Source organism: Lutjanus erythropterus, chromosome 19 (genome assembly GCF_056507025.1).
Source record: "Lutjanus erythropterus isolate fLutEry1 chromosome 19, fLutEry1.hap2, whole genome shotgun sequence".
Classification (NCBI taxonomy): Eukaryota; Metazoa; Chordata; class Actinopteri; order Lutjaniformes; family Lutjanidae; genus Lutjanus; species Lutjanus erythropterus.
In genome coordinates, this window is record NC_139335.1 from 28278348 (window position 1) to 28350436 (window position 72089).

Genomic DNA, 72089 nt, shown 5'->3' on the forward strand with positions numbered 1-72089 from the left:
AAAGTGCTGAGATTTTTCAGCCTTGTATGGTTTTATTTTCCTTCCAACACTCTGTTACACAAAGTAATATATATGTGATGCATTGTGAATAATTTATCTTAACCAGGATCTACTCTTAACTTGAAGGGGAAAATTCTCAGAAAATATTGTAATTCTAAAAATATAACAGGGGCAACTCTTGTACTCAGAAGCTTTGAGAACACGGATCTTTTGCGTTGCTTGGTCAAACGATTCTGTTATACCCTTTATATGGAAGGCCAAAATGCAAGATGAATTTCAAATTTGTAAAGGCCCATAAAAGTCTGGCTGGAACTGAACTTGATCAAAAGAGTGCTATAGGTCTCGCTGTCTTTAGTACTTCCAAATTTCCCCATTCACAGAGCTTTTACTTAGACAAAACAGACATTTTTGCTCTGGTAAACAGTCCCAGTGGTGGAAAAAAAAGAAGAAAAAGAAGCAGCAATGACAAGTTTTTACTTTTTATTCATCAAGACAACATAGACATTAAAAGCAGAGCAAAATTAAACAAATCTTCAGTCTTCAAAATTTTTTGATCAAAATTAAATCAGTATATTTTACAGTAAGGGGACACGAGCAATCAATGTGAGCTCTAAGTGGAGGAGAAAAGAGACACGTCCTGTCATGGGACTAACATTGTACATACGCGTTCAACTGACTGTTTTTTGTTTTTTTTAAAAAGTCAGGAAGTGAAGTGGGACCTGACAAACCAAAACAAACCACAAGCACGGTTTTTATTTCATTTTCACTAAAATGCCAAGAAACAAGGAGGATGTGTGAAGATTTTCAAAATAAGAACACAAAAACCCAGAATGAAACTCTCCTCTAAGTTTGGTATTTAAAATGATGCCTGGCTGACATCTAGACCAAGAAGTATATCAGATGAACCACAACTACCCTCATCCAGCCAAAAGATAGACCGGTAATGGAACATGAAGATCAATGATATTTTTTTTTCCTCTCTCCTCATTTACACATGTATGTTCATGTTTTTAAATAAGCCACTACACATTTGTGGTTCACCTTGTTTTTAAGCAGCGTAGTGTCAGGTTCAGGTTAAGGATGGGTGCGCTCTTCCACGTCTTCCTCCACCAGATATCCCAGCTTCCCCTGTTGAGCAAAAATGTTCACAAAATGTAATGTTAGCAAAGGTCCCACAACAAGTGCTTGTAGCAACAACTGCTGCTACTGGAGCAACAATATCTTCTACAGAAAAACTACTTGTCAAATATATCCCTCAATTTAGCCACAGAGGAAAATGTAGATCATGAACAAGAGACACTGTTGATAATGCACAAAATACTATCCATATACTAGCATGATAGTGGAATTTAGCCTGATTTTTTGTAAATATTTTTAGTTTATTTTTAACTGGATTGCTTTGTTCACAAGTTTGCACTTAAGATCAATCTAAAAACAAAAAGGTCCACAAAGTTTTGTCACTACCTTTGACTAATCTTTTAAAAATGGTATCAAACCTGGTTGACATTCCTCATGCCAAAGCAAAACTGACAGCATCCTGCCAACTGAACAAGGGTGACATTTAAGGACCAGTGTGTAGGATTAAGTGGCACCTAACAGCGAGTTTGCAGATTGCAAACATGTCACCTCACCTTGCCCTTCCTAGCATCTAGAAGAGCCTACAGTGTCCACAAAACTCTATTTTTATTTTCAGGTGATTATAAACTATATGAAAAGATACATTAACATTTCTACTAGGGCTGCACAAATAATTGCAGTTATTAAAATCACACTATAGCAAGGCCAATATCCAAGTCAAAACTGTAATGCAAAAATGATCATTCTCGCTAACCATTTCGTACACTGGATTTTCAGTCTAATAATCGCAATAAGACTTTTTAAAACTACATTCTGTGGCCCTAATGTCTATCACATTCTGCTAATGCATCCCTGTAAATCTTACACACTGGCCCGTTAAAAATATCCTATCAAAACTACATGGAAATAAACACAACTTTAGCTGTTGGCATAGGTATATCAAACAGGCCACTTGTGCATCTCTGTATTGTCATTATTTTAAAATTTGTGTCTCTAAAATACATTTTTATTATTAAAATACTTTTTCCAAACATATTTGAAACTTATGTAGAAAAAATAAATAGAAAAAAAACAAAGAAAGACAATAAAAATATACACAGTCAAGCTCTCAAGATCATGTTCTGGAGAAGTACAGAATTGTTTTTTTTTCTGACAGGCAACAGCATTCAGAAATGGATGTGGGTAGAGAAAGGAGTACCTGGGGTGAGTACCTGCACAGTTTGACAGTCAGAGAGTATCCATGATTTTTAATTTGCCCTTTTCTCATGTGGTCTCGCTCACAACACCAACGCTGTGTGAGGTATGGAAGTCAGCTGCAATTCATTCGATAAACCCTACCCTCCAGTTAGTTAGTTACTTAAGGCCCCCGGTGCTATAACACCCCCCAAACACACACTGCATGGCATTATCAGGCACAGTAAGCTGGACAACAAATCCATGGCATTTGAGTCATGATTAAAAGAAATGGCTTGGCTTTTCACATACACCATTTGACGATAGCTCAAAGTAGGACTGTGTGTTTACATGTGAGCAGGAGAAATCCTCATGATAGATATGGAAACATGTAGACACACAGTGGCTGAATTTTCTCACTGTATGGAGTAGAATATCTCTGCAAATCAAATTACATTTACCTACTTCAAAGTAAAAGAAAAAACAAAAATAAATAAAAACAGGTGAATACAGGCAGGAAAATTTGATTGGACTGGTTAATATTTTTTCTGCCATTTTGTCCACAAAGACAAATATACATCTATAAGGATCAAAAACCGATACAAAACGAGGGGTACCTCCGGGCATGTTTGCTCAGGGCTACACTGGCCTTTCCCTCTTGGCTTTGTGTGAATGTTTTCTACCTTCTTCTCATTCATCGGGCCTAGTCCTTCATCTTCAGTGCATACTTATGATGCACTATTCGAAAACAGGATAAAGATATATGCATATAGTACATAAGACAAAATCATAGGCATTGAACTGAACGTAAACAGGGTGGGAGAGGTAGGGTGAGAGGGTGGGTAGGGGAGATGGGGGTTGTGGGAAGGGTGGAGGGTTTGGGTTGAGAGCCAGGGGGGATCGCGGAGGAGGACGCACTTACCTGAGCCTGATCTGAGGTCCTATCAGATCAGTTTTAATTGGACTGAGTGTCACCTTCAGAATGGAGGAGCTCTTGCTGGCCGTTAAGCAGTGGGGAGGAGACAGAGGCAGCCGCCTCCGTCTCCATTGGTTCCACTTCTGATGAAGCCTTGATCGAAGCCGCGTCGCTGTCCGAGTGCTTGTCTTTCTTAGAGCTGCTCCTCTCCTCTGTCGTCTTACGGTCTGGGCAAACAACATGCATGCACACGGTGGTCAAAAAGTAAGCATTTCTCTTTGGGGCACAACTGTATGGTAACACCATATATACGTGAATGTAAGGTAAAAATTCCCCTGCTGAAAGTGATTTTGACCCCTGTATTGTTACTGTGGTTCTATTTTATAGCATATATGTGGATTTTAAATATGTAAATGCCATCCTGTTTCATTTAGCCTTCAGACAATCTGCTGGTCAGATTCAATATCATCCACATCTTCCTCTACACTGGACTGATAATCTCCCTGCTTTACAGTCTTTTGCCCAAATTTTGTATGGCTTTCAGAAAGACACCACAGTGGTCACTAGAGGAATAAATGTGTGAACACAAATAGCAAAAACCTAAAAGAATGTAACTACTGTCAGAGGCACTGAAACTGGCATCACACCATGGGTTGCCCTATACGTCACCTTTACACTAGTATCTGGCCCAATAATGACAAAAAATTGTTTTGTAGATATTTGTGGGCACTTCAATAGTATTTCAGAGTTTGTCTGTTGATGACTCATCCTGCACTCTGGGGGCTTTACAGAATTCAGATGAAATGCTTTCTCACTTATGATGATGCCGGAGCATGAAGGAGAACATATTCATGCTCTTGATCGGACTACGGTATTTTCACTGTACAAAAGCACAGCTTTACAACTTTATTCACTAATTAGGGTGAATAGTTACTGTTAGGTAGCAACAGAACCGGGCTCAGCAGGCTCCCAGTGAACACAGCCAGTCACCAGGACAAACACAGCCTCCGACTCTAACAGGGAATATACTATTGAGGTGGTTTACGGAGTTTCCTGATGGGAAGATAGCTTTGTTTTTTTACTAAAGTAAGTTAGCTAACTGCAAATTGCCGTTAGCTCAGTTAGTCATTACTCAGCCCTGCGGTGCCAGGAGCAAAACCTGGAGAGAAACCCATCTCGGTACTGTGTCTATTCCCTGTCGTCAAACTGGCCTTTGGTCCTGATCTGGCCCTGTTCACTAGGAGCACTCCGTTCAGGACGAATCAGCTAATAGGAACGCTGTCCTTCTTAGATCCATGGACCACTTCAGCTACAGGGCAGGGGCCTAACGTACAGCACTATTGGCTACTGAAAATGCCAATCAACATCTGCAGCAAGTCTCTCCCTAACTAACTGCCTGTTTTACAAGAAAACACATCACCAACAAGCACTCTGTTCACCATTTCATGGGAACTTTACGACTTTTCAAGGACCTGAAGCCACCGTGTTTTTGTATAATAGCATCTGCACACACAACATCTAATGGGTAATAGAGTAACTTGACATGTATTACAAATGAAAGTCATGTTGAAGTCCTCACCTTTGTCTTTTGATGACCGCTCTCTGTCCCTGTCCCGGTCCCTTTCCCTGTCCTTGCTGCGGCTGCGATGGCGGTGAGATTTGCGCTCTGAGCTGCGCGACCTCCTCCTGTCACGACTGCGGGAGCGACGCTTTCTGTCAGAGCGGTCACGGCTGCGCCTCCTATCCCTGTCTCTGTCCCGGCTCCTGTAAATGGGGGGAGGATAATAAATCATTTAGGCAACAAGTGAAAGATGTATGTAAAAAAAAAATAATCTGTCCATTTAGTCATGCCTCAGTGGCACAAAAATTGATTTCTAGTCAGGAGGTGCACATATTTGTTTTTGTATAACCAGAGGAGAACCATCATTAATACATGGAAGAATGTTCCCTGGGCATCTATAGATGGGTGACTGAATTTCCAGGAATTGCTCCCTCACTTGTCACTACTGGAAACCTGGAAACCTAGTATTTAACATGTCAAATAAAATGAGAAAATGTTCTGTTTGGGCAGTCAAGTGAAATTTTGATAGCATTTGTCATTTTAATTAATACTGTCAGCAGCAAGCAAGATTTACCCAGTAATTTCAGTGTTTCTGGTATGAGCATCCAGGTTCCAAAATGAACACACCCCAACGCACAAAGGCAGTGAAGAATAGGGGTTTGTCTTAAGAAAGGGGTCACTGACCAACTGAACAGGTTCATAATGACAACATACTGACAAGCTTTACTTTCGGTGTTTTTTTTTGTTTTTGTTTTTTTTGCTTTTAGAGCAGCTGGAGCTGGGGCAGTAAACAAAATGAAAGAAACACAGCTACACGTCTCCATTTCAAAATCCGATACTTTTCCAGACTTGTCAGTGGATTTTTTGGACCATATTTCATATTTAGCTTTCCATTCCCATTTGGAATCCCTCACCAAAAGGGCTTTTGTGCGCACAAAGTTGGGACAACATTTTTGAATAAGAATCATTAAAACATGATTTGGGGCATCCAACATTAGTTTACACTTGGTTGATGACAAATAATACAAAAGCATTCTAACAAATTTTAAAATTATAGTTTGAGACTAAGGCATATCCTATTTTTTCCTCATATGACATCAGCCTGGTACTTTTACAACATCAGCTGTTACACTGTGTGTTTGCAATCCATCAGCTCTGCTGTAAAAGGCAATGTAAATAAAGAGAATTCATTCATGGGAAAAGTGTGCTCCAAGTGCCATTAAAAACTTATGAATGTTGTATTTTAGAAAACAGAACAGGGGAAATAGTCTGGAAACATTTTTCTATCCTTATCCAGAACTAAAATGACTAAAATTAAATTCCATACTTTTCTATACTGCGTAGGAACCCTGGATCTAAGAGTAATGTTTATTCTTGTGTTTAAATTGTGCCTCTATCAGTTATAGTGAAACACAACTGTTAGAATATAGTCATCAATGTGGTTCAAGATAGTCAGCCGTACCTGCTGCGTTTGCGTTCCCTCTCCCTGTCCTTGTCTCTGCTCCTGGACCTCCGGCGATCACGGGATCTGCTCCGTTTCCTGTCTGATGCTCGACTGGAGTGGCGGCTGTTGGAGTGGCTTCGGCGCGCCCTCCTGTCCCTGTCCCTCTCCCTGTCCCTGTCTCTATCTCTGTCTCGTTCCCTGTCTCTCTCCCTCTCGCGCTCTCTCTCCCTTTCACGTTCCCTCTCCTTCTCACGTTCTTTCTCCCGCTCCTTCTCCTTCTCTTCCTCTTCTTTGCGCTTTTTCTCCCTTTCCTCCCTCTCACGCTCGCGGTCTTCTCTGTCCCTCCTGAGCACTGGGTTTTCACCTTGGGGGTCTTCTGATCGGCGACGCAGTTTCTCCTGAGAGGAAATGAGCAAATGCCCTCAAATTAATTATGGTAAGTTGATCTACCAGAGTCAACAAACACAGAGCAAGTGAAATAATCTACTATACACCATTCACTTTCGTAAAAAGCAAAAATTATGTAACATTAACTTCTCCTTAACAATTCTCTGTACAAAGTATCACAGATCATTTTGACATATTTGCAATTTAAGAATTTGCTTTTTTACCAAACTAAGAGAATAGGTATTTCTCTATGAGAACCACAAAAATAGTTGTTTGCATCCTTGTTGTGGTCAAGTAAACTAAAAAGAAAGACAGGACATTACATCACTATTAGGGCTGGAGCGATTTGTTGACCTAATCGACATCACTGATTGCGAAAATGTCAATTTGCATGATGTGCGTCGACATCGCAAGGAACTGCTGCACCTCGTCAGATTGTGGATTAACCCAGAGGACACACTGCAGCAAGCAAACCTTGCCATGATAATCTAAAGTGTGGGAGTATTTTAGACAGAGACACAACAGTATGACTCCCTATAAGCTCCACAAACTGGAAATGTCTGATCACAGCAGGACAATCTGCACTGTGCTAACAACTGAGGTGAAGCACTGAGCATCCAGTTAAGACAGCACTGTCTTTTTACTTTCATCAGCACCCAAGCACAACATATGAGGATTATCAAGGTGCAGAGACACTTTATTTATTTACTTCATCGCCCCCTTGTTAAGAGTGATGTCTGCACTGCTGCTGTTGACATAATACCACACACTGTTTAACACTGTTATTTGGCTGTTTCATACTTTGTTTACATTAACAGCCCTGTCTGAGTGAGAAAACTGCTACAACTAAAATTACTGACTGTTACAGTCCGATTCATTTATTTTCCTTTATTTACCCACACACATGCAAAAAACATTTGCCAGTGATCATCTTACCTACATATGACTCCAGTGATGGAAAAAAACCCCACGTCCTAACCAGTTTTAAGTCAAGCACTTCTTTTAAAAAATCTGATTTTCCAGTTCAGAGGGTTTATGCAGTGGTTAAATTAATGTGTCATAGCAGACCTTTTGGATTTGAGGTCAAATCTTTCTCTTAACAGGCAGCTGACAAATAAAGTCTATTAAATAGGGTTAGAATTACATTAAATGATGGCACCATTACAATTATTCTAGTGTGCCATATGTGTATATTTCTTAGGATTGTAACTGAATAAACTACTGAAATATTAATGAGTCCGTTTTTGATCAAATAATTAAAAAAATGTCTCTAGATTGATAAATAAATTAATCGTTGACCTGCTTGGACTTTTGCGCAAGTTCATCTAAGGTGGAAGCACACTAAAACTCAAGTTATCTACATCGTAAGACCTTTGATGAGGAAATAGAGGAATCAGAGAATAACATGCTGACTGATTTATCCAAATGTGCTCATTTGTTTGTTTGCAGTTGTTCTCCCAATAGCACGACTGACATGGCATCTCTCACAAGCTTCAATAAAACTGCCATCAGAGTCTGCAGCATAGATGTTCTATAGTGATCTTATGTCCCTTCCTTCTTTTTTAGTTTCCTTGGTTGTGGTGCAACATGGATCATATGGCTGACTGTGCACAACTCATGCATACTGCATACTGCATCTCATCTATTCTTTGTGTGAGATGATCCTGTTACCTTTAGCTCCTCTACAGTAGATTTGATCTTTGCGTAGCCCATGTGTTGCTTGCCCATTAAGTGATCGTCCACTCGAGACTGTGCATCACCCACGATGAGGAAGGCCCCGCACACCTCACACACCTCCATCTGTTTCTCCTGGGCCGCAAAGCTCTCGATGGTCTAGAAAAAAAAAGAACAAGTCAGACTTTATAAAGGAATGATATAACAAGCAATATATTTCTGATAAAGGATACCTCCGATTTAGAATTTAAATCAGCCTGGATATTGTTGGTTCTAATGAGGAATAGATTTTAGCTTTAGCGGAATCATTTTCACTCCAAGTTATTTGAATTTTTGTTGTAAAAGAATGAAACGTGTTTGTTAACGGATAACACTACATGAGCAGCACTTGTAGACGATTAAACTGGAGTTGGCTGACTCACCGAGGGGGTGGAGCTGAGCAGCTCCCTCTCCTCCTTCAGCTGCTCCACCAGCTTCATCATTCCCTGGGCCTCCTCCACGCGGCCCTCTGACCCCAGCTCCTCAATCTAACCAAAGCAAAACAGAGACAAGTTAAACATCAGCCATTTAAACACAATGCAACGTCATAACACAGACAAATAGATTTGTGAGGTGTCATTGGGAATGTTTACTGATGTCTTATAAAATACAAGACAACTGCAAGAATTTCTGAGTGTAAGGTAAGAGGTTTTTCCATGGTGGAAATTACAGGTGTGATACAATGTGCCCCTATTCCAGTATCTTCCAAAGGAGCAATTTTCCTATTCACTTCTCATTTTAAAACTCATCTATCAACTCATTTCGCAACAGTTTTTACAAACCTGTACTACCAGGTCTTCGATCTTCTCTGTTAGAACCTGAACCTTCTCCTCATTTTTTCCTGATGGACCAGGACCCTGCAGAAATAAATACATTTGTGTTACCAGAGGCCATGACATTTTCTTTCATATTCAAAATGTGCATGATGCTGTGATGAGCAGGGGTTACAGAACCAAACACTGTCTTAAAATCAAATTCACAAACCCCTGCATTCTGCTGAGCCTGGGAAAGTGCGAGCCGGGCATGCCCTCTACGAATCCGCCTTTCTACTTCTGCCAAGAGCGACTGCAGATAGCGCAGGAAGTCTCGCTCGTAGCCCTCCTTCATGAACCGAGAGCTCTTCTCATACCTGGACACAATGGGAACAAAATCCGTCATTTATTAGGTGGAACTGTCTAGGCACACACTAATGTTGATTAAAAACTATCTGAACTTACGTTATCCTAAGATTTTCATCATGAATTTTCTCACAAGGGCCTAGAAAAGAATTATAACAGTTATCATCAATTATAACAGATGCAACTGTCAGACACTGACATATTACAACATATTCATATTCATCTTGACTTACCCAAGTCCGAGCGGGTGTTTGTGAATAGCTCAGCTGGGCAGAAGCCACACAGGTAATATCTACAGACCTTAAAAGGAAAAGGGAGATTTTTAATATTGCAAACAGGATTCTTCTTGAAATATCTCTCCTAATGATAGTTACATTGGATCCTACTGCACTGTTTGCACTGGACTGTTTACCTGCCTCACCCAAATGCCTTATACACACATTATATAGGAGGCAACCTCATTTATCTTGTTCACTCTTCTTCATCCATCTCTCTGTTAATGTTTTTATTTATTTTATTATTGTTTTCTATTGCTGCTGGTCTCAGAGTAACCAAATAATTTGTTGTATGCCTATAATGATATGTTTAGTGTGTCAATACCCTGTGCACTAATTTAACTGTACACAATTGACCTACATGACAACAATGTATAGTACATTGAATTATTGCACAATTATTTATTTACACTTAGATATATTGCTGTCTGGTGCATATTAGTGTACATGATTCTTAGCATCGATTGTTTCCTATTTCTTCATTTTCTCATGAAACATAATTCCATATGTACATACTCATACATACTACTATTGGAAAACAAGGTACCAGTCTTTGTGCATACTTGTGTATACATTTCTGTTATAATACTGTTATACTATTTATTTACAGATTTTATTAGAACCTGCTTGTTTTTATATACAGACTTTCTATGTTAATTTGTGTTCTATTCTTGAACGGGAGTACCTGTAACAAGAGCAATTTCCCCCTGGGTACCAGTGAAGTATTTCTGATTCCGATTATGTTACTAACACTTGTGTTACGTTAATTTGGGCACAAATTAGCCTTGCGAATCAGACAAATTTGGCAATTTAGCTTTGTGTCTCAAGTTACCAGGTAACATTATATTAGTGGAAAAATTATAGCGCTAATAATTACACTGACTAGAAGCTAACGCTCGCAGCAGTGCAGGCAGCTAATCCACACTGTTGAGAGCCTTGCTAGTCAATGAATTAGCATTAGCATAAGCTAACTCTGGTGCTAATTTCACTACCACGCGTTTCTCACAACACCCAAAATGCCACTTTAACATGCCAATTCCGTGTGTTATCGGTAATATTTAGACCGGTAGACTAATATGGACCAGTAGCTTTATAAAGCTTACTTGTTTCAGACATTTTAGCTGGTTTGCTGAGGTTAACGTTAGCTAGAATGCTAACTTACGCTCTCGTCGTCCCACCGCACGTTGGACCGCTTCTCGTCAGGGGCCAAGTTTCTATCTCGGCCCATTAACTCATCGAGTAGCTGGGCTGCTGAAAGCATTTTGCCTAAAGTTGTGTAGCCTTGATTTAAAGTACTACGATATCTCCTCGGGAATCACTTTACACCATCTATTGCGCGCAAAGTACTTCTAATCAAAATGGCAGACGCAGTAACAACAACGCCCGTTTATGGTTCAACTACAACCCGTGAAGCAGCGGTGCCTTCAGCCTTCGAACCGGAAGTACAAGTATGAGCATCAGGTTCAACATAAGAAAAGTTCAAATTCTTTGCTCCAGATGAAGTCTGCAATTCTACCAGTTTCTCGAATAAGTCAGTTATAATTCATAAACACTCACGCAAATTAATTTCTTATTAGTACGACTGACACGATGCAAACTTATGTTTATTTATGTGTTGTTATTTTATTTTGAAATAATTATTTTTTCCCGGTGGTCACTCACATTACTGCAGTGAAAATTTCAGCAGCGTCCCAAAAACCATTTTACCTAAAAGCCACTATTATAAAAGAGACACCTGTAAAACTGTTGACAGGAGACCTCGAAGTGCAAACAAGGTCAATAATGACTCTTTCCGTTCTGGATTTTTGATCCATGGAGATTTTGTGTTTAGAACTTCGACCACTAAGAAAACAATTCAAATTAAATTATTTTAATTAATTTTTGGTTATGGCAATCTGCTCCCCGTATTTTGAAGGTAATCAACAGAAGTAGGCCATATGCTATCATGTCTAAATTGACGCTGGTTTGACGAATCTAATGTTTTGCAGTTCCTCACTGTGGCCACAAGAGGGCAGGGCAATTAGTCTGGTGCTACTTGAGCTCCATCTAGTGGTGCACTGAGGAATCTCATTATTTCGCAAACACATAAATAGAACAAAATTTTGAATGAAAATACTTAAACTCTGAGAACATGGAAATGTAATTAAAGATAAGTTTAGTCTTTCCTGTAATGTTTTTGCCTCCATTTGTTTCAGCCTGCTATGTAGTCTCGATCATGCTTGTAGCATGCACATGCATCATCCGTGATTAACGAACAAAAATTTTATGGCTTCAAATCACTGCCTTACTGTGAAGGAAGGAACAGTCAACAATTAAAAATATTCTTCTTATGATTAATATTCTTATTATCATAAATCTGATTCCTCCATTAACTGTTTGTAGCTAAAAGCATAGGCCTACGCTGCTGTATTTAAAGGCTGGTCATTATGGTGGTACTAATGTTCTGAGGTGGCATGACTGATTAGAATCTGAGTGTCTACTGCCCTCAAGTGGTCAAAATAAGGAAATGAATCACAAAATTTACATAATGGCAAAGAAACATAATTCTGATTATTACAAATAAAAACATTAATATTTATAACCATTAGCCCTTATAATAATTTAACATATTTTTGGTGAGGAAAAGAAACCAGACAGGATAACAGTGTGAAGGCAGACATGATAATAAATCATAACTTCCGGTTATAGCTTTCAAAATAAAATAGACAAAACTGAGCAACAAATAATAAGTCAAATTCATCTCTCATTTTTCACAATTATCTGCTTAATTGCGCTCTTGTAATTTCATATAAAGTAGAGAGGCAACAGCAGAAAACGCGTTTGAATAATGGGGAGAATAATTCAGAGGGGAACTAACATTTGCGTTCACCGTTGTCACATCTAAAGATGCCCCCCGATGAGGCGGTGGTGTTCCTGGCAGCCCACTGACGGTCCGGACCTCTGACACCCCTGACTGATTGAATGAGTGTTGGCAGCGGTGCCATAACGTGAACTAAAAACAGAAATATCTGCCGAGGACCGGAGCCTGCAGTAGAAAGACTCCGACAACAACACGAAGTTACATTAGTCGGAGTATTTTGCCGCCACAAGCTAGCACCAAAGACTGCTAGCATCCTCGCTGAGCTAGCCAGTAGGTACAGTTAGCCGGGTAGCTAATGCTAGCTGGCAAGTCTATTTATAGTGGACCTGCGTGCCATCAGTAGGAAAATCGTTCGGTGGTTAGTATTGACAACTTAATCCGAGAGGCTTTTGTATATCCTATGACCTCGCAGCGCTAGTTGTCAGTAGCAAAATGTCCACCACTTCGTTGGATAAAGAACTACAGGAGCGGCTGAGAGAGGCGTCTGCCATCGGGGATATCGACGAAGTGCGGACATTGGTGGAGAGTGGAGTAAATGTTAACTCGCAGAACGAAATAAATGGATGGTGAGTGCTTGGTTTAACAAAAGTGGTCTTTACTACGTCAAGCCCAAGCCGACAGGTGTTGGTTTGCTTCACACGTTTGTAAATATTTAGTGTTACATGGTTGTGGAAAAGTTCAGTGCAGCTAAATGCGTTGTTAAAGGGATTAAAAGTAGTCAGCGAGATCAGATTAGGCAGAGCCAGGCTGGTTAGTCAAACAGACCTGCCACGTTTTATCTTTGTGGTTCAAACAGTACATAAATGTCCTGTTATCTGCTATTCTGGGACGGTTTGAAGTCGAAAGCACTTTTATTCTAGTCATCTCAAAACAACAGAGCGGATCAATGACTGAAAGGTGAAGTACAATAAAATGTGAACTGGTTCATGACAAATCTGCTCGCATCGCCACTGACACATAATAGGTTTATTGACATATAGCTACAAACAATGTTTCATATAGGTTCAGGGTATGGTTCAATACCACTTTTTCATGTGCGATGTCAATATTGATACTGCTAATATCGATACCAATCCGATCAGGGCTGCAACTAATGATTGTTTTAATAGTCAATTAATCGGTTAATTATTTTCTCAAATAATTGATTACTAGTTGCTTGCTTTTAAATATTACAAAATTGTGGAAAAAATATTAATCAATTATCCCAAAAGGTATTCAGTTTACTGTCAGAGTAGTAAAGAAACCAGAAGATATTCACATTTTAGAAACTGAAATCTTTTTTCCTAAAAAATGACTCAAACCAGTTAATCGATTATCAAAATAGGTGGCGATAAATTTAACATTCTATCAGTGTTGCAGCTCTAAATAAATAGGTTTTTTTCCCTCTCAAACAACTAAGCTGCTAATAATAAATTTAATGTATTAATACATGTTAATGGTTACACTCTGCTGAATTTAGCCCTCTTAAAAACATCCTCTAAAAACTGTGAAAAAAATATTCTACTCCACTAAAAGAATGAACAGGTATCCCACAATGTGACTCAGTTATTTAATAACTGACTGCAAATTAGCCACTGCTAGAAGTCCTGTGTACATTGCATTGGTTGCATGTTTTGCTTAAATGTCAAAATGCCAACATGTATCATTCCTGTCCCCTTGATATCTGAACTAGTGATTTTGGCCACTATCTGACTGATACCAAGTATTGGAAGGGCTCATCCCTAATTCCATATTTAATGCAGTCCTGTCAGAAGATGTCCAAAAGGGCAAAAGTAGCGAAGCACGATTATTTCATACACCAGAAAAAGACTTTGAATTGTGATCACATATAATACAGCTGTATGCTTGTGCCACACATGTACAGGCCAGAGTTCGACATTAATCATGGCCCCAGGACTGTGGCCACAAAGGTTCGTCTGTGCCACTAAATATTCCACTTCCACAAATATCCCGATTCCTTCATGACTTCCAATATTGTATGAAAACAGTAACAGTGCTTGTCACCAGCTAGTTACTGATACATCAGGGCCACTGAACTGTGAGTTTGCTTAGCCTACTCAAACTGAGACATGTGATATACTGGGATTATTGAGGATTTAGGAGCATTCTTTGGACATGTATACAGCAAAGTCAGAATATGCAACATATCTCGGTTATTTTTTTTACTTTGGTTTGTGACACACAGCCTTTTGCCTGTTTACGATCAGCTCTGTGCATTGTAAACAAACCAAATAGCCTACAGTTTGCACGGCTGGATAGGAGATACATCCACAAAAGTCAACAACTCTGGTCCGAGGAAGAAACACATCTCATTTAAACATCATCAAAAATGCAGACATCTAAACATTTTTGTATATGAGCAACTATTACAACACCAACATTTTCAAGAAAATGATTAAATGAATGTGTTTGCATAGTCAAACAAGTCTGCCAGTGGAAAACCTTGATAAAATCCTATTTTGATGCAAGAGGCATCCATAATGGGAGTATTCCTGGCTGCATGGAAACTGGAACATTAGAGGAAATATTCATTTTCATTAGCCATGTAAACAGATTAGTAGGAATATTGTCTTTTTCAGAATAAGAGCACAAACCAGAATATTGGTCATTATAAGTCATTGTCTACACCACATCACAATTAAAAAAAGTGGTGAACACAAGCATCCCAGTTAAAGAAAACTGTATTAAGTGTAGAGGTTTTGTGGCCTGTTTGAAAATGCTAGTGTCTATATCTGGAGCCGTCACAGTACTACACTTTTAAACTTTGATATAGTACAATAATAAAGATACTTGCTTGCAACTCTTTTAATGCCACACTGAAAAGAAAAAGTCCTAGGGACACAAGATAGATTTTTTTTTATTTTGGTACCGACAAAGTCCCTGAACACTGCCTGGTTTTGCTGTAAGCCAAATTTCAGGCAGGACAACAAAGACTGATCTAAGTGCTCAGTTCAGTCTTTGAACTGAGGTTTTGAATGAGCACTTAGATCTTTTTTATACCTTTGCTACTTAAATACTATAATTAAACAATATTGTGCAGTTGTAAATACATGGTACTGAGAAAGTGTTAAAGTATAGATACTTTTGACAACCTTAATTTATACATATCATGTGGGCCACAGGTGCTATTAAACTCCTCTAGGAAGTTCAATACACAACCTGTTTGATATTATGTGGAATCTTTACTATAGAAAGTTTTTTAATTTAAGGTCAGTTTTTTGGTTTATTAAACTGTGCTCTCTCTCTCTCTTTCTCTCTCTCTCTCTCTCCAATAATCCCACCAGGACATGCCTGCACTGGGCATGCAAGAGGAACCATAAGCACATAGTGTCCTACTTACTCAGTTGTGGAGCGGACAAAGAAATCCTCACGGCTAAGGATGAGTTGGCCTCACAACTCACATCTAAGCCAGAGATAAAGCGACTTTTAGGAGGTAAACGACACATTTCTTACCCTCTCATTTCTGTCCCTGTCACATCATGGCATAAGTTTTTGCTGGCATGTGATATATCAGTTCCATGTGATACTTCAGTATGTAATGTACAGGTTATAACCTCAATAGGAGCAATAAGCTGTCTCAGTTTTCATTTTGAGCTGTTTTAAAAAATATAATCCTCTCCTTTTATGCACTTTTATTACTGCAGTTGAAGTAGAGGAAGTGCCTGAGGTCAAGGAGCCCGAGTTGCCAATCATCCCCAACTACCTGTCCAACCCCCCCTTCATGTATTCCAAGTTGGATAACAAGTCAGAGGTCATCCTGGCCCAGCACCTTACACAGAACGGTTCTGGAGAATACGACGAGGACACACACAGCGATTCAGCCTCCCTTTCCCCAACTCATGAGCCTCAGAAATCACAGAGCCTGGTCTCTGACGGCCCCCCTCCTCCCTCAAACCCCACCACCAACGCCCACAGCCAAGCCCAGGCTGGGGAGTTCATTCCTGTGTCTGAGCAAAATGGCACGTCGCCCAGCCCAGCGTCATCCCACAACCACGCTGTCGTTAACTGCACGGTGCCCATGGACCTGTCGGTCGAGCCGCACCTCGTCAACCACGCTGACTACCCGCACTCGGTGGCGCACAATGGCACCATGTGCTCGCCTCCCCTGCCCTCGCCCAGCCCCAGCTTGGCCAGCAGCGGCGGGGGCCAGGTCCAGGCCCCGGTGCCCAGCGCTAACCCCACTATGAACAGGCAGCAGTCTATTCCACAGCAGCTGAGCTACAGCCAGGCGGGTGGGCCCATGCCAGCCTTCCAGCCTTTCTTCTTCACCAGCACCTTCCCTGTCAATGTGCAAGGTAAGAGTAATCATCCCTGTATTCCAAACTGCATACTTTTTCTTTTCAGTTTTAGATTTTACTACAGATTCCTTTACAAAGTACATACTGTTGCATGTAGTATGCACACAATTGGGATATGCTACTTCCTTGTTGTTCATGTGCACGGCAGGGGGTGAAACACACTTCCTTACAGTATCTTAAACCATAGCCCAGTATTTTGATAGAATTACTAACATGTCTTTTATACAGGAGACAGGAGTCATCTTACTCACGTGTTTCATATGTTTGAAATGAGTACAATTAAATCAGCGCCCCTTGCTCTGTGATATATCTATCATCTCGTTAAAAAACACAATATCTTTGTTAGAGGAGTGGTATCATTCTGGTCCTTCTCTCTCTAGAGCTGGTGCTGAAGGTGCGCATCCAGAACCCCAACGCACGGGAGAACGACTTCATCGAGGTGGAGCTGGACCGCCAAGAGCTCACATATCGTTCCCTCTTGAGGGTCTGTTGCCGTGAGTTAGACATCAGTGCCGAGCACGTGGAGAAGATCCGCAAGCTACCAAACACCATGTTGAGAAAGGTATGAAAAAGAAGGCCGGCATGCTGTGCACAAGTTCATGTTGTCATCCAGTCTGGTGTGCACACGATTGAATGTTCGCTACACATATAAATGAGCACATGGATTCAAAAATGCTTTGCTGCCCAGAGTGAAGCCCTGAGATGTATTGTTTTGGCCACAACCCAAAGATAATAAGTTTACTGTCATAGAGGACTAAAAAACAGAAAGCATTTACAATTGAGAAGCTAAAATCTGATTTTTTTCCTAAAAAAATTACTTAAAATGACTTATTAATTATCATAATAGTTGATGGTTAATTCAGTAGATGACATCTAATCCAGAGATGGATGCTAAAAATTTTAAGCACAGGCCCCACAAGTCACGAAACTCTCTAAATTTGCTGGCTAAAGCACATTTTTGTTGGCACAAATGTAAACTTATATTAAAACAATACAGAAAAAGGTAATTTAATGGAAATTAACAGTCTTCTTTACTATGTTTCTGATGAAAAATGAGCCAGACGTCTCGGCTAGTTGAAGAAACTGGCGGCACACACTTTCACACATCCTTAGATGTGCCATATTCTAGCCACTTAAAATCCTGCTTCCATTTATTCACTAAATGTTCGTCGCTGTTTTGTTTTTCCATGGTCTATCTTCTGCATTTCTGGTTCTTCTTAAGGATCACATGAGCAGTTTGAGTAGATGCAGTAAACCCACTTCACCCTTCCACCTTTCAGTAGTGCTGACATACTGGTAGCTAGCTGACGCCAGTGCCTCAATTTTGTCTGAGGGAGCCCACAATGTGAAACTTTCAAAAAAGAAAAAATCCTGATATAGACAATGATGCTTGAAATAATACATTATGTAAAGGTATGTTTTTGAATACTGAGGGATGGCAGCTCACCTGCTACAAACACTGTTTAGCCCCTTTAGTTTAATGCTGACTGCGCACAGAAGTTTGAGAGAACATCTATGTGACGTGTCTCACATTTTGTATTCAATAAAAGAGAATTAGTAATCAGGGTAAATTAACCAGCCTGTTTCCAAAATGCTGCCTGTCCTGTTTGGTCATAAATATATTAAAACACTTTAGCTCCTCATCCTCTCTGTCTGACTCATGTCTGACACTGTCCCAAACTGTCTTAATTAGTTTGTTTGTGATTCACTTTACCTCCCCGCTGAAACCTTCCCTACCCCCTGTGTGCACTCTGTTTGTGTCATTACCCACTGCCTCTGACAAATAACGACACGCTATAGTGCCTCGTCCAATTGAAAATAATACTGAAACAGAAGCTGTTTGATTAATGGCTGGAACAAATGATAATTTTCATTATTACTGATTAATGTGCTGACTGTTTTATTAGTCAGTAAAATGCAATGAAAATGGATTTTTCCAAGCAGAAATACTAAGCATTTACTGGTTCAAGCTTCTCAAATATGAGCATTTAATGCTTTGTCATATATAGTGAGCTGAATATAATTAACTTTTGGACTGATGATTGATTTCATAAAGGTCTCACAGAGATTGTAATATTCACTTTTCCTGACAAGACCAAACAGTTAAAGGTCCAGTGTGTAAGATTTACAGGGATTTATGTTTTCATTAGTTTATAATCACCTGAGTATAAGAATTGTTGTTTTTTCAAGCTCATTACTGTCATCACTGCAAATTTTATTTTGAAGAGTCAGTCTCATGTTGAGATCAGCGCATGGGTCTTGTAACTCATCTATGGATCAGTGCTGTCACATAAGTCAGGAACACACCCTCTGATTGGTCGACAGACTCAACCCTTTACTCAACTGCCAGCTAATAACATGCTAACAACTACAGCAATTGTGCCGTGCTCAGCCCTGACAAAACTGCAAAAACTGCATCGCCTTTTTAATACGACAGTTCCTGTTCCTGTCCCTGAATTTTTCACATAAATGTGCCCCTGTTTTCAACACAGAAAAATGAACAAATTACTGCAGAAGACACTGAGTGCTGTAAAAGTACAGTGTTAGCCTCTCCTGCTCATCCTACTTTGGGGTTAACCTCCTTCAGTTTTCCATCTGTTGGGAAACAACAGACCAGACCTTTCTTGGTCTTGAGAAACTACAGCGTTTATTAACCGACAAATTGTACATATACTGCCAGATTAACAGCTTTCTGCTCCGCCATGGGCATCACAGTCAGTCTCAGCCTGCTGGTCGCTTTCACTCATTTACATGCTGTACACACTTCTGCACTGCCGTATTCCTTAAAGGAGCTATGCTATGCTCATGATAGTGTGCTTCAATAAAATACAATAAAACATAATTATTAAGGCATTTGCGCTAAACTTCTATCCTTTGGGAATGTTCCTTTGTCTCTGCAATAAGAACAAAAATCCACACCATCACAGCCCAAGGGTGGGGCAACACTCGCCACTAGATGCCACTAAATCTTACACACTGGTCCTTAACTTGATTAATTGAGCAAATAACCATTAGTTGCAGTCATAGTGCTCCACTATGTGTCTTTGCTGTTCATTTCATAATTTTAAGTGGCCTTTTGTTACTGTTTCCTCATTAAAATGCATGATTAGAACGTGAATCTGCTGTTGATTGAAATGTAATTTTTGTTTCCTGTCCAGGATAAGGACGTGGCTCGGCTGCAGGACTTTCAGGAGCTGGAGGTCGTGTTGGAGAAAGCAGAGGGCCTGTCCCTGTTCTCTGGGACCGGGGGCCTAACAGACAGACCCTGCTACAACATGAAGGCCTCCCGCCTCACCTACTAGAGCCACCACAGAGCCCCGAGGTCCCCCCCCCACCCCCCCCGCTTATGATGGGCTTCTGTAGCCGCCCTCAAGCAACCATAACTAGTTGCCCGCCCAGGTCTCCTGTTACAGCTTCGTCCAGCTTTGGTGTTTCGCCAATTTCCTAACTGGGATTTGTTTTTTCAAGTTCAGTAGCTATCGCCCTCCTCCTCCTCCTCCTCCTCCTCCTCCTGTCCGCCTCCGGCCCTCCTGCCGCTTTAGTGTACCCAACCAGTTCTAAGCGATTACTGATGCATGGTGTCCTCGATAATGTGCGAAAGTATTTGGGCTCCGTCTCTCCTCTCTTTATCTCTTTCTCTCCTCCCACTGCACTTTGTGCCAAAGCTCCAGTGGGACAACAGAGGGAGACATCGGCTTGTCTTCCTCATGGACTGGACTTGAATGGGTTTCTGCAATAGCCTTATATGGACACATCCCTATACTGGCTGCGACTATGGTCATGGAGGAAAACGGTCTGATAAGACCGAGAGCAGAGGACAACAGGAAGGATTTACATAACTGTTACTGACATGTTCTTCATCAGTCCACAGAGTAGGACAAGTTGCAGCACAGTGGACTTGCACACAGTTGACCTGTAGAGTGTTATCAGATATTCTAGCTGGCGTACACACTTTCATATATGCTGTAGGCATAAACCTTAGTGTCTTTCCGGCAGAGGGCATCAATTACTGGCCTAATTCTTAAGGTGGAGGTAGTCTCACACCAGGTGAGACTTTGGACTAATAGTACATGTATTTGCTGACCACACGTACAGTATGCTTTAATCTACATCCACATTAGGATGGACACATTTGAGTAGGAGTTCTGGTTTCCCTACATATTTAAATCATCCAGTCATACACTGTGGAAAAAGAAATAATTTGTTCTGTTTGAGTCGTTCTCTCGTGTGTTGTTACATGTCAGACAAAACCTTCATTTAAATCGTTAGAGATAAATGTGCAGCAACTTGAAGCAGGACTCTTATTTTTTTTTCTACAATGCTACATGTGCACTTCTGCTCTGCAGGGTGTGCTATCGTTTCAGTCAGCGTAACACGTAAACTGTTAACTGTGAAGTATTTATTTAAATTTTTTTGTGTTCTTAACAATAATACGAGTACTTGAGAGTAACATGGCTCGAGTCCCAGCAAAGGTTGCGTATGAGGCTCCCTTTTGATTTATCATTTAAGTTAAAGGGACAGTTCACCCTGAATCAAAACTACATGGCCTGTAGTTCTGTTTATCCATCAAGAGGTTTTTTGGTTTGAGTTGCAGGGTTTTGCAGATATCAGCCTTCTATCCAATATAATGCGACTAAATGGCTTGTGCAGCTCAAAGCTCAAGTAGTTCTGGTAAATTGTACTGCAGAAAGAACGTAGTTCCTACATGAAACTGTGGGTTATCTCGAATAACCAGGTTATGATTTCTGGAATGATACAAATGTATTGTTTAAATGCTTTGACAAGCCACAGTGCCATTCAGTCCCATTATATTGGACAGAAGGCTGACAAAAGTCTGCAACTCACACCAAAACAATCTAGATGGATAAATAGCACTGCAGGGTAGAAGAAAAATCAGCATTTTTGATTTTTGTATGAACTGTCCCTTTATGCCTTCTGTTGGATATTTTCAGTCGCTGTCCTTCTGTTTAACTGTGATTAGAATCGAAACCAAAAACTAATCTAGCCAGCAAAGATACTAACTGCAGTATAAACTATCGCTGCTTCAGAAAAGAATGCAGCCTTGTTGGAGTTTTTTTCCCCCAAAGTGAAGAGAAATAAATAAAATATAGCAAAGGATATGATTATCTGTATTTGTGACACTTGGTTTTATGATTGAGTGCTTCCTTGTTCCTCCAACACTCATCGAAATTATTACTTCTGACATGATTATCTTTGTGTCACCTCACTTGAAGGGGACAGTTTAACCCCCCAAAAATCTAAAATACATATTTTTCCTCTTACCTGTAGATAGTTCTGGTGTGAATTGCAGAGTTTTGGACATGTTGGCCATAGCGATGTCTGCCCTCTGTCCAGTGTAATCGGACTAGATGGCACTCGGCTTGTGGTGCCAAAAAAAAAATACATTTGAAAAACTCAACAGCAGTTTAACTTTCTATAAATCATGATCTGTTACTCAAGATAATCCACAGACCTTGTTGTCAGCAGTTTCATGTAGGAACTACTTTCTTTCCAGTACAAAGAAAGTAGTTCTGATAGATTCTACCATTGAAAGAAAGTAGTTCCTACATGAAGCTGTTCACAAGGACTATGAATTAACTTACTGATGAACAAATAGGAGAAAATATGCATTTTTGATTCTGGGGTGAACCACCCTTTTAAACCTTGGCTGTCTATATGGTGACTAGATTTCCTTTAAACATACTGAAAGTTACACAGTATATCAATAGATACGACTTAAGTTTGGTTGTCAAGGCCAGTCTCTTGCTAATATTTAATTTTTTATTTAATTTTTTAAAAAGATATTAATGTTTTCTACTTGGTAGCTTAATCGTAGGTGTTGAAACGGAAACTGACAAGAAAAAAAACGTATTATCCTTGGTGATGACAGGTGAAGAGGCACAGCCACGTTGTGTCGGACGGTAAAGTTTATGCTGCTTTCATCAACACTTTATATTCCGTTTAATTCTCGATGCTGGCCACTACACGTCCTACAATCAAAAAGTTTCTTACCCAGTGGTAACTGTTTACTGTTCAAATGTATACCTGAAGCTCTTACTGTATTTGTATGTTTTATGATATTTTTTATTAATTTGTATAATTTTTTTTTAACCAACTAGGCCTGTTGTGTTTGTGTCAAAAAGTCTACTATCGTGCAAGAAAGAGTTCAACAGTGGTTATGAAAAGTGCGGAGACAAGTGCAATGTCAGGGGGGGAAAAAAGGATGTGTTTGTGGAAAGTTTGCTGTGAGAAGAAGAAAAAAAGACTACCAAGAGTGCTTATCTTATGTTCCCAACTATGTTAAATGCTTTATTAAGTGAAGCCGTGCCACATGTTTAAGGCAGGAGCTCGGTTGAGAAAGTGGGACAGTGTGTGGAGAGCAGCATGTTTGAAACGGGCTTTTATAGGATCTTCTTTGATTCTGTCGAAAGGAGATAACTAACATTGTATTTGTGGGGTTTGCTTATTGTTCTAGAAAAAGCAGAATACAGTTTGACTTAACCTATGCATTCAGAGTCTGATATTTTTATATACAGTACGTCCGGTGTACTTGTAGAAATAATCTTAGGCACTGTTAAAGTTGTGTTTTTTTCGTTCTCGAGACCTGTATCTGTTCTTTGATAAAGCATGGTGAACTACTTGATCTCCTCACTCTTTTTCTCTCAAACTGACCATGTGTGTTTCTAAAGGCATATTATGTCCGTCTGAATAATGTAATGAGTATATTTATGTAATGACTTTGAGTATATTGTAATTTAAATGAAGAGACCAGCTGCATGTTTTGTGTGGCTTTTGTTGCAGGTTATACTTTGTGTGAACCTGTGTGTGTGTGTGTTTCAACCTGACACTAGAGGGAGCAGAAGAGCAAATATTGGCACAGTATCAGAGGGTTTGTCCCTTGAAGTAGCAAGTGGTTTATATTAAATTATGTTGAATTAAATTCAGAAAAACTACTTTAAAACATGCTGTTAGGATACTGGCTTATATCTTTACCCTTAAATGCACCAGTAGTTTGCGAAAACACTATAAAATCTTTTTAAAAAGTTGAGGAAAATGAAAATTTCAAGGCAACTTACCTCAGTAGATTTCTGAGTTTTGAACCCAAGTCAAACTCTTTAAAGGGACAGTTCTCCCCAAAATCAATTGTACATATTTTAGCATGAAAAAATAAATTTGAAAACCTCAGCACCAGAGTTTCTTTCCAGAAATCATGACCCGATTACTCAAGATAATCCACAGAATTTATTGTGAGCATCTTCATAGATGGTTGAATCTAGAACTACTTTCTATGTACTAGAAATAAAGTAGTTCCTGCTCACAATAAATTCTGTGGATGTGAGTAAATGGGTCATGATTTCTAGAAAAAGGCATTGCTGTTTAGTTTCTCAAATGTATTTTTTTGGCGCTTTGAGCACCACAAGCCGAGCCATCTGGTCCCATTATATTTATGAGAAGGCAGAGATGTCTCTTTAAGTTCTGATAAGGTTTTGCCAACAAATAATGTTTTGTAGAGATAATTCACTTTTCTTCCTATAAACTTGAATCTACAGGTTTTTTGTGTTAGAAATGCACAAAATTTCATATTTCAGAAATTGGTTTAAGTAATTTCATTGAGGTAAAGGTGTTTAATGATTAATAATTTAATAGCTCACTGTGAACAAATACAATTTCTGAGAGGTTTTAAAAACTCTAAAAGTTTATCTAAACATGAAAATCAAATGAGCTCAACAAAAGAACATAGGTTAGCAAAACTAATGAGTTTAAGTTTGATTGAAAACTAAAAAATCTTGCGATCAAGTTTTCTGAGTGAAGGTGAACCTTCAGTCCTCTTAAAAGGACGTCTCAGAGTGAGCAAACGTGAAGCAACAAGCGTCTTAATGCCTTTTCAGTTTTGGCCTCAGCATTCCATTTAAATTCAATGCTGACTGACAGATCTTATTTTTTTCACAGCAGCCATTTCTACGTGAAACAGTTAAGTAAACACAGGTGTCAACAATAATACTGATTAAGGCTGCGTTCCATTCAGGTCAGGTCAGGGTGCTCATGCTGGCTCTGCTATACTAAATAGGACAGGACCTGAACTAGTATCATGAACACATTTACCCTACTGTTTCACATCAGTATGGCTTCTGTGAAAGAGGTCTACTGACAATAATTTATTAATAACAGAAAACATAATAATTCAACAAGAGCAGGTCTTTAACTAGTAATTGAGAACGTCTTGTCACAGAAGATGATTATTTTTGTGTAGAATGATAAATCTTTTCATTTCTTTTCATAAATCTTTCTCTTTTGTGTGATTGTGGTCTGCTTGTTCCCAGCCATTGTTGCATTAATGAATTCATTATTGAATACCAGAAAAGTGTAGCAGCATTCAAAGACAGACTACATACACTTTTAATATGGTCCATATTGATTCTAATAAACCTCTAATAAAGATACATATTATATAATATAATTAATATTGTTTTGGTTTGTCTAGGTTTTCGAACCCATCAGCCAAGAAGTAGACAAAATGGATGAAATCCTCTGTCCTCTATATGTCAATTATGCTCAGCTTGCAGCTCTGGGGCCAAATCTAGGTCCCATTAGGGTGCCAGGTGGCCCTCTGACCATTTTCCGTTTTGCAGTGAAAACACATTGATTCACACTTTGATGATGGAATGAATGAAGCTTTTGGTGAGAAGGCTGATATTTGCGTGTTGTGTGACGGCCTATCAGGATGCGCCAAGTGCAGTAAGACTGGGGCTGATTATCAATACTCAATACCTTTAAGGTATCAATTGAAATAACCCTGTGAAAAGTATCAAAGTTAAGTGATAGCTGCATTCAGTTCTTTTGGTGCCCAGATCTAGAAAGAAATGACTGTTATATTGTTTTGTTGGCAGCCAGTCACCGCAAGAGTTCTTCATAAAGAAGAAACTTTTAATAAAATGCGCTATTGGTATCAGTATCAGATAGTGAGCTCTGCAGAGGAAGACAACTATTAGCTGAGGAGGCTCAAAAGTTACACAGAAATAAAGATAATTCTGAACCCATGAATGTTCATTTCACATTAAAACAACTTAATTATGCTCTTCTTTCTGTCCCTTGCAGGAGAGGTTTATGCTTATGGTTTATCATTCCAATACTGCATTTATTGATTACATGATGGAAGAGGTTCCAGCTGTTTAATGTTGTCTTTGCACCAAGTTAATTTAGTTAAGTTAGTAAGTGATTTAATTTGAAAATAAAGACTATCAAAGAAAGATGAGTTATGAGCCTTTTATATTTATTCATATTATATAATGATGATGTTATTAATAGTGTTTGATTATTAACTGACCCCCTGTCACTTAGCAAAAGTGACCCCCAGGCAAAACAAGTTGGGTATCCCTGTAGGCACACTGTAGGCTTTTCTCCATGGAAAAGATGTTTTCACTCTTCTCCTGACCAGCTTTGATCTGATTGGTTCAAGTTAGTCCACGTTAGACGTAATAAACAGATGGCTCACCCAATCACCTGCCAAGTGCTGTTTGAAAGTGCCTGCTCTTTTCCAAAGAGTTTCAAAGGACAACTTCTTAGATTGTTCTGTGTGACAAACCATCAGGTTAACAATGGACTAACACAACCAAACTTTTCAAAGGGACAGCTCCCTCAGCTTAAACAACATGAGAAAATCTCCACAGATTAATTTATATCTTTGCACAGTGTATATTGTTGTATCATCCAGTCAGCCAAAAGCACATAATCAGTCAATCATGAGGAGTGAGCATGTGTGGATGTCAATGCCATGCTTGTTTTGTGCAAAACAAAATTAAAAATTAGCTGTGATATACGGATGCATTATATTATTGGCACATCATCAGTATCAGCGGATAAAGGCCTTACAGTGAAATTTCAACATTGGCTGGAAATGCAGATATTTCTACCAAAATGACAACGACGATGCTTTAACTATGCACAGCGTCGGCCGTGCAAAGAGGAGCTAATCACATTCCTTCAATACCACAAATTTACTTGATCTTCTTAAGAGCCGTCATCCTGATCATTAGGATGAATTTGTGAAGAACAAAGAGAAAAAAGCAGCAGCAGTTTTCTTATTTTGCGCAGTGAATGTGCGCATTTCAAAATGCATGTATGTTATTTTGAAAAGCATTGTATGCATCTGCCAGTGGGCCATCAAAATAAGAGTAGGCATAATAATGTTAATTCACTACAGTAGAGATTTGACGTTTTATGCAATTAGATGACTAAAAATATGTGAATGTAAAGACTAATTTAACAGTGTTATATATTGAGGCATGTTTTACTGCTTAATATATTTTCTGCTCAAGTGAAATAAAGCAGAATTTTTACTTAAATATTTAACTGATGAAGGATCTGATAAGAAGCTACACTATTTGCTGCTCAAATAGACATTTTCACTGATTATTTAAATTGTCTTTAAAGTGTTAATTTAACATGTTTATTACCCATTTTAGGTACATTTTTGGCACTAATAAGAAGTATTTCTGGACAGGTTCCATATTTCAGAGCTCTGTATTGTTGTACTGTCCAGCTGTGGTTTTGTCTCTGGCCGTTCACTTTTGACCTGCCAATGTTGTACATTCTGTTATGAGACATTTTGTTATGTTCCCTTTCTGATTTAAAGAACATAAACAACACCTAAGTTATGGTCATCCCGACACACTTGTGTATCTGTGAAATCCTTAACCTCATCAGTCGAACGAAATCAACAGTAGTGTTCATGTGGCGAGCAGATGTTCAGACGATCTGCAGAGCGCAGACGTTGCATAATCTGAGCAGAATGGTGTGGAATAAGTTAAATGTGTGTTAGTGTGTGCGCGCATATAGGGACAAAGGAATGCAAAGCAGTGGGGACACTATATGTTTCACTGGACACCGGTGAAGCTGCGCATGTACGCCTGCATGTCTGTCCATCGGCATGTTGTGCAGTGTGTCTAGACTGGGGCTGAGGAATCAGCTTAGGGCCCTGCTGTGGCTGGACGTGTCTCTCTCCTTTGTTCTGGAGTGAGACACTCATAATAAGCTTAGTATGAACAGTCATAACACTTTCATTGTTTTGAACCAGCTCCACCGGCTTCCCAGGCTTCAGCCGTGGGCAAGAGAAGCTGTGGACCTGCATGGTCAGGAACCCCTAAGAGCATTTTAGAAATGGAGGCAGAAGGCGACGTTACTCACAAGTACGTGCCTCGGCCGATGTGCTTGGACTATGGCCCTTGGTACAATTTGTGCCCCTCTCTAACAGGCATAATGCACAAATCCAATATACAGAGCTACTTATTTACAACACAAATGCATGCATGACACTGTAAAGCCACTCAGAGATTAATGGTGAATTTAAAATGTACTGTAGTACATCTTAAAACTTGTGGCACCTCGTGAGAGATTTATGCCTCATTTATCTGTGGTGCTGTTCATTCTGAATATGCAGGCTTGTAGAGTAATGGATTACAAGCAACAGGATTATGTAATCTGGATACAAAAAAGGTAACTGTATTCTATAAAAAAAAGATGCAATCAGACTACAGATACATTTAGTAAAAAATTGAGATTATTAGTAGGATTACAATTTTAAAATAAAGAATGATATAGTACCATGCACAGTGCACACAGTTCAATCTCTTTTTTTCGTCTTTAAATGAATAAACCAATCAACAAATTGTGTACAACAAAGAAAGGAACAGATGGACAAACTAACTAACCAAACAGTGAACATCAAACACTTTTTTATTGATTAAGCTATGGTTAATCAACTAGTAAATTCATCTGCATCTATTTTGATAATCAATTAATCGTTTTGTGTCATTTTTTAATTAAAAAGTCAAAATTTTCTGATTTCAGCTTCTTAAATGTGAATATTTTCTGGTTTCTTTACTCCTCTCTGCAAGCAAACTGAATTATTTGGACTTGGATTTGGACATTTGAGGACGTCATCTTGGACTTTGATAAACACCAATTGAAATCTTTCACCATTTTCTGACATTTTATGGACCAAACAACTGATTGATTAATGGAGAAAATGGTGGACAGATTAATCAGTGATGAAAATAATCATTACAGGAAAGAGTTGAAAAATAGGCACATCTGTGTTTTACCTAGCAAAGAGAAACCTTACTTAAATTTCAGCTGAAGTGCTTGTCAGCTGTATTTTTTTTTTTTTTTTATGCTGTTGTTGTCGCCTCTGCTGCATTACATTGTGGGATATTTATGCAGGCTAGGCTAAGGTCTTGGACATACAGTAAAATCTCACTTACTGTTTTAGCGTTCTAAGTGTGGAACTTTGGATGCAGCCTGTGTTATAGCCTCTTTGTGTCACTGTTTTCAAGCCCTGTCCCTGAGCTCTTTGCATATTTCTTGCAGCATGTATAAGGGTGACAGCTGGAGGAAGGCTACTCTTACAGTAGGGATAGGCGATACCAAACTTTTAAAATTCAATGATAAAAACACTTTTTTTACATGTTTTAAATAGGTTTGTGAATTTTCAAAATAATGATCATTTTTAGAAAAAGTAGATTGGATTGTCACATGACACATATCGGCCATTAATAACTAATTTATTACCATAGCAAATATGAGTACAATTAAATTAAAATGTTGGCTGTAAATAAAAGTTGTCTAGTAATTTACAGAAATATGATAAATTCATGATAAATGATTATCTTCTTGTTCTTGTTCAGCCTACCTAAAACTTTTAGGGTGTGTTGTTTTCAAATGTTTGAAGACGTTATTTGTGTTACAAATATACTGAAAATGTTTGGAAGTGATGCAACCACTCGCATTTTGCATATATAGAGTTTTATTGTTAATAGGTTTATGGGTTTTTTAATTAATCTCCACCAGGCATAAGCCTGTCTGTAGGTCACACATTCATGATTCTATGCTGAAGGACCTTTGTGATTCATATTTTTTGGAAAAAAGGAAACATTGGAAAGCATTTTTTTACGACTCTGTGCAGACAACAGCCACGACCAGAGGCGTCACGGTTTTGGATCACCCCATTCTTACAAAAGCGATGTCTCAAGAATGCCTTGTGGGAATCTCTTCAAACTTGAAACAAATGACCACTTGGACTCAAGAATGAAGTGCTCAAATTTTAATGTTAAAAGGTCAAATCCACCTGACCTATCCCATTGTCATGAAGATAACATCTCAGCAGCACTTAGGGAAGTCAAATTGGTACAAATATCCACTCGAGGATAAAATGATTAAATTTTGGTGGTCAAAGATAACTGTGACATCACAAAACACCCTCTGGGCCAAAACACAAGTATTCATATGCTAATTATGACAAACTTTCACACAAAGATTTAATAGGATGCCAGCAATGCTGGAGAGGATTTTTTTAAATTACAAAATAAATGCATTTGTAATCTGTTGCAGTTGCTGAAAAATGTAATTCATAATTAAATGTAAACTAAATTAGTTCCTAGTAAAAAAAAGTGAGTGCAGTTTTTGATTTCTGCCTTTGTCACACCAGGATTTACCTGCTTTATGTTGGCATTAACCCCTTCATATTGTGAGATTATAAGCATCAATGTAGCCGTCCCTTGAGTTAAGTTGTTTTGAACCGGGCTCAGGGAGATGGCGAGGGCGCACAGAGAAGGTCAAAGTCAAGGTCTGTCTGCAGACAATGCATGCGCTGGAGGCAGATCGACCGTCAGGGCGCCCTGCGTGGGGTCCACCGTGTGGCTTTATTCAATATGTGACATGCCCCGTAGCCCCAGCGTCGGCTATGCTGGGAATGCAGGGGTGAAGGTTAGGGGTGGAGGGCCTGAGGGGGCGAGTGGGTGAGCAGACACTCAAAACACAGCTTGACTGTGTTTGTGCATTTGCAGGCAATTGAGAGCGTGAGCATATGTGTGTGTGTGGGAGTGTGTAAAATAAGATGATGTATATACTCTGCACTTGCAATTTTTTCAAGCAAAATCCTTGGAAATTGTTAGAAAAGCCAGATAAATAAGAAGTATTTGCTTACCATACTGCATGTGTGTGAGCCTCACCTGTGTGTGTGTGTGTGTGTGTGTGTGTGTCTGTGTCTGTGTGTGTGTCTGTGTGTTTTCAGAGAGGGCTCACAGACACAGACCAGACTAAGACTGCAGGGTTCGGCCTGGACAACACTGGGCCTCTTTGGGCTCAGCAGGGACTCAGCTTGGGAAGCACAGACTCCATACTCACACACACACACGCACACACGCACACACACAGACACACATACACTCAGTGAGGCTACTAACATGTTGAATTTTTTGTTCCTCTAAAGATAAAGGTAGACCAGCTTTTTAATGTCAGAGGAAACTTTTATTTGGGCTCAACTGTGTTCCAAAATGGTTGTTTTGGTCAGATCTGTAGCAGGATCTTTTTTTTCTTTTTTCTTTTTTTCTTTTCTCTGTTCATGTTCACGACCGAACAGACCACCAGCCAATTTGTTTTATTTTGAAGCCCGTTTTTTTCCCCAACACTTCCTGGAATTAACTTTTGGGGGACAAACTGGGTTTTCCACAGAATAACATCAAACTGTGTGTACTAGATGTGACTTCTTGCATGTAAATATTGAACCTGATGATCCTTGGACCCTGATAATATGTCCATTTGTTCCCTGCTTAAAGTTTTTCCTGAGAGTGCTTTAAATATGAAGTTGCACATAAACTCAAAACTCAAATAATAAACCAGCAATAGTTTTTGGGTCCAAACAAAAGCCAGAATAGAGCACCCAGTATGGCAGAAATTTAATTCACTATACCTAACTTATTATAATTATTATTGTTAGTAGTAGTAGTAATGTTTGTTTGTTTGAAAGGTTGAGCTTCCCAACAGGCAGCTCAGAAGTGGCTGGTCTGGCACCACCGTCTGGTGCACCGATATATATTATTACCATGGGGAAAGGTCGGTCACAGCTGGTCTCAGAGTTTTTGAGGCACAGAAACCTTTGGAGAAAAAGAAGAGGAGGAGAGAAAAGAGGATGAAAGAGGAGGAGGAGGAGGAGGATAAATGGGTCCACCTAATCACTATCCAGAATGTGATGCCACGGCACAACTACCATCCATTAATACTACAAAATGAAACCTAGACTTCAAACAGCTGAAATGAAGCCCGGACACTGCTGCTCAAATAAAATAAAAATGACTAGAAGAACTGCACTGAGTTTGGTGCCATCTTCTGGAGACTGACCTTTTGTTCAGATGGACGGGAGGGATTTTTACAGGCAACATAGATTTGTATTTTTCATTAACTATTATTTTATTACATTTTTAGTTTAGTTTCAGTGAGTTTACAGAGTGGACTTGTTTCAGTTCAGTTTTTATTGTTTAAAAATATTTTGGCTTATTTTAGTTTTTACTTGTTTTAGTATTAGTTATTAAATTATTATTATTATTATTATTATTATTATTATTATTATTATTATTATTATTATTATTATTATTATTTTACAATACAAAAACAACACTTGTGAAGGCTCTAACATTCATGTAAACATCCCAGTCTCTGACAAATTTAAACTGAAAATAAAGATAACTAAAATAATAAAAATAAATAAATAAAATAATTTAAATTAAAAATAAATACACTTCCTGTTCATTTTAGTTAAGTTTTATTTAACTATAATAACTTTGTAAGAATATGCTATTTTAGAAGAGACATATCACAAACATCTTCTCATATGAAACACTACACAATAATTTCTTTTTGCTAAAAGTGTAAGATGAAGTCTATTAACACTCAGGTGAAAATAAAGAGCTATGTGAGTGTGCAACACTTTTTTATAAGCTCTATTCAGTAGCTTTACTCCTATTTTTAAAAACTGTGAACATCCAGAATCTTTAGATCATGCACAAATTGTTTCAAAAAAATGTTATCTACTATACTTTTTCGAGTATTGTTAAATATCTCCTCCTTTGCACCGACTTTGCAAGCGAAGGGTTAAGGCAGCCAGTGCCTTACGCACAGGTGTCTCGCCAGTCCTCTATGAAACAGCGCCTGCAAACTGGTGGCGAACTTTTTTTTTTTTCTTTAATTAAGTTGATCATAACTGTAACTCAGCTGGGATTTGCTGTCCGACTAGACAGGCCACTGTAATTCATGTAGTTAGATCTTAAGTGGGTTTGCGCCGCAGCCCTAATCTCTTGCTGCTATTAAACGTGGAGCGACTAACCTGGAGAGCTCTCCACATCGAGCCCGGTCCGGCACGCTCCTCTTTTCGCTCTTTTTACGCCGCGTCTGATTCCAGAAGTTAGAAAAATAATAAGGCGACGCTTTGAAGTCAGTTTAAAGAGTTTTTTGAAACTTCAAAGTCGAGTCGAACCTGTTGGATTTTCGAGATTTTTTTTTTATTTTAGTGTCGGTTCTGTTACGCGTCGGAGATGTGGTGGATGCTGTTTCCGCGATGGATTTGGTTTCTTGTGGGACATTATTACACGATTACACTCCTTTATTTGGACAGCTGCCGTGTGAGAGCAATGCCCATGCCCATGTCAGTGTCCAAAGTGGTGTACTCTCACGCAGGTATGTGTCCGAACGACCTGAACCCCAACCTGTGGGTGGATGCTATGAGCACCTGCATGCGAGAGTGTGAAACTGACCAGGTGAGTTGACCTGCATCTATCTATCTATCTATCTATCTATCTATCTATCTATCTATCTATCTATCTATCTATCTATCTATCTATCTATTTATCTATCTATATCAGTTTCCAACAAATCCTGTTTTCCTTTACATCATGCATGAGCTGTTGCATGGGGGTTAAAAGAAAAATATCATGCAGCCACCCAAAACTACAAACAAAAGCAGTCTTAGTGATTATATAATATTTTACATGTTGCATTGCAAGTTTTTATTCATTTTGTGTCATGGCGACCAAATACTGGTCAAAACTTGCACACTGAAAACACAGTGTAGTCTGCAGGTGGCGTTTTTGTTGAGATTAAAGGGTCACTTCACCCCAAAATCAAAAATAAAAGTTTTCCCTCTTACCTGTAGCGCTTTTTATCCATCTGGATAGTTTTGGTGTGAGTTGCAGAGTTCTGGAAATATCGTCCATACAGATGTCTGCCTTCTCTTGAATATGATGGGACTAAATGGCACTCAGCTTGTGATGCTCAAAGCACAAAAAACAAATTTGAAGCTTTCCAAAAATCATGACCCAGTTGCTCGAGATAATCTACAGACCTTGTTGTGAGCAGTTTCATGTAGGAACTACTTTCTTTCGAGTAGTAAGAAAGAAGTTTTTGTCGATTCTGCTGCAGAAAGAAAGTAGGTCCTGCATGAAACTGATCACAACTAGATCTGTGAATTATCACACGTAACTGAGTTGTGATTTTTGAAAGAGATACTGGTTTTGAATTTTTCTAATCTATTTTGGGTGCTTTGAGTACCACAAGCTGAATGCCATTCACTCCCACAATGTTGGAGAGAAGGCAGATGACCGATTACACCAAAACTGTGCCACTCACACCAAAAAATACATAAATAGCTCTACAGGCTAGGGGAACAGAAGTATTTTTGATTTTGCGTTAAACTGCAAGATATCAAACATTTTCTCTGTTTTATGCTGTATTCCAATTCAAACTGTGTTTCGGCTCTAATAAAAGCAAAACAAATATGCTGTTATGTGGTACAAAAGTTTTGTTTCTTTCCCAACTTTAGGACTGTGAGTCATTTGAGAAGTGCTGCCCTAATGTCTGCGGTAACAAGAGCTGTGTGGCAGCACGCTATATAGACATCAAGGGCAGCAAGGGCCCCGTTGGAATGCCAAAGAGCGCCACCTGCGACAAGTTCATGTGCTCCCAGCAAGGGTCCGAGTGCGACATCTGGGACGGCCAGCCTGTTTGCAAGTGCCGGGACCGCTGTGAGAGAGAACCCCATTTCACCTGCGCGTCTGATGGCATGACCTATTATAACAAGTGTTACATGGACGCAGAAGCCTGTTCCAAGGGTATCTCTATCTCTGAGGTCACCTGCAGGTAACATGTTAAGTATTTTAGATCTCTTACCTTTTGTTTCTGGTGTTATGAGGTAAAGTTGCTTCACTTTAGTTCTCAAAATTAAGACATCTGAAAATCACAACTTTCTTTGTGGCTGTATCAGAAACATGAATGTATTCTGTGTGCAGTATGTCAGTTAAAGCTGCAGTAGGCAATATTCTTTCATGATAGTTTTGGATGACCATTACATGTCACTAACAATATTGAACTGAATGGTTTCTTTAAAGTATAAATGGAATGAAAAAGGCCCTTTTAACCCTTTAAGATCGCATCCCCAAGTCATATTATGAATTTATTTAACAATATATGCCTAAAACATTTTTTAAAAATACTTTAATTTTTATTTTTATATCAAAATCATGGAAAATCTGATAATTTCTTCTTCCTGTAAAACAAGATATGACAGGTACTTATGTTAGCTAGGACCAACCAGTTTTAACTGTTCATATCATGACAGCCACCTGTCAACTTTCAGCAGAGCAGGGCACCAAAGACAATACATTAGTTAGCTTGGTAGCAACAGCAAAGTAAATCCCTATAGTTTTTAAAAGAAACTGGACCAGGTCTGAACCAAACAACCAGTCAGGGTTATCCAGCATATAACTAGCCAATCACAGTGACTGTACAAACAGGGGTCATCCATTTTCTGCATGTCTTTCTTTGGAGTCAGACATAACTAGCCAAGTAGAAAAGACATTAGTTTGCTAGTTAGTTACAACAACTGACAACCTTGTCATTCTGCTTCAAAGCCCATCAAAATGTGTTTGCATGTTTGGTGCATCATCTGGTGGGAGGGGCTTAAGAAAGCATTAAGGGGTAACAGAGAGAGGTGGAACGTTTCACATTTTATATGTTCAAATTGCCTACTGCAGCTTTACATAAGAGTCTTTGACATGTCCTGGCTCTGATTAACTCAGTTCTCATCCGCCCTACCTACAGGTACCACCTGACCTGGCCAAACACCAGTCCAATCCCTGCAGAGACCACCTTACATCCCACCACTGCCCTCCAGACCACCCTCCCAGCTGACATCCAGCTCCCCACTATACACAGCGGCCCAACCCAGCAGGCTGTTTTTGTGGGCGAGACAGCCAGCTTCCTGTGTGAGGTGTCTGGGAAACCACGTCCGGAAATCACCTGGGAGAAACAACTGAAGGGCAAAGAGAACACCATAATGAGACCTAACCATGTCCGAGGTAACGTGGTGGTCACTAACATTGGCCAGCTGGTCATATACAATGCGCAACTTCAGGATGCCGGCATCTACACATGCACAGCCAGAAATGTTGGGGGAAGTGTATCATCACACTTTCCCTTAGTAGTGATCAAAAAAGAAGTAAAAGGTAAGAACGCAGAGGGCAATAGTACCAACCTACCATTTCCAGCTGAAGAGTGCCTGAAGAGCCCAGACACAGATGACTGTGGAGAAGAGAGCATAAGCTGGTACTATGAACCAAAGAGGAACAATTGCTTCACATTTACCTACAGTCAGTGCAATAAAAACCGTAACCATTTTGACACCTATGAAGGGTGCATGCTGTCATGTGGAGGAGAGCTGGCGGCTCCCTGTAGTCTACCAAGCCTCCAAGGGCCTTGCAAGGCCTATGAGCCTCGCTGGGCTTATAGCAGCAGCCTCAAAAAGTGCCAGTCCTTCGTGTACGGAGGCTGTGGCGGCAACGAGAACAACTTCGAGTCTAAAGAGGCCTGTGAAGAAATGTGTCCCTTTCCAAAGAACCACAACTGCAAGGTGTGCAAACCCCGAGGCAAGATGGTCACCAGCTTCTGCAAGAGCGATTTCGTGATCCTCGGCCGCGTGACTGAGCTGACCGAGGAGCAGGAGTCCGGCCACGCTCTGGTGACAGTGGAGGAGATCTTGAAGGACGAGAAGATGGGTCTGAGGTTCTTTGGCAAAGAGCCTTTGGAGGTGACTCTTCTGAACATGGACTGGAACTGCCCCTGCCCCAATATCACCACAGCCAACGGGCAGCTCATCATCATGGGGGATGTTCACAACGGGATGGCTGTCCTGCAGCCTGACAGCTTCGTGGGCTCCTCCAGCACCCGCAAAATCAGGAAGCTTCGTGAGATTGTCCATAAGAAAACCTGTGATTTCCTTAAAGATTTCTCTGCCGTCCAGTAGAGTCTCAGTTATGCTGTTTTCTGATTATTCCAAGCTACAGTGACCTCACCAGTCCGACCGACTGCCAGTAAACACAAAACTAGTAACTTATCTGTAAGGCTGGCTTTACACAGTGAAACTTTCACACACCTTTAGTTGGTTGAAACTCAGGTGAAGTTACAACTGAGTTGCATGGTATAAAGTACACTGCAGCACACTTGTCCGACACTGAGTTGCAACAGTTGCAAAACTCTCAGCTTTGTGAGACTATCAATCCAGTCCTTGAAATCAACCGATTTCAACTGATTGACAATGGCTTATCACCAAATATTAAATAGACGAATGTCCCTTGCTTGCCAAGCTACAGTTTCACACTGATGTCATAAGGGGCCAACAAAGAGCCTCTTATTTATTTATTTTCCTTGAATCAAAAGGGCCAGTGCACTCACAGGAGCCTCACTGGACCAAGCTCCTTGAACAAAGTGTGAAATGATCCACTGGTTTATCTCTTGAGTTGCCAGTAGGTTGCCTTGACATTATGAAACAAAGTCAGCCAGTGCAAGAAGATAAAGTGCGTTCCAACACGTTCCAACTGATATTATCCAGCAAGAAGAATGTATGAAATAAGATACAAAGATGCAAATGTGGTTGCAATGGCACAACCTACTTGACGCAATCTAGTGAGAAAACAGTTATTATCAAAACAAGTACCAAACTAGCAAGCTAATTTAGTGAAACTCATTTTTTAAATTGTGTTGCATGAGACTAATTATTTCTGAACTCATTCATGCAATTGTAAAGTTGCATGGAAGTTACGTTTCATGCTAGTAGCAACCTGCAACTAGTCGCATGAAAGTTTCACGTGGTAAAGCCGGCCTGACATTGGAGGTTTTGTTGTCTGTTTCAGATGTTTTTTCTTCTTTACTTTGTTCCTTATTGCTCCCAGAAAATCACTCCTCATAGTGTTTAATCATGTCACTGATCATTTTTTAGCAATTATTTTCTTCACAGATGCTGTCTCAAAAATGTCCTAATAGCTTTTTAAAAAAATAAAATAAAATAGAATCCGTTTTGATGGCCACACCTAGGGTACACTGTCTGGAAAAGGCAGGTAGAGTAGTATTAGTAACAAGCATTTATTTACCCTGTGCAAATTATTTAATCTTTTACTAAAACTGCATTATAGATTTCCTCTCCAAATGTTATCTTGAGTACACTAATATCATTCATTTAGCGGTATATTTTAATCTGATTGGTACGTTTGCTTTATGTTTTTGTGGGTTATTATGAAAATTACATTGTGTAACATCAGTCATGAGCATCTGAGCTCACAAAAATGCAATTTACAAGCCTCAGTTCATGTACCAGCACAAAAAATAAGCAAATAAGCTCTTTGGTTCCATCTTTTGTGGAATCTGTTTTGATAAGTTTTAATTTACAATACAGAATATGTATATGGACGTCTGTCCTTTGTATTTATCGTATTTATATGTGAATGTAATTACATAGAGAGCAGACATATTTTTATGTTATCTATGATATATTAGTGTCCATTAAAACTTTTATGGAACATGATGACAAAATGAATAAAGATGATTTAGAAAACACGATGCTTTGTGATGTTGTCCCTGTGTTGAAGACAAAACGTGGTCACAGCTTATGAAAAGGCTCATGAAGGCAGGCAGTGCATGTGCTGCTCCATGGTTGACATCCCTCCATCCATGTCCTCCTCCTTCCACTTGTATTTCACACAACACACACACAGGGCCCGGGCTGAAGCAGGTCACATTCCAGCCCAGCTGTGGTGGCCCGCAGAGCTGTGTGTTGTGTTGTGTCTGGGTCTGGGGCCCTCGCATAGCACACACCCCACCGGCCATCCATTGGCCTTGGGCGGCCCCTTTCATGTGCAAGAGGCCGGGGTGAAGGGGAAGAGGAGGAGGAGAGGGATGTTGGCTGATTCTCCCTCTTTCACTCACTCAGTTGGCCACATCTGTCTTAAAGGGGCATAATAGAGAACAGAAGAGGTGGGAAAAGAACACGCATTCTTTACTCCAGTAGAAGGACAGATAAAGGACAGAGAGAAAAAAAAGACTGGTTAACGTAGAAGAACAGGCTCTGAAATGTATTCAAAATATGAAAGTAAAAAGTCTCCCACTAAAGGACATTTCCACCAGCTTTTTATGTGTTAACCTAACTAAACCTTACCATTTCTCCACGGTCAAGTTGCCCTCTTGTTTTTGTGTTGCTACAACGTTTTGATCTTGGTACTTGAGGGTGCTGATGTCTCATGTCTTCAGCGTTGTTTTCATCTTATTATGTCTTTTTTTGTCATCTTGGTCTTGTTATGTCTTTTACATTGTTTTTGTCTTATTACGTCTTTTATGTTGTTTTTATTTGGTTACGTCATTTTCGTCTTGTTACAGCTTTAACATTGTTTTCTTTTGTTACATCTTTTATGTCTTTTGTCTTGTTAAATCTTTTACATCGTTTTGGTCTTGTTTGGTGTTTCATGTTGTGTTTGTTTTGTTATGTCTTTAACGCCAGCTCTTTCTTGGCTCATCTTCTCTGTTGCTTTTGTGTGGTTACACCATTTTTGCCTTGTTACATCTTTACGTCCTTTTCATCTTTTTACGTCTTCAGCGTTTTGGTCTTGTTATGTTTTTAAAGACATTTTTGTTGTTACGTTTGTTACTTCTGTCATGACTGTCTTTGTTTTGGGACACAGCACAATGATATGTTTTGTCTTTAATATTGTTTTCATCTTGTTACAGCTATTTTTCTTTTTACATTTTTAATGACATTTTCTTATCATTACAACTTTTACACCGCTTTTGTCTTGTTACATCTTTCTGTCGCTTTTATTCTGTTCCTTCATTTTCTCCTCGTTATGACTTTAATGTTGTTTTTCGTCTTGTTAATTCTTTTTCGTCGTTTTTTTCTTGTTACGCCTTTAATGTCATTTTTTTCTTGTTACATCTTTTATGTTGTTTTCATCTTGTTACATATTTTCATCTCATGTCGTACGTGATATGTACATATGGATACACCAAGGAATTGTCTTTTCTTTGTATTATTGTCCCAGCTATTTAGGTTGAAATCAGACAACAATGCAAAATAAATATAATAATTAATTCCCCTCAGACACATTAAAACTAAAGTAACAAGCCTTTTTTAAAAATGTAAGGAGTAGAAAGTGCTATTTGTGTTCAAATGTAGGTACTAAATGTAAAAAGTTGTCAGAAAAATAAATACTCAAGTAAAGTACAGATACCTGAAGGCTCTACTTAAGTAAAGCAACTAAGTATTTGTACTTTGTTGCTCCCTCCTCTGCAGAGCAGAAAACATTTCTTGAGAATTTTTAGGTTGTCATGCTGGAGTTTGTGGCTAAAGTCTGGTGTGGAGGAGATAAAGAAAAATGAAAACCCGACTGAGTTTGCAGGTGCAGACAGTTACTATGTCAGGTGGAGCTGTGGGATACCTTCAGGACAAAATGAGTCGCCAGGACCAGCGGGGCATACAGGAAACAAAACATAAGGAGCCAACTAGCCACCGAGTGTTTTCCCCCTTCCCCCCTTCTGCCCTTGTATCCCCTTCTCTAACCCCCTTCCCTCAGCCCTCTTCCTCAACTGTCTACCCTCTCCGGCCCGGCAGACAGCAAGCCTTGGGCGGCGACCTCTGACCCCGCTAATGAAAAAGAGGCCACCAAGGAAAAGGCCACTTTCATTAGAACTGTTGACAAGTGTTAAGTGACTGGCTGAGTTCCAGACTAGCTCCACACGGCCCCCTTGATGCCCGGCACATCACAGCCGGCAGCTGATTTCAGTATCAAGTTCACTTAGAGACCACCAGCCAGGCAGCCTGCCAGACAGACCATAATAATAAGCCAGACAGCGGCAGGCACAAAGGGGGGGCACAATGCCCTCAGTGACACAGTATCAGTGACGAACTTGCTGGAGTTAAGAGAGATGGCGATTTTCTTTCAGGATAACTAAAAAAGGCACTGATTGCACAACAAGTGTACACTAACTTTTATGAACAAGTTAGGTGAAAAGAATTTAACAAAAACTAAATTATTTTTTCATAACTAACATGAGACTTTATATATAAATAAGAGACAGTTCACTTACTTGTAACTTCCAACCGCTCTCATCTTCCTTCCAAACCTCATCCTGTTTGATGCAATCGCTATAAAAAGGGTGCTGTGGATCATATATGATGTGACGCCTCTCAACCTCCAGTCCAGGGATACTCTGGCTGTTTTGTAACTAAAATAACTTGGTCAAAGGACTGACAGATGACTCAGATATTTTGCTGCATTTAATAACTGCAACTGTATTTTACTTGCAAATACACATTAAGCAGCTGGAACGTCCTCCATCTGCATTTAGGATCCTTTAGCATGAAATACACATTTATGGGATCAAAATCATCCACATTTCCTGCGTGACTTTTGCTCCCCTGCAGCTAAATGTCGTCTTCCTCTGCGTAGCTCGCTGTCTGTTCCTGCTGCAGGATGCTCACCCTGAAACACCATCAGGTAAAGATCGGCCTTCTCACCAACGGCCTGATTTATTCCATCACACAAAGCTGCCATATCTGCAGGGGGGGCGTTTCCACACATTTCTGACAGTGGCACTGATTTATGCAGAGGTGGCATGCAGCATGAGCACACATGCACACACATAAATGCACACATTAATGTAGCAATTCTCATATCTACTTTACATATTGCAAACTTTACAGTATCGTAGAGTTTCTTATTCTTATGCACAACAGAGTGACACCATTCAAATATAATAGAAAACTTCCATACTATAAGGAAATTACTCTTCCTGTGAGACTCCTAAACTCATCCTCCACACTCCATCATGAAATAGTTTAATTTTTATGATTTATTATTAAAATCATTTATGAATGCATTAAATAAGCTATATTAACCTATAAAAAATAAATTAAAAGTAGGCTACATACAGAAGAAACAATGCACACTTAAAAATACTCATCAAACAGTTGACTAAAGCTAAGATCCCGCCACTCACTGGACATGTAGCCAATCATACTTGAGGATAATGGGGTGGCACTTGGGGTGGCCAGTTAGATTTCATGGGTGGCCAGTGTCCCCCCATGCCAACTTCATAGAAATGCCCTTTTATGTCTGTCCTGGAAAAACAGTGTGAATCAATTTGTTTCCCTTCTGAATCAGAAGATGGTCACCTGGCTGGCATCCTCTTGGGGACCAAGGCCTAAAGCTGAATATCCCTGCTCTAGTCTTCACTGTTGCCTGCTTTGATGAGGGTTGATGCCAACCCCATAAAATTTGCTGGATCTGCCTCACACATTTACCTCTGTCTACCAAAGTTACTACAACATTCAAAGCAATGCTGATATTGCAGCTCAGGACACTGATTGGAAAATTGATAAGGTCTATTCTATTTATTACAGAAAATCCTTAATCAGTTCATGGGACAGTATCAAACCGACAGCATCATGTTTAAATCTGCTGTATGAAGTTTAACTTTTTAATGTGCTGTTGTCATGTTAAAAATAAACGTCAGAATTAAGACCACATTCAGTCGATCAGTAATATTCTGTTAGCATTCTTCTTCTCCTGCCTTAATTGCAGCAACAGTGTTGCTTTTTGCCGTAATATATTTCTTATATTTTCCATAGCTTTTCATTATAAGAACTTGTTTATCTTGACTGAAGTGGGCAGCTTGAAATCAATTCACTTTGTGCGGAAGAGGAGTCAGTTGGTGCAGCAAATGCCCCTTTTGATGTGAGCAAGCACAGATTCTGAAGAAGAAAGTCTGAGTTAACAAAGCAAGATGATAACCACTGTTGTGATACCTGTTATCTCTGAATGGGGTTTTAGGTTTTGTCGAGCCAGCTCATGCAAAGAAAAACTGGTTGTGTTGAGCTACAGCCCTCAGCTGTCTTTGTGGCCGAGGAAGGAACACACTGTTGTAGAGGCAGCAGTGAACATATATAGTGAGCAGGTCAAATCAAATAACACACAAGGAGAAAACAAGATGGATGCCAACTACAACTAATACAAGACAAAAACTGACTACAGCCTGACCCCCCTCTGACTTGGCAGCACATGGTTCAGTCTGATGAGTTGGCTTTCAGATTTAAGAGTTCCCACCCCTCAGATGCACCTTTTGCTCAACCAGGAAGTGAACCGTCCCCAACAACAACAGTAAGTCAAAGACAAAGAAACACACGGTTAATATTACAGAAAAGAGCGTGTTTAACCCCATGGTGTAAGAATGTGTGCACTCCATTTAAACAGATACAAGCTAATTAACAGGATTCACATCAAACAAACTGTGTCATGTGAATTGTTTGTGGTTGGTTGACTGCAGATGAAATGAATCTGTGGAGGTGAGTGTGAATGGCTGTTAGCATGTGTGGGTGTTAGCATGTGTGGCTGTGGTCAACAATCATTCAGCACTCTTTTTAAAGACACCACTCGTACAGAGCAGCAAAATATTCTTTGCATCTCCAACCATTTACAGAAATGTACCAAAAATGGTAAAACTGCTGCTGTTAAATGTTTAAAGGGACATTCATCTCCAAATCTGTCTCTCTTCTCTTGAATATACTGGAAGTAAATGGCAATGGAATTGCAGTGAAAAACAGCAGTGTCGCTTTCTCCAGTTTCGTGTAGGAACTGTTTTCTTTCTGCAGTCGTATCTACAGGTTTTTTGGAGGGTTACTTTAAAAATGCATTCCAAATCATGAATTACCTGTTAAAAAATGTAGTTGGTAACCTGATCCAAGTATCACAATATTAAAGTGATGCAATTTGATTACTTTCCATTACTTTTTGTCTAGATATAAAATATAGTGAAACTGTATAGGGGGCAGTTAAAGTCATAATATGTTCAGGCCTGGACTGTTGTCAACCATGTGAAGTTTCAGAGAGATTCGACCGTGTAATGATGAAGTTAATACAAATTCCTGTGTTTTAGTGAAACATGGAAGTTTGCCATGCCGTCATGGCAACGCCGTTTGATGATACGTCACAATTTTCACAATATAGCATATAGCATTATATAGCATAGCAAGGTCTTAAGGCCTGTCTGACCAGATTTGAGTTGGATATGGTCAACCTGCTAGGAGGAGCACGTCAAAGCCCAAAACATGTTAGTTTCTGTTGCCTGTGCGTTCTGATTTTTGAGCATGTCAGTGGAACGGGCTGCGGGGTTTGCAGTTTAGAGGGCGTGGTCAAATGGCTTGGCCATTCCACCGCCAAAACCTATATCGGACAAAATTTTTCACCACAACTATCAGCACATTTAGTCCTTCAAAACTGTACCTGAAGAGGACAAAAGAGCAGAAGAATGTGAGCGAATCCAACACCTACATTGTACACTACATCGTATCATTCAGTGCTCGGGCCCTAATGAAATTTTTTTGGGGGAAAAGTCAGATACCAGCAGCATTGTATTTTTTAATTCAACAAAGTTATTGCACAGATCAATTTGAAAACAGTCAAAACGACTGCCTCTGCTGTTGTAGTGTTACAATGTCAAAAGTTGAAGACATGGATTAAGAGAAAAAGGGTATGTGAGAATGAGACAGTGAGACTTTGACCCACTTTACATGCAGGTGGTTCATCTTGATGAGCTGACATGTGCACACAGAGGGGAAAATTATAAACACACACTCACTCACACAAGCACGTGCATAGATGCACTTATCTGTTCTCAGATTGTATAAGCAATTTATAGTATAAAGAAAAGCTGGACTGGTATTGCTTTCCATTCCACTAAGAATCATGAGCTGTATGTTTATTTAAACTGCATTTCAGTTTAATTATGTGACATTTCCAACCCATAATTCTACTGAATTTATTTCCAGTGTATTGTTTTTATTGACATTAGAAAAAACTATGTAACTGCTCTTCGTGCAATAAATGAAGTTGTCCACTAGGTGGCAGCACAAGACTTAACTAAACCTGTGACCAAAATGAGAAACTGTTCTAAACATAACTGTTGCTTATTTCTTGGATATGTTTCATATATTTATTAGAAACTTTTTCATTCATGAGTAGCAGCTGATGGAAATTTATCAAAAATATATAAAACATGTATATGTAGTATTCACCAAGTCAGTTTTGGAATTGTAATTATGAAAATTTCACTTCCTCTCAGTGCAGTTTCACTTTTTTCAGGAAGAAAATAAGCATTGCCATTTTGAAATATGGTTGGATGAGGCGGATCAAAGCACTAAAATCAAGAAAATAACAGTTTGTGTTTGAAGCAGACTGAAGTGAAACAGATTTGTTTCAGCTTCCTCTCACACTTTACGGCATTTAGGTCCTAAAAATACACAAAATAAGTAGTCATAGTGAAAATTGCTTTTGCTTTTATAGTACATTTCAGCTTAAATGTGGATTTTATTGTGATTTCCTGTCTATTACACACACACACACACACACACACACATACACAGTGTCACTTGCTCAATGAATGCCTCCACAAGCAGTCAGCCAGATGGTCTGGTAGATTGTGCCCAATGCACTGGATGTGTGCTTGTACTTGATGTGTGCAGCCACACACACACACACACACACACACACACGTACGCATGCACACAGTGTCAGTAGCAGCTCTCCAGGGCACAGCTGGTCTGTGTGTTGAGTTAGACCAAAAATTTGCCAGATGGGAAGGGATAGAGAAGAGGAACAGAAAGTCATGAATTACCGAGATAAAATGTGGAATACCAGCACACCACATTCACACTCTGGATAAACCCATGCATGCACGTGCACACACAAACAGAGTGAGTGCAGTGGATTAATGTCGCTGGTACGTGAGGAGTGTGAGTAGGAGTAGGATGTTCTTTGCATACACACACAAAGGACAATTCATGTTGGAGCAGACAAAGGACACATGACACATTTTTGGGATTGCATGCTTAAACAAACAGGTTGGAGGATGGAAGATGAGACACAGTAAATATAGGAAAGGAGAGATAATAAAAAACAAGTGCAGGAGGGAGGGAGGGGATCAAGAAAGCTAAGGAGGAAAGAGAAGAGGACAGAGGGAGGACATAGAGGAGCGGAGGGTATGGCAGGGGCTGGGGTGACCGAACGATGAAGGCAGAAAGGTCATCGTAGCATAAGGAGGGTGTAAATTGTCCAGAACATAAAACTGCTGCTGTCGACTCTGGGGGATTCTTTTTCCCCCTTATCTTTCTGCTTTCTAAAAATAGCTGCTCAATGTAGGGGGAAACTAGGACACTGTTACCTCTCACATTCCTCTGTTGTTTCCATGCCTGCTTTTTTACATTGAGATAGACTAATGTTTTCCTATATGTGTATATTAGTCTGCCTTGTAAGCCTGTTTTTGTGCTTTTCAGTCGTACATATGTCCAGTGTAACATTATGATGGTCAGTTTTTCAACAGTGTGATTAAAGTCATTTGATAATGTGCAGGAAAGTCTAGTCATGGTTGTAGTTCTGCCAGGAGTGAAAAAAACAAAACAAAAACCAAAACGGTACATACATAAATCAATAATCACAAAAAAATATTAAGACATGTCTGTTTGATGTTACAACTAAGCATTGCTAGTTTATCCAAAAAATGACAGGACAGTAGTCCCTTAGACCTCGGAAATAAGGCAGTTCTGTAGCATCCATCAACACCCCTTTTTTCACTTTCTTCTTTTTTCATTATTTATGGAGGGAAATATTTCATCAGTAATGTTAGCATCTAAAAGTGAAGCTTGTAACACACCTAAAAAGTCAGTCATGTAATAAAGATTTTGCACATTTCCTGTCTATCAAATGTATTTTCAATATACTCTTTAATATTCTACATGACATATGAAAAATAATAGACAACTATGGACAACATAATAGAGGTCAAGGGTACTGGAATTTATTCTATTTTCATCCAGTGTACATTATATATAAACATTCTATATAAATATGTGCTATGACAGAATTTTTCTAGTCCTTTTTTGAGATTTTGCAAATGTTTTGTCTCTAATTTCTTTCTTTTTGTTACTCTCTTAATTTATTTTATGCTGTTTTATGTTATTAGTTATGTATGTATGCATGTGTGGGTGTAGATATTTACATGTAGTGTACTATGTTACTATGTTAATCGCTTTAACAGTTGAAACTGTGTTGCTGTTATTCATGGCCAGGTCTCCCTTGTCAAAGAGATTCTTGATCTCAGCGGGACTAACCCGGTTAAATAAAGGCTAAATGAAGAAATAAATAAACAAAATATCTTAGAAAAGCAATACAGTTAAAAAAAAAAAAAACAACACGCATCTGGTCAAATTTCAAGTTTTTACTCACCTCACCCACGCGTGGTATTCAGTTGGTTGCAGTCAACTGCCTCACCACTAGATGCCACTAAATCCTACACATTGGTCCTTTCATATACAAACTATAACATCAGCAGCCTCTTATGTGAAACTGAAATGTATACAGTAAAGCAGTTTAATTATTAGAAACCCACATGTTGAAAATGGAGTCTGCTGCACTAACCGTTTCAAATGTGTGGGTGTTTTTTTTTCTGTATCAGCAGGTGGCAGGTGCATTACGACCATGCAGCAGATTCACTTCTAACATTCTCCATGCACCCGCTTTAGTGTGAATAATAACCATGTTATTGACAAGGAATAGCAATTTTCTCCATGAGATTACAGCCTCGCATGTCGCTCTGAACAAACCTGAGCCCTCTAATTATCAAATATAGAGGGGCAAGTACTCTAAATACCGCTTGAGATTTAAACATGTAATTGTACATGCCACGACATGCGACTGAACACAAATACAGCATGTTGGCATGTCAGAATTAATGGATTCAAACCATGGAAAAGCAGTGCAGAATCAAAACAGTAGGAAACCAATGCGCTACCAAACCACCAGAAAAGTAAGCCATCATTATACCACTCACCACCAGAGTATAGACACCACCAACACAAATTCTACTTTTGCATGTACTGCATTACAATTTACTTGTGTGTGCAACATAGACTGTGCAATTAATGAATAAAGTAAAAAAGAAAACTAAGTGAACTAAGAGGAACTTGTATGTTTACAAAAACCAGAGGTGGGAAGTAACTATGTAATACTTTGTTACTGTACTTAAATAGAGTTTTCAGGAATACTTTACTTGAGTAGTTATTTTTCAGACAATGTTTTGCTTTTACTCCGAACATTTAAACACAAATATCTGTACTTTCAAGACCAACTGAACCTAAACAGATGGAACAATAAAACACAAAAAAAGACATTTTCTTGGTGTATCCATCAGTGCATATCACGCACGACAGATGTAACATGACAAGAAGAAAATAACAAGAAGAAAATGACGTAACAAGACAAAAAAGTGTAGAGGTAACAAGATGAGGAATGATAAGAAAACAAAACAGATGTAACAAAACAAAAAAATGACGTAAGAGACGTCACAAGACAGAATAGATGTAACGAGACAAAAAAGACATAAGTATAAAAATGACAAGATGAAAAGATATGAGGACAAAATAGACAAGGAAAAAAACAGTGTAAAATATGTAACAACATGAAAAACAACGTAAGAGACCTAACAAAACACAAAAAAGTACAACAAAACGTAACAAGACAAAAGAGACATAAGACAAAAAACAAAAAGACAAAAAACAATATAACATAAAAAGATGTAACAAGACAAAAAAAAATGTAAAAGACAACAAATTGTAAGAAGATGAAAAATGAGGTGAAAGAAGTTACAAGATGAAACAGATGTAACAGGACAAAAAACACATAACAAGACAATTTAAAAAACGGTAAAGACAAGAAAGATGTAACAAGACAAGAAACGCTGAAATAGGACAAAAGAGTAGGGGTTTCAGGTATCTATCCTTGAGTATTTATTTTTTCGGACAGCTTTTTACTTTTACTTTGTACATTTGAAAAAGACATAACAAGAACCAACGTAGGCCTAAAAGATGTAACAGGACAAAAAAGAGCAAAAACCAAAAAAACACAGACATAAGGTGATAAACTAACAAGATGAAAACAATATAAAAACTTTTTACTTCAATAATTTGAGTGTATTTTTTAGAGCCTGTACTTTTACATTTTTGCTTGAGTAAAGAAGTTAAATTTGTAGTAAATAAGTATTTGTACTTGTACTTGTACTTGAGTACAGACTGTGTGGACTTCTGCCACCTAGATAAGACCGAATGAAAAACAAAGTTGTAGAACAATTAAAGGAGTTAATCTGTGGAACAGTCTTGAAAATGAAATAAATATAATAAAATATAAACTGGAGGTATAAACACTAGTGTGTAAATGAAGTTTTGTTTGGGACTTTTGAGTATGACCAACATACAATAATACGATATAAATACAAACTGTTTAATTAATGTTAAAAGGCTAGGCTTCAGTACAGTTGGTCTTGATTTGATTTGATTTATTTACGCGTGTATTTGAGTTGTAAGATTGAAAGTGACTGAAATAACCGAAACAAAAAGTAAACTAAAATATGCCACAGCCACAGGTTGTGTCGACCATGATGCACTTCCTTGCACATGCATACACACATACACACACCCTATAAGACAGAAACATGTGCACTGAAGCCTGGAGCTTTCAGTTTGTGAAATTTAGATGCGCTGTCAATGTATGCAGGGCGACTGTCTCTTTAATGAGATGTCACACCGCCAGCCTGGTTTTGATTCATGTCATACGCACACTTGCTGATAAATGCACACACAAACGTATTCTGCACGCATGCACCTCCTTTGTCCGTCTCCTGTGACAAATCTGTTTGTATTTGTACGGAAATTCAGAGATAATGCAGATGTGACGTTGTCTGTTTGTGTGTGTTCACTGTGAATGCAAAAGTGAATTATCTGTGAGAACAGAAAAAGATGCAAAAATTGGTTTTGGTGCCACTTATAGTCGAGGGAGGGAGAAAATAAAAATGCAAACAGAAGTGACACAGCAGGAGAGAGAGAGAGGGGGGGGGGGGGGGGGGAGTGGCCAAAAAAGAGACAGAGGAAGGGAGGGGGTGGGGATAAAGGGATGCTTGGGACAAAATGTTCTAATCCCAAACCAACATCACAGAGAGTTACTCAGGGATTTCACATTGTTTCCGTTTTGGGCCGTTGTCCTAGCGTGACCCAGCAGGACAGCAGCAGAGATCAGCTGCTATCAGGAGTGGAACAAGAAATATGAGTCAAGTGTAGGTGTGACTGTTCTGAATTATCTGAAAAAAAAAGAGAATCCTCTGGGAGGGGAGATGAAGGGGAGGACACAGGAACTATTGGTGAGACAGGGACGTCTCTGAGTCCTTTCAAATGAAAGGGGTGACGTTATCAGACAGAGGACGGTATCAGAATGAGACCAGGAGATGACCTTCTCACATCAAATGTTTCGCTTAAAGTTGCTGCAGATTAGCTCATAATGACCCTCCCGTTCATTAGCGGGCTTGAGATGTGTGCTGGTTCACACAGCAACACACACACACACACACACACACACACACTACACATCATTACCAGTGCCTGGCAGTAACACAGCTTTGTAAGCTGTTACAGTAATGTGTGACTTTTGTTCAAAGTGTAAGAGATTGCTAATTGAAACTTATATTACAGTTACAAATCCTACTCTCTTAGAAATAGGGGTTCTAAAAGGGTTCTTCATGAAGAGCTGAGGTTGCTTTTGAAGAATGTTTTTTTTTAAAATGAAGTTTTAGTCAAGGTTCTTTGTAAGTCTTCAGCACCCTTTATGGAAGAAAGAGTTCTTCATGAAATGTTGAAATTTAGAACCTCCTGAGCGGGTTCTCAATAAAACTCTTGGAGAGTATAAGGGTTCTTGGCAGAACCTCTTGGATGGATTCATGATAAAACCCTTGGAATATTAAAATGTTCTCTGTTGGACCCTTTGGCTGGGTTCTGGAGAAAACCATAAAATGCTTTGTGGTAGAACCCCCAGGGTGAGTTCTTGTTAGCACCCATAGAAGGTAGAAAGATTCTTGATAGAACACCCAGAAAGGTTTCTGGGTGAAACCTTTGCACCATAGAAGTAGACCTTTTCATGGTAGGTTCTGGGTGAAACTTTTCACAGATGGTTCAAAGTTTAACCCTTTATGTTGGATTCTACGTTGAACTCCTTGAAAGGGTTCTACCAAGAACCAAAAGGGGTTCTTCTGTGGGGAAAAGCCCTTTATGGTTCTAGTTAGCACTTTTTTCTCTAAGAGTGCAGCAACCCTCTATTACTTTGACCCCTTAATAGGACACAGGACCTCTGCAACCGAGGCCACCATGTTGAACCACCCTGTTTCTACAGTAGCCCAGAACGGACAAACAAAACTCTGGCTCCAGACCAAATTGTTGACTGTTAACATCATGCAAACAACAAAAGCGACTTCCAGGTAGACAACTATGAAGTCAAATAAGGGTCATAAAGATTTTCCTTGTTCTGTTCACAAGCTCACAGTTGAAATGATTTTAGCCCTTTTTGAGCTTACTGGGTGGACAAACGTGCATTTTATCCTACGCTGATACAATGATTGTGTCAGTAATTGTGCATTGTATTACAGTATGTCAACTGTCTTTACAGTATATTATTAATACCATAAAATTACAACCTGCTTTGGGACAAAACCCCTAAACCTTACAGTAACAAAAAGGAGAAACATTTTCGACAGTTTAATACATCTGAATATGTAACATGGCATCATGAAGCCAAAACATCTATAAAAAAAGATTCAGCTGTGTGTGTTGTGTTTTATGTAGCAAGAAATTACTTTTTTTGTTGTTTTAACAAAATGGTTAACTTTTTTCTATTTATAATAGTTTCCTGAAACATTTGCATATGGACGTCCTGAAGTTGTATTAAAAGGCACATCTCATGGAGGAAGACTGAGTAACTAATCTAAAGTAATGTTGATGTTATTAGTTATATTTGCTGTTGAGTAAATAATAAAATGTAATATATGTCATTAGAATGTAATATGTAAATGATTATTTTTTCTTGTACTGTAATTGATTTGTATTTCAAAAAACTGTTGTTGGTCCCTGGGTGTCATGTGACCAGCAGCGGAGCCCTGGATCTTGCTTTAATTGGACCCGGAGGGACTGTTCTCAAGTGACCCAGAGGTAGTGACTGCTCTTCACCTTCCATCAGAGCTGTGTTATCAGGATTAGTTCTGCAAATTTAGGCTAAAAGTTTAACACAGAGTACCATGTCACGACTGATCACACCAGCAGTCACCTCCACTGTTTAGTGAGATGAAGATGAAGGGAAGAATAAGCCTCTTTAATGGCCTCAAGTGTTTGGATGCTCTTCCAACCAGCTTCATGTGCATCCCACATGCATTTGTTTATTATTTAATTTCACTTTTCTTAACTTAGGAGTTACAATGAAAGCAACAATCCCGTAGTTATTACATACTTATTGATATGTTGCTATGTTTTTAGTACTTCCTAACAATTGTGTACATTTTTGAGCAATATCTCATCACAAAACCAGATTATAAACCTGATTCTTCTTCCAGTTCTAATACGAGGACTTTAAATATGTTTAAAAATTATATTTGACTGAAATAAATACATGTACTGATAATAAAGGCTAAAACCGACCAAACAAAAACATTGATGTAAATACAGATTTGTTAGCTGCATTGGTAGTTACAAATCGTTCAAAGCTGAAGTTAAATAAAATTAAACTAATATCAGTGCTGCCATGTTATGTAAAATGCATAATAACAATAATAATAATGATAATATAATAATATATGTGTATGTTTTGCCCATTACATGACTGGCTGTTTTAAAATACAGTACAGCAGTTTCAAATGTTTTAGAAATGATTGTACAACTTAAATAATGTGTATAATTCTGTAAGTTATACTGTAATTTCTCTCCTGTATGGAAATAAAAATTTCATCAGTTACATTTCTGAGCTCATGCAGACTAAAGAGATTCCGAGCAGAAGCCAGCCTGTTTTTGTTCATGATGAAAATCTACCAGGCCTTTCCTCATTGACACAGACCACATGGCTGCGCCGTGGCTGTAAATAGCGCCGTTTCTGCTTACGGCCACAATGACTTCACTGCCCCCGTTGCTGTGGCACCTGAGGGGCCAGAGGATGCAAGTCTCAGCTGAAATGTTATAAAGGTCTGCAGACACTGGAGGGAGTGCTAGACTGCTGCCTGTTAGAATGAGGTGAAGACAGAGGAAGTCGGTCTGGACAGTTTGCTTCAGGTCTGAGCTGTTGCTCAATTTCACGTTCTTCTTTACAGAGACAAGCACAGACAGAACCATTTAGACTCAATCAATGATACTGAATCTGCTAAACAACAGGGACATTTGTCTTTACAGTATTATGTTGAGGGGACTGCAGGTAAAAATATCACCTTATTGATTTATTTTGTTAAATTCACCAGCTGGTCGCCAACTGTGTCTGTGCTGTTTGTTGCTGAGCAGATGGTGAACGGCAGGTTTTTAGAACTTTTCCATGAAAAAAACAGCTGCTTGATGATTCTCTGTAGCTTCATCACACCCTTAGAAATAAAGGTGCACACTAGAACCAGAAAGGGTTCTTTAGCCTGTCCCCATGGGAGAACCCTTTCAGAGTTTTACCTAAAACCCAATATAAAGGGTTATGCCTAGAACCGTCTGGAAAAAGGTTCCACCCAGAACCCTGTCTGGGAGTTCTATCCAGAAGTTTTCAGTCTTCTGAGGGTGCTAACAAGAAACCCATCCAGGAGTCTGTTCTACTGAGAACCCTTCAAACTCCAAGGGCTTTATCTAGAACCCATTCAGGTGGTTCTACCAAGAACCACTGTATATCCCAAGAGTTTTATCTAGAACCTACTCACTGGGTTCTACCAGGATTCTATCAAGAACCCAACCAGGGGGCTCCACCCAGAATCCTTTTTTATTCCAAGTGTTTTATCAAGCCAGGGGTTATATCAAGAACCTGTTTGTGTTCTAAGAGTTTTATCTAGAACCCACTCAGGTGTTTCTGCTGAAAACCATTTTATATTCCCAGGGTTCTATCAAGAACCCATAAAGGGGGCTCCACCAAGAACCCATTTATATTCCAAGGGTTTTATCTAGAACCCATCTAGGGAGTACTATTATATTCCACAGAACCTTGAATGAATCCTTGACAAAACAGTTCTTTGTGGATTTCAATAATCATTGGAGAACTCTTTCTTCCAAAAGGGGTTATTTGGATTTGCCAAGAGTTCTTAATGGAACCCTTTAAGAGCCCTTTCTTTAAAAAAAAGGGTCCTTCAGAGGCAAATGCTTCTGGATAGAACCTCAACCCTTCAGGAAGAACCCTTTTGGAACCTTTATTTCTAAGAGCGTATGAGTAATCCTTTTGCATTGTCACATATATTTTTACTATAAAAATTTGGATTATACCTGCTTTAAGGTTGACTTATGCAGTCATATCTTATACTACCATTTTTAACATGCAGCTGATACCATGCTGAATTTTAAAGCTGCCTCTGCAGTGTTTTTAAATTGAATATATAGTCTAAGGAAATAACAGACAAAATAAATACATTAATAGATTGATATGTGATTTACAGTTTTTTCCTCCCACTGAAGCAAATAAAAAAGTCTTTCTTTCCCTTATTGTATTTCTGTTAATGATACTATCCTTGACCCAACCCTGTTTGTTGCCATCTTAGCATTTGTAGCATCTGAGTAATGTTGGTCCTTACATAATAAGTCATACTGATGCCCTAATTTAGCCCACAGGGGGCCCATGGCGTAGTTGAGAAATATGTACGTCAGATAGTTTCCTTAGTAAGTCATCATCTCCTAAAGACTTTTCCCTGAATAGACACAACCTATGGAACTGTTAAGAGTTTACAGTCCGTCTGTAATCAGCTAATGATTTTAACATCATCTTTAAAGGGACGGTTCATCCCCAAAACGAAAAATACATATTTATCCTCTGGCCTGTAGAGCTATTCATCCATCTAGATTTTTTTTTTGTGTGTAAAATGGAGAATTTTGGAACACCAACAAAATTCTCAGAAGCAATGTCTCTTTCCAGAAATCATGACCCGGTTACTCAAGATAATCTACAGACCATTATGTGAGCTAGAAATGAATTATCTTCAGTAACCAGGTCATGATTACTGGAAAATGCATTTGTTTGGCACTTTGAGCACCACAAGCTGAATGCCATCTGGTTCCATTATATGTATTTTTCATTTTGTGGTGAACTGTCCCTTTAAATAGTGACTGAAGTTGGGCTGTAGCCAGGATTTTAGATATATAGATATATAAATATTTGGTCATGGAACCCAAATTCCCCCTTTTGTGACCAAAACTTTCTGATTATTATAAATTCTTGCATATTCAGACAACTGTCATTTAATTAGATTTTTAAATATAAAGAATTATCAGCCTATATAATAGTTTATATGTTGTGATGCAAAAATGTACCTATATGCACAAATAACATTTCTTACTCTTTCTTGTACAAATCAACTCTCAGGAATTTTCAAAAAATGTGTGACTCTATCTTAAAGAAAGAATAAGAAAGCTTTAACTTGATATTAGAAAATACTCAACTCTTACACTAGTTATTTTTTGTTGGAAACAAAAGGCTACACCTAGTTTCTGTCTCACAGCGCATATCACATTTACTAATATTTATACATATTACATTACCATATGGCATAATATATTCTCAAATACTGTACTAATGTGCAATTACGCTTTGCAATTTACTGCAGTTCACATTTTCTGCTATTAAATCATCTTCTGTGTGTATATCTTTCAAACTGTAAATCATTACTGTGAATTTTTTGCTGCTTGTATTCTGTGCAAACCAATCTGTGAATGAGCCTTTACAAAACAACACTATTTACCTTATTTTCTCATAATTTAATGCTGTGTGTATTATAATGTGTACAATTATCCTGCACAATTATCCTTATATATTGATATAGCGTCCATATATTCAGACATCTCTCTCCATAAGTGAAAGGTGTATATAGTCTAGAGTGTATAGTTTGTTAAATGTCATACTTTATATTTAATATTTTTATTTTATCTTTATTCCATCGGTATTGTATTTATCACTCACCCCTTTTTCTATCTGCACTTTTTTGAGCTGCTGTAACGTGAATTTCCCCGGTGTAAGATCAATAAAGTTTATCTTATCTTTTATATGTTGTAAGAAAACAGTACTCAAAGATAAAAACGACTCAAAAAAACATTTTTGCAGTGCAAAAATGTCAAAATGAAGGATGTGATTGGACAATATAAGCAACTATTTGTGTCCTTAAAACCTCCCTAATTCCCAGAAACACCGCTGAGGACACGACCTGGGTGTCCTCAGCAGAAGCTGCAGCCCTGAACTGAGGTATTGTTGATCACAGCGCGACCTTTGGCTCCAGCAGCTCCCAAGCAAGAGTCCTCCAGAGCGAACAGTTTACAGAGGAATACTGCGCACACTTTCACACACATTATAAGCCTTACAGGTGTCTGACCTTATTTCAAGAGAAGCATTACATAAGTGTTCATGACTTGAAATGGAAGGAAATGCCTGGGCCTGTCAGAGAACCAGAGTGAAGTTGCTGTCGCACTATTTTTGGATTGCAGTCAGGTTCCTTTCTCCACACTTTGTGCCTCTCCGCCATGAGAGAGTATGAATATTAATCGATGCTTTTATCATTTGTTATGGAAAGGCTCCCTCTGTGGCTGAATGGCAGGAAAGCATAAACCTGTTTTTCTCTCCGTTGTATTACCATATCAGTCGAGATCATTTCTCAAGGAAAGAGAGCAGAGGACTTGTTTGAACATAAAAGCAGCTGTGTGGAAGGGAAGCTGGGCTGCACGGGGGGAATAATTTGTCCTTTCAGATTTGTTTAAAGAGCTGATGATTAGTGATCAACAGGTAAAAAGCAAGATAAATGTCGTTTTCCACAGACGGGCCTTTGTGAGTGCTTGTGGGTGTGTGCACATGTGTGTTTATTTAACATATAGTGTGTGTTGGCTGCAAGGCAAATACCTCTAAGCTGGCTACAGACAAAATCCTCACGTGCGGCTCATGTCTAATCAAAGCTTGTGTGTGTGTGTGTGTGTGTGTGTGTGTGTGTGTGTGTCTGAATTTGTGCTTGGCAGATCCTGCGACGTCATGCTTTCGTCCTGAGCAGCTTAGGCAGCGTGTCAGTGTGTATTAAACATCCAAATCACATGACACCTGACCTCTGACCTTGTTGTGTCCTGCAGCAGTGAGAAAAGACACAAGCTCAGAGTGAGCAAGTGTGTGCGTGTGTGTTGAGTCAGAGAGACACTGAGCATATCCTGAAAACAACAGTATAAAAAATGCGTAGAGGGAAAGAGAGACGAAAAACGACAGATTGGAAGAGAATAACAGGCAGATTCAAACAGGTTTTTTTTTTAAGTTCATATATTTAATTATTTTACAATTTTCAGTGGTGATCCAGGCCAAAAACTGTACTATACTGTAAGATAACCACATAAATACTGTGTATTTGCAGTGATGTGAGTCAGTGTTGATGTACTTCATTTTGATGAAATGTGCACACTGGAAAAATAACTTTAAACTATACTTTAACTGGTAAATGAATTAAGTTTCAATTACATGAACATAATTTTCTCAAGTCAGATGTCAGATCTGATTGCTTTCAAACCAATAGTTTGCATTAAGTTTCCAGTTTTCTACCTTAATTATTTGCTTAACAACTTAACCATATAGTGTCAGGAAAAAGTATTTTGATAGTAACCTCAGTGTGTTATTTCAATTTGTTAAACCTAATGAATATAGTTGCTAATGTTAGCATGACTTAACGTTAGCCTGACTTTACGATAGCTAGTTTCATTCAATGAGTTTAACTGGTGGATCATTTTCTATCTAACATAATACATTATTTGATCACAAAATTTGTCCTGCCTTAGGCTTAAAGGTATAATCTGCAACATTTTCCTTAAAGAATTATGTATGGACTCGTATTAAATAATCTCTTTCAATCATGACCCTGCCCTCTGCCTGCAGTTCCTTTGTTTCACCAATCCAAAACGTTGACGTTAACCTTCCTGATGAGTCACCAAGAGAAAATGGCAACTCAGTTGGGAAATCTGGAAAAGGCTTGGATGTCATGATGTCAGACACTGAAAACTAAGAGAAACCTACCTGACGCACTTTAACTGAAATAACAAGAGCAGGTTAAGGCAACAGGATGTGATTTCAAGCCAAAAAAATAGACTGCCATCACCAAAGCAGAAAGCTGAGTGGGACCCATTCACGTCATTACATTACCTCAGTTTCTCCTGAAGTACATGTGTTACAGTGTAAAAGAACTACTTTCAGCCAAATAAAATTTCTTTTTTCAAATTACCATAAAAGTGTAAAACATTTCTTACAATCCCATCACCAGATGTGTTCCGCAATCCCACCTAATACAAATCCATTGTATACTCAGATACTGTGACTCATTCTCAAGCTGAGTTGTGTGTATTCGTATCTTCTGATGTGTACAGTTGCCAGGTAATATGATTTTGTCCTTGGTGCCTGAGCCATTCCCCCATATGGCGTTCGTCGGTTCTAATATCTTTCCTAATGTCTGTTCAGAGCCTAAATAGTCTTCCAGAGGAGCCATTAGTTTCAACCTCCAGCTACAGTCGACTTTGATGTGCAGAGACGGTGGCATTCACTCGCCTGGGTGTTCATTTGAAGGGGCAGCGGAGAGGCAGGAGAAGTCAGAAGAAAGGAACGAGACGCGGAGGAAGCAACAATGTGCTGTTACATGTGTTCAGGTTCAACTCTATATTTTTTCTTAGGTGTGTTTGTGATTGGTGTTTGTGTGTAACACTTCTGAGGTGTGCCGGAGCAGATGGCATGTGCTGTCGTCTGCCAGAGCTTCCACTTCTCACTGTGTCAAACAAACACACACCCACACACAAACATGCACGAACACATGCATATGCGCACACATGCGGAGTCTACCATTATCCCCCTTGAAGGCTCATCTGCTCAGGATATTGCCTTGGGACAGAGTTGCAAGTGTTTACCTACAGCTTGATGAAACAGTAAGAAGTGAAGAGAGGAAAGCAGAACTACCTTTATAGAGTGATTAGGAACAAATATTTTTTGTTTTGAACAAGTATGACCTGATAAATCATGACAAGACCGTCTACATTTCTCTACCTGGTGGTATGGCAGTGGATACATTACTTAAACAATTAATATTAAATAATAACTCTTAAAAATAAACTTTTATTCATAGTGAAGTTCAAGGGATAAAATTACCTCAGAGCCTTAAGGAAGAAGCCTGGTGATACAGCAGTGGATACTCCTATATCTCTTGCCAGACATTGTGATTGGGCTGTGACTGGGGTGGATGTTGTCTTTTAGTATCTTTCCCTTTCCTCCTTTCTTTCTTAGCACTGTCTGTTTGTTTACATGGGTTGGCTGCTGTCTTTCTGAATCATTTCCACAGATGCGAAGCAAAGATTGGGGGTTCTGCGACTAACGGCTAAATATGGTCAACTAAGAATCTTCACACCAACTAGTTTAGTGGACTGTTAGGGGGCAGCCCTATTCAGTAGATATTTTCTTGTTAAGCTAAAAGTTTCTGTAATGCCTCAATGCCTTAATGTAACCTTGAGTATTCACTTTGCAGTGCAGTGCAAATCATGCTGGACTATGTTCAGCTTTTTTCCAGTCTTACTCAACCTCACAATATATTTTCAATGAAGGATGTACTTTTTGGAATACCCACATATAGTATGCATGAACAACACCACTGGCTCGCCTGTGCACACCTACTGTATGTTTTTTGGGTCAATACGCACATTATAACTATGTAATATTTTATTCTTTTTAAAGTATGATTCAGTAATTCTGTTTTCACTTAATTGTGGTAGGAATATTTGAATACTTTTTTTTTTTCAGCCCTTAATGTGTGAGGCCCACAGTGACAGGTGCAGAGTGTATTATTGGGTTGGTGAGTCACTCAGTTATCAGGCTGTTCTTAAAATTTAAAGAGAGAGGGGTGGCTTACCTTTAACACTGCATTCATAAGATACTTGTTATGTAATAGGAAAAACATATACATAGACATATAGTTGAGGGTACAGAAACACGCACACACACACACACACACACACACACACACACACACACACACACACACACAAATACAATGACAAAATGACATCATTCATATACTTACACAACCTGCAACAGATTAGTCCATCTATCCACACTCATCTGGCCCTCATTCTACACATTCATGTCCAAAACACTCACATACACATATGCACTCTTACACACACACAACATCCTTCAACCCAGGAGCACTTCCACCAACCAGCTTTCATCGTGACACGTACTCATCTGAATTTCTGGCCCTGCTGCACTGTTTGCATTCACACAGTTGCCGCGAGTCTGACGTATGGGCTGTTTATAGCTTTGTCCTATCAATAAATAATGACCAGTCCCCTGGAGTGAACCATGCAGGGCAGGTTATATCATAACAAGCGTGTGTGTGTGTGTGTGTGTATGTGTGTGGAACAGCTGTGAGAAACGCCCTGACCAGGATGTGTGTTGATCTCCTCCATTAGCTTGCTGTTTCCTCTCCTGCGGCACAGACAACACAAGGCAGGCACGCACTCCTACTCATATGCATATATACATACATATGAAAACACCAATCACCACGTTTTGAAGCGGTTCGCCTCTCATTGCCACGCTCTCCCACTAAAATAGTACAGCTAATCAATGGGGGCCGGTAGAGCTGAGGTGACTAAATACAAAATCAGTTTGTCAAGTCAATTAAATTTGCTTTATTGGCATGAATGTCTGGTGAACACTATTGCCAAAGCATTAAGGATGATAATACATAATGCATACAAAGGATTATACAGTACATTATCGCTACAATACTGTGTTTCCTGAGTTATGTGTTTTTACAGACATGTAAGAAATTAATAACACATATTTTTTCAAGTTTGGTGTAATATTCTCCCCAGACCTTCAGAGAGCTCTTGCAGGGAGCTTGAGTTGAATTCAATTAGCTAATATGTATATTTTCTAAAGTTTTGTCACCAATACAGAAACACAAGGTAACTGCAGCTGCAAGTATGATTAGGTTGTCCAATGTTGAGTGCTGCTGATTTTTTTTAATAATGGGTTAATAATGTATGTGCTGATTACTGACAGTAGCTGATCAGGCTAATTATCAGCTAATGTAAGTTGTTGTCCTCTGTGTGTGTTTATCTGTTCCTCTGAAAGTACAGAAAATAATGAATTATTTTGCTATATGATAATATATGTAATGATTGAAGACTGTGTTGCAGGAAATGGCAGTAGCAGGCAATATGTAGCAAGTGCATGTCCAAAGATGAGTATTGCAGTCCAAATAGTGAGTTGGATCCGTAGACGATATATATAAAATAGGTTGAAATCCTGTATGATTTGTGACTGAGGTGAGTTTTTTTCCTGTGCAGACACGGGAAAGTTCAGGCAGGTTGCAGGAACACTGCAGGAGTGCAAGACAAGCATAAGTTGTAAGTTGATCAGCTGTTGATAACTGTCAGTTGTCTGTCAATGTAAAGTTAAGCCCGTTATCCTGAGAACAAAAGCCCACTGCTCTGAAAATACACACACTGGACTTGGAGTTCAGTGACTGCCTGTTTCACCACTTGCCAGACTCAATTAGCATATTACTCAGTTTAAACAGGTAGTCCTTCTAAATTATTATTAATGATTAATTGCGACTCACAAACACTTGCAACACTTAGCATTAATTTGAACTCTCAGGCAAACAAAAACAGCCCAAAAAGGACATTTCAAATGAGGACACCATGACTGTAGCATGTTTCTTATCATGATTATTTTATGATTCACTATTACAGTAAATATATTACAGATTTTCCTTTAATTAAATCAATATTTTCCTGCCATACAAACCTTGCACCCTGTCTTTTAACTACAACTCAGCATTCATGTATAAATATGTATACACACACACAGCCACAAAACACAAATGCTCATTGATGAAATACATTCCTGTGCACACAGACACATACATGTAACAAAATGATAAGAGCCAGAATATACACACACCACAAAACACGTAACCTGCGCAGGAAACAAACATGGGTACACACACAGTGTAAACAAGGGTGAAAATATGCAACCCCAGGGCAACAGAACCGTGGAGGACACATTATCGCGTCACATTATGTGCAGAAAAACAATTTCCCAGAAGACAGAGAATGTAGATATCTTCTAGGTGCTGTTGTTTTCCTGTTGGCAGCAGGAACAGCGGGTAGGGCGTTAGGTGGAACTCTTTCCTGCTAATCAATACAAGTTGTTAGGCTCTCTCTTCCCTGCTTTCTCTCTCTCAGATCCATTGTAATGCAGCACAGAGCGCTCCACACATGGCCTTTACAAAGGCTGCTTGTACTCTAGTAGACCTTGGGCTGGGAGCCTTTGTAGCGAAAGTCTGTGACCTCACTCACTCCTTTTATTACACGGACACGTACACACACAAACACAGACGTACTCCTGAGGGAGCACACACGGAGGTGGAAGCTTTGAAAAAAAAAAAAGAGAGAGATGTGATATTGTTCTATTTACAAACATAAACTCAAGCCCCTCGGCACATATGGGCACATAAGCTGATGCGCTGACACACCAAGACACACACACACACATGCACGCACGCACGCACGCACACACACATGCACGCACAAGCTGGCTGTGCCCAATCCAGCGTTGCACACTACTAATGGCCTTGGTGCTCTGAAAGCACGGAGCAATAAACACAATGCAGGCCCACACGGCATGTGAGTGAGTAGGCTGAGTTGTGTGCTGAATGGATCTGTGTGTGTGTGTGTGTATGTGTGTGCGTGTGTGTTTGCGAAGGAGCCAGGCTTTGTCACAGCACTCCGCACACGGAGCTTCCAGAAAGGACCATGTTTCAATATGGTTTTTGTAAGGACCTCGCCACCGGGGCTCAAAGAGGACAAACTGTCCACTGTGGCTGAATTCACATCACGTTTCATTGCATCTTTGCGTTTTATTGTTGTGTCACTGTGTGTTGTGTGAACTCATGAAAGAGTTTCTGATATATAAAACAAACTCAACAAATAATCATGCAGCATGACCTCATCCGTAGTCTTTTCTATCTAGACAACTATCAGATTCATTGCAATGAAATTTTGTACAGACTTTTACAGAATCCTACTGACTGATAATCCCCTTTTTTGACCCTTCTTAAGCCCCCCCCCAAAAAAAACTTGGCCAACATTCTTTCCTGTTTCCTTAGAAAATCACATTTTTGTAGATGGTTATAAGATGTTACTTAGGAAACTGTAAAAATTACATATAAGTTAGCAAATGTTAGGAAGACACTAGCTAACTTGCTGGCTAATTTGCATCTTACATTAATCATTAGCTCGGTAGTTATATCCAATAGCTAGTGTCAGCAAAATACTAACTAGCTAGCTAATCTACATGAATTGTTGACTGGCTAATTCGCTAGCATTTTGCTAACATTAGTTAACTTAAGATGTGTCGACTGTTATTGAAGCACAGAGCATATAGGGTTTCCTCTAGAAATTAAAAATGAAAGCAGAAGATGCTTTTTCCAGTTCATCCACTGGTGTGGACATGGCCTTTAGTTATGTCCACACCACTGTTTTCCATCTCTGTCAAGACAGGCAGTTTAGTGCTGTTTCAGGAATAAAGTCCTTCCATACTAACATGCCTGAGAACGCCGATAACATGACCATTCACGTATACTCGGCATGCATATGTTGGTGTAGACAGGAAGCTGTCTGATAAAAATGAAAACCTCAAACAAGCCCTCAGGAAGGGTGCTGGGCTTTGAAGCCAATTTGACATAGTGGCCAAACAGTGTAATGACAATGCCACGTAATTATCTATGGCCTAAAAATACTTTCTCCCCATAGACATACATTGTAAGAGAAGCAGCTGTAAAACAGCAGATGCATTTTTTTGAGCATCACAACCCCTGTGACATTACTTGTTTCAGTATCAGGACTCAGGTAGTTCCGTCCAATAGCATTTTGAAAGTCTTCAAGAGCCACACAGTTAAATCATTTTTCCCACTTAAGCTAACCATAAGTTAGCCACTTGGCTGGAGGAAGTCTCTACTGTGCTTGCTCGATGGGCAACACAATATGGTATCATATGTGGAATCTCCGACGTGGAAGTTGGCTTCATGCACCACTGAGCAGCTCTCATAGGAAAGAATTGAGGCTCAGTTCTCTATAATACATCCATGGAGCAGAAATGACAAGGCAGGGACACGTGACTGCTCTTCACATTATCATCTTGGATAACATTTTTAAAATACTGACAATGGTGTTGTAGTTTTGTATCTCCCTTCCATCACTGTATTTTCAATGCCCGTTTATGTCTAAAAATAGTGGCAGAACACACTAAGAGCTGGCTAACCAAAGCTAGCAGCTAACTTATAGTAGCAACCTTTCAAACACTGGTCTCACCTTGTCACTCAACAAGCATGCTAACTTTGTAAGTAGCCTATAGTTCAGTTATCTGTGTTGTGGTGTTTACACAGAAGCCCAAAACAGCTGAAATCAGACCAGTTAAGTCCAAGAGTAATGCTGAACTGCAGATCGATTGTTGGTCATGGATGACGCTGATGACGATGAAGGGTAATGTGACAGCAAAGTCCAGTATGTGGCAATCAAGACAAAGATCAGTGACAAATGAGACATCCAGAGACATAAACTAAAAACTAAAAGTTAAAACTGAAGCGATCCAGGAAGAGCCAGACTCACAGCATCTGTACGGGCTGCGATGTGACAAATCATGGGGACGGCGGGTCGTGAATGATAAGACCCAGTCAGAACATCATTTCCAAAAGTTTCTGCATGTCCAGACTGAAAGGCAACCCTGGAGATTTAAAACTGAAACAGAGCCAGCAGCATTTCCGTTTTAGGTGTTCTAAAACACTGGAGTAGTGTGGGCGCAAGGTGGAAACGTGGCAAAAATTCTTGTAAAACAAAAATGTAATCGTGTGGATGTAGCCTTAGTACTAAGTGCCAGATCATCACACTATCAAAAACACAAACACCAGGTTTGTGTCCATTTCCCTTGGCCATACAGCGACATGTAAAGCAGCTGTGCTGGCAAATGTCAGTGTAGTAACCAGAGAGAAGAACAGAACAGAACAGGACTTCAGCAATAATGCGGCAGTGGGTCTGTCTGTATGTGTGTGTGAGGGAGAGAGAGGGAGAGAAAGAGAGGCAGAGCCTGCTGAGCCAGGCCTCTCATTATGTGGGATGTAATCTGAGCTTTCGGGGCCCGGGCTGGCCCTCCGACTGCGCTGAATGGGGGTCGAGCACCGGCCCCCACTGTCTTTCCTGTGCTTTCACTCTGCTTAGCTCGGCAACTCTGATTATAAACCGAGAGGGTGGGGTGGGCGTTTGGGGCCGGGGAGTGGTGGAGGTTTGGGTGGATCAGGGGTGGTGAAATTTAGGGCTGGTATGGGTGTGATGGTAAGCTAGTTTGTGGGTTGTCTGAGTTTGTCTTGCTGAGCTGGATAGTTAAGTGCATGGAGTTGGCAATTTGTAGCCTTATTTGCATATAGAGTTCAGAAACATCTAAAATATATGAGATTAAAATGAGATTTTCTTCTAACTATATAATTCCATCTGCTCCTGTCTAGCTAGAATTCAGAAAGAAATGTAAAAAAATCAAATATGAGATCTAAAGAGATGCATGTAAAATGATATACAGTTTAATCTATGAACACAAAACATGAATGTATTTTCAGACTCATTATTTCACCAAAGGTATGTTGACTGGACTTTATTTTACAGTGCAGTAATAAGACATAACAAGTTATATTTTGTATTAAATTAGAATAGAAGTAATATGATCTTATTAGTCAGTAAACAAACACAACTATACCCTAATGAGACACCAAACACCTAACAGTACATTAATAAGACATAACAAGCTGTACTTTCTATCAAATTAGCTAAAAACTAGAAATAATACTTAATAATGTTTCTTATTAGACTGTATTATGTTATTACAGGGTAATTACAGACATATAGAACTGTACTGTAAACTAAAATTTGTTTAAAACTGGTTTTACATGTTTATAAATGGCTGATTGGTGATTTTACTTTAGTTTACAATACAGTTCTGTTGTAATGTGTCCCTAATTGACTTCTAATAACGTCTAACAAGGGTCTAACCAAGGCTCTAATATTGTCTAATAAAGAGTATATTTCTAGTTTTCATCTAATTTGATAGACAGTGTGGCTTGTTACATCTTATCAGTGTACTGTAAAATAATGTGACCTCTAACAAGACTTTAGAACAGAACCTGAATGTACATGTATGTGAGATTGTGCTGTGTGTCACATAATAATATTATGCTTCATGGGGTCAAACCATGTTAATGATGACTATTACAGAATGACTTGACCCTGACTGATATCATCTATACATTATAAATGAAATTAAAGCCAGTTTTGCAGGTGTCATAACAGTGGGACAAGATAATGTGTGTGCGTGTGTGTGTGTGTGTTCCGGTGTGATGCTGAATTTGGCCTACCACAGCACAGATAACCTTGGGTCACCTCAGACTAAATGACCGCTTCTGCACGATAGAGATGATTAATGTCCACCTTCAATATCACACACACATATACACACATGTGCACATGTGGTCAAGTCACGTGGAGTGTACGTGTGCACGCGTGTGTTGTTAGGGTGACAACCTTGTCCCTTGGAGCTAATGAGGCCTAGCGACCAGTGTCCCATGGCTCGATCTGTACTTGATGCTAGGGCATTAGCTAAATACAGCATGCACACCATTCATTTTCCCTGGTACGTCTTCATCACAGGACCGCATATTATACATGGTACTACAGCCTTTATAACCACTAATTACACACTGAAAAGCAGCCAGAGATAGAACTATTTGAGCCATTAAACAGGACATCACCTCTCATATAAATATAAAAAAACAACAACAAAAAAAATGTTGGACCACACTTTATTTTAGAGTACACTAATAAGACATAACAAGAGTACACTAATAAGACCGGCAAGCAAAATATAATAAAATATAAATTGCACAAAAAATAGAAATAATGTTCTTTAGAGAATATTAGACCCTTTTTAGACCCGTATTTGACTTTATTAGAGGATAATTGAGGACACATTACAACAGAACTGTACTGTAAACTAAAGTGTTTTATTTCCCATAGTTGGACCCTTATTTGGTGTTATGAGAGGATGATTAGGTACACATTATGACATCACTGTCCTCTAAACTGAAGTATATTATTTCCCATAGTTTGACCCTTATTAAATTTTCTTTGAGGGTAATTTGGGACAAATTACAACAGAACTCTACTGTAAACTGTGTATTATTTCCCACTGTTTGAACCTCATTTGACTTTGTTCAAGGATAATTGGGGACACAGAACTACACTGTAAACTAAAGTTATTCCCCTCTGACCCTTATTAGACTTTCTAAGAGGGCAACTGTGAGACACATTACAACATAACTGTACTGTAAACTAAACTGAAATTACATATCTGCTGATTTGATCAAAGAAGTAGGCATCGGCCGGTCTTGGCTAATCTGCCAATTGTATGGGACCAGCCAAAGAAGGTGTGTTTTAAGTGGCAGATATGTGATATCAGTTTAGTTTACAGTACAGGTCTTTTGTAATGTGTCCCAGTTTGCCCTCTAAGAAAGTCTAATAAGTATCTCACATTGGGAAATAATACACTTTAGTTTACAGTTCTGTTCTGTTGTCATGTGTCCCTAATTAGGGCTGTAATAAAGGGTCTAATACTGTCTAATAAAGAGCATATTCTCTCTCATTTTTGTCTAATTTGAAACAAACTATGGCTTGTTACGTCTTATTAGTGTACTGTAAAATAAAATGTGACAAAAAGTTTTGCTTAACAACAACTGTTTTAATTGCTGGAGTACAGGAGGTAAAACTCATAAGGTGACCCTGTTTCTCAATGGCAGAAGTGGGTCTCTCTGATATCGAATGAGTACAAGGATAGGATGTGTGCTCTTTTGTGTGTGTGTGTGTATTCTCGTTACTCTTATGTGTGTCTTTGTGTACAAGGGGGCGGTGGCTTACCCCAGGGGAGCTCTCTGCCTACCTTTATGTGCTCCTGTGTTTACTTTCTACCAGTTGTAATTGAAGGAGTGACTCAGTGTGGTGCTCTCTGGGGAGCAAATTATTAATTTGTATCCACTTCTGCCAGACTGCAGTTTTTTTTTCATTTGAAAAACAGATGCATAGAGAGACGAAAGCGAAAGACTTTAGGCAAGTTCTTGAGTGTATTGTATATTTATATCAGTCCTTTGACTTGTTTCATACTGAGTGATTGTTGGTCTAAATTAGGAATCTATATGTAGTTGTAACAGCGATGTTTCCCCCCCATCCTTTCAGCTCTCTTTTTCACCGCTCTTCTTTTTCTCTGCCTTGTTCTGTATTCTACCTCTGTGTTAGAGTGTGTGTGTGTGTGTGTGTTGGAGTGAGGAGGGTGGTAGCTGGCAGCCCACACTGCTTGTGAGTCAGCTGAATCACTTACACTTGGCACAGCATGTCATTTGAGATAGAGATACACACACACACACACACACACACACACACACACACACACACACACACACACACACAAACACACACAGACGGCAAGAAAGAGGAGAGGCTCATGACAGAGGGCACGGAGTGAATAGTGACCGAGCGGGGGAGGTGGTGAAATATGTGTTCCCGAAATCTGATGGGAGTAGCATGGTGAAAAGATTGATGTCGTGGCAGGTGCAATATCATTGAGTCACCGACTACATTTACAAGAAAAACAAGGTTATTGGGAGAAATTAAGGCCACAAGCTGTAGATCATGTGATCACATTTAGATGCAGCTGGTCAGTAATCTGATTTGTCCCCATACCATGGCGGGAAAGTCGCCTCTTTTTCCAGTTTATTAATTAATTTTAAGACTATTTTGGAAGGCATTTAGAGCGACAACATACGAATAGATCACAGAACTACCCTGAACATATGTCTAAATGATAACACTTTGTTCGACAGGGTGTGCATAAAACTGTCATTACACTATCATAACCATGTTATTACATGTATCATGAACATGAAGGAGTCTTTATGAATGTTTATGACTGCTGGCATTCAGTCAGGTGTCATTCGGTCAATTTTAATGCAACTTGACGACAATGTCTTTGTTATAACAACTAGCTAATGTGATACAGTTAACAGATAGTGCAGGGTACTGTGTTGGTCCAGGCGTGACGGTTAAGGTACCGGTGAGACAATGAGACAGGATCCAGGAAGTCCAGTTGGAGTGACAGATGAATGCTTCTGAAGGCCTATCAGATGCCAAACGGCTGCACAATGGTTCATACGCACGGACTGGATTTTCAGCCCGTTCTCATTCCCAGGTTGTCAAATACAGACACTTCGTCCCACCCCTCAGTGTCTCGTACAGAAGTATGAGAACTGTATGGGACGCACAGGGCTTTCAATTAACTTCAATGTGACCCCATCCGCATCAGGTGACATAGTGGTATAGAGAGCAACAAAGTCAGTGTGTGGAGGAGTTTGGATGGGTCAAACAAACACATGACTTTCACTCAGGAGGCCGGGGTTTGTGTTTGTCTCGAAACCTAACCAGGATCCATGATCCATCATGATCTTTTCTTGTGCCCAAACCTAACCAGACTGCCACTGTTTCATAACATTAACCACGCTGAGGGTTGTGCCAAAGCAGCGTCGGTATTGGACAGCTTTAGATGAGACTGGTTGGAATTTTGCAACTCCTGACAGTTATGACAGGGGCAACTGTTTTCTCTTTCGTCACCACAATTGTGAGTTAAACGTCATCTGCATCTTTATCTTTCAGCCCACATAATATCTATTTCAAAATCTGTATTCAGATAGAATACAAGACCTGGGTGTGTATATCAGAAGTCACATTAAATCAGGCAAATATTGTATTTTTTAAGCTAATATTCATCAGCAATGACATTGTTGTGCCTTCCAAGCATCAAACTAATTTAACATTGGCATATAATTGATCGTGAAATATATTTCTACATCTTTATGTTGCAGTTTTCATCTCTTTCACTTTTTTATTTAAATTTCTTAACCAAACTAAGATTTATGAACTAAATCCCACCACCCACCTGTAGCAGGGGAAAACTGGACAATCAGAAGTTACAATAAAAATCTGAAAGAATCTGTTTTACACTGTTTTAAACTCTTTATAGTAAAGATATAAAAATGTCCTTCAGTTGATCGGTTCATGTTTCTTGATTTGTTAATCTTACTGCAGTTCACATTTGCTCATTTAATTATAGTGTTGTCATAATTCTAAACTGTAAGGAAAGGCCTACACGCATGCTATACCAGTCCATGAAGAAATCTGCCACTCTTAGACAGTGACAGAGGCCTTTCTGATGATCATCTGCTCAGGCAAATCTGCTTTGACTGAACCCAGGAAGTCGACGGCAATGAAAGAAAAATCTAACTTTAAAGCATAAAGCACTACACATTGAGTGTGTCAAACTGATCCAGCAATGGGCTCTGTACGTTTGATCCCACTATAACATGATACACAGTCACTGTCCAAAAACAGATATGTCCGACATGTGAGAAAGACAGATGAGATCATGCATGAGAGCTGACTCACACAACAACAACTGAAACACAAAAAAAAACCTGCACACATACACAGACTTTCACATGCACAGGGACCCAGTGCGTGTTATTGCCCTTTCCACTATATGTGTGTGTGTGAGGGTGTAAGGCTGATTATGTCCAACAGCCCACATCCAACCTCTGAGGACAAACTGTCTGCTTACATTTATGCCCTTGGATTTCTCTCAGACCTTAACTCACAAAGTATCCTGACCACAGAGGAACGACAGAAAAAAAGTAAAAGTAGTGCAAAAGGACACACACAACAAGTGGTGCGTGTGTGTGTGTGTGGGAGAGAGTGATAATAGGATAGAGAGAGGGAGACTGGCTAAGAGGAAGTACACAGACAAAAGAAAGAGAAAGAAAGACACAGTGCACTAGGGAAAAAGCTGTTTGAGTGTTTGTATGTCTGTGGGTTTTGTGGGTGTTTGTGTGTTAAAGAGCATTCCTGTGTGTGTGTCTGCACCTTTGTCCGCCTGTTCACTGTGTATTAGAAAAATCGGGAGCAAGCCAAACCCTGTCCTGTGTCTTTTTATACCCCAGGCCAGTGTTTCAGCCTCTCTGACAATAAGATAGCCGGTGATTTGTGTGTTACTATCTTTGGTGGAGCATACGCTCTGCTGACCTGTCAGTAGCTGGAAAAGGAGACCTGAACTGAGGAGAGGAGCTGCGAGAAGGGTGGGTGTGGCGTGACTCCAGTGTGTGTCTTCAGGGTGTGTGGATGGTCTCCGATGAGCCTGACCTGCTTTTTAGGAGAATGTTGTGCGCAAATGGCCTCGAGAAATCTGCTCCAGACACAGAAAGATCAGCAGGAAACACAGCTCAGGTTTTTACAGATGGCTTTAGAAAGAGGAGATAAGGTGACAACTCATATTACAAGTTACAACAAATAAGGTGTTATGGAGACGGATGCATTTCCATGTCCTTGTGACTTAATCCTCATTACAAGTTTATGTACAGGAAAACAAGTAAATAAAAATAAGCGAAATTAAAAAAGCACGAGAAGAAAAAACACAGGTGCCTGTGACCAACTTCTATCTGGTCTCCAGTGAAATGTGGCCCAGTTAGGTGTCTGTCCCCTCACATTAGGAACAGAGCTGTTGACTCATGTCCTTATTCTTAGCGTGCAGCATCAGATGTCCTCTTAGTATAGTTTGGCTGGTACGTCTATTTCAGTCCTATATGGATGAACATACTGTTAGTGGGAAGGAGTGGAAAGACAGATTAAGGGTTGAGCAGCGCAGTCAAGCCACATCGGGAAGCCAAGTTGTGGCTTTCATATGCTTTGACACTTTCAAACCAACACCTCTATTGTAGGACTGCAGTCAACCAGAGAAAATCTTGGTCGGATGAACTTATGCCTGCTCTCAACCAGTTGACTGGTCGAACACATAAAGCTATGTAGCAGATGTAGACAGGTACTAGGATTTAATCCTGGGAAACG

At 39.3% G+C, this 72089-nt stretch overlaps 3 protein-coding genes across 3 annotated transcripts; 2 read left to right on the forward strand and 1 right to left on the reverse strand.

Annotated features, from left to right (window-relative positions):
• Positions 1–463: 463 nt before the first annotated feature.
• Positions 464–11076, reverse strand: luc7l3 (LUC7-like 3 pre-mRNA splicing factor). The gene is made up of 11 exons (XM_084744287.1): positions 10827–11076; positions 9623–9689; positions 9489–9528; positions 9256–9400; positions 9054–9128; positions 8655–8759; positions 8230–8391; positions 6190–6569; positions 4746–4930; positions 3173–3393; positions 464–1128 (listed from the first exon to the last, which is right to left on the reverse strand). Exons 1-10 carry the CDS (start codon positions 10923–10925, stop codon positions 3206–3208), a joined length of 1446 nt encoding a protein of 481 aa, XP_084600413.1. The 5' UTR covers positions 10926–11076; the 3' UTR covers positions 464–1128; positions 3173–3205.
• Positions 11077–12537: 1461 nt separating this feature from the next.
• Positions 12538–23465, forward strand: ankrd40 (ankyrin repeat domain 40). Its single transcript, XM_084744632.1, has 5 exons — positions 12538–13090; positions 15809–15957; positions 16169–16819; positions 17203–17384; positions 19981–23465. The coding sequence occupies exons 1-5, from the start codon at positions 12957–12959 to the stop codon at positions 20122–20124; spliced, it is 1260 nt and encodes a 419-aa protein (XP_084600758.1). The 5' UTR covers positions 12538–12956; the 3' UTR covers positions 20125–23465.
• Positions 23466–32707: 9242 nt separating this feature from the next.
• On the forward strand, positions 32708–37142 carry wfikkn2a (info WAP, follistatin/kazal, immunoglobulin, kunitz and netrin domain containing 2a). Its single transcript, XM_084744809.1, has 3 exons — positions 32708–33408; positions 34470–34786; positions 35747–37142. The coding sequence occupies exons 1-3, from the start codon at positions 33187–33189 to the stop codon at positions 36945–36947; spliced, it is 1740 nt and encodes a 579-aa protein (XP_084600935.1). The 5' UTR covers positions 32708–33186; the 3' UTR covers positions 36948–37142.
• The last annotated feature ends 34947 nt before the right edge of the window (positions 37143–72089 follow it).

Excerpts from the sequence above, each read along its gene's own strand:
- luc7l3 (XM_084744287.1), bottom strand. The coding sequence starts at position 10,925 with ATGCTTTCAGCAGCCCAGCTACTCGATGAGTTAATGGGCCGAGATAGA. Across the intron at positions 9,690-10,826 it reads TGCGGTGGGACGACGAGAGC|GTCTGTAGATATTACCTGTG; the intron begins GTAAGTTAGCAT and ends TTTCCTTTTAAG. Across the intron at positions 9,529-9,622 it reads AAACACCCGCTCGGACTTGG|GCCCTTGTGAGAAAATTCAT; the intron begins GTAAGTCAAGAT and ends ATTCTTTTCTAG.
- ankrd40 (XM_084744632.1), top strand. The coding sequence starts at position 12,957 with ATGTCCACCACTTCGTTGGATAAAGAACTACAGGAGCGGCTGAGAGAG. Across the intron at positions 16,820-17,202 it reads CTTCCCTGTCAATGTGCAAG|AGCTGGTGCTGAAGGTGCGC; the intron begins GTAAGAGTAATC and ends TTCTCTCTCTAG. Across the intron at positions 17,385-19,980 it reads CAAACACCATGTTGAGAAAG|GATAAGGACGTGGCTCGGCT; the intron begins GTATGAAAAAGA and ends TTTCCTGTCCAG.
- wfikkn2a (XM_084744809.1), top strand. The coding sequence starts at position 33,187 with ATGTGGTGGATGCTGTTTCCGCGATGGATTTGGTTTCTTGTGGGACAT. Across the intron at positions 33,409-34,469 it reads GAGAGTGTGAAACTGACCAG|GACTGTGAGTCATTTGAGAA; the intron begins GTGAGTTGACCT and ends TCCCAACTTTAG. Across the intron at positions 34,787-35,746 it reads ATCTCTGAGGTCACCTGCAG|GTACCACCTGACCTGGCCAA; the intron begins GTAACATGTTAA and ends CCCTACCTACAG.